Source organism: Podarcis bocagei (assembly GCF_964188305.1).
Source record: "Podarcis bocagei genome assembly, chromosome: 9".
Classification (NCBI taxonomy): Eukaryota; Metazoa; Chordata; class Lepidosauria; order Squamata; family Lacertidae; genus Podarcis; species Podarcis bocagei.
In genome coordinates, this window is record NC_138134.1 from 54598089 (window position 1) to 54670177 (window position 72089).

Genomic DNA, 72089 nt, shown 5'->3' on the forward strand with positions numbered 1-72089 from the left:
CGTGGCACCCAGAGTGGGGGGGGCAGCCATGGTGGCACCCTCCCGGGATCACACTGCTGGGGGCAGTGCGCTCCTCCCGCACTCCTCTTCCTCTGCCAGCGTCCATACATAACAAATGTGCTAGTCTTCTTTGATGGTCTCTTATCATATTTTCTTCTTTGTAACAAATTTCAACCATATGAGACTGATAAGGAACCATCTGACTTGGTAACTTTTTCTGGTGACACTAGGAAATGTGAAAAAGTTGCCTAGTCAGCTTGCTGTATTAATCCTATTTGTTTTATCGTCAACAGCCTTCTTTTGTTGCCAAGTTGTCTGCCCTCCCCAACTTCCTCACTATTTTATTTCCTTACCCTTTCTTACAGTATGGAAGGAGCCACTTCGTACCTGGCAGACATCCTTTCACCTCAGGGCTTTTTTCAGCCGGAGCTCACTGTAGCTGAGTTCCGGCACCTCTCAGGTGGGCACCATTGCCATTCGAAGAGAACAAGGAAGAAGTTCATGGTGAGCTCAGGTACCTCTTTTTTTCTAGAAAAAAATAGCACTGAGCAGCCTGTATCGTTAAATCGGGGTGGCTAAGCTGCCGCTGTCCGGTGGTATTGGATCCTTCATCCCTGACCACTGGCCATGCTGGCTGAGACTGATGAGCATTGTAGTTCAGCAACATCTGAAGGGCTACAAGTTGTCCATTCCTGACTTAAATAAACAAGCTGTCAAACAATGTTGGGTAGCTGGAGAGCCACTCAAAGTCAAAAGGGTGTTTTGCTATTGAAAGTAGACCAAAAGCGTCTAGAACGATGCCCTGCTCCATCTACAGAGAGAGACAGGCAGCCTGAAGTAAGAAGAAAGTGTCAGTTTTTACATTTAAGGATTGGTGCTTTATGAGGCTTGATGTCTTAATGCTTCCTCTGGGACTATTCTGCATGAGTGCATTGCACAGGTGGCCCATTGCAATTTATAGTCACAATAATTGAACAGGAGAAATAAGAGCTTTGAGCCTTAACAGCACATGGAATGCAGCTGGTTTGGGTGCTTAGGCGGTAGGCATAACTTTTATATGACAAAGTCTCTTTCTGAAAGACAGGAAGTGGTTCTCTCCTCCCTAGAAGCGTCATGCCCCACTTTTTTTTTGTAGTTGTGCATACCAGGGCATGCTCCTGGAATCACTTTGTCAAGCCCTGAAACGAGCAATTTAATCCACCATAATTTATATGGCTATGGAATTCTTTTCAATGAACATCTGTGAAAGAGTCAGTTTGAGAAATGCAGGAACCAAGTTGTCATTAAAGCTGGAGACTTGAATGAATATTTTAGGATCCTCTTTTTCAAATTTTTATGTGCTAACATCTCATACGAAGTTTTCTTTCAGCGCGCTTGCAAGGAAAGCACGGCCTTTGCCCCCCTGAGTTGCCTCCTTTTGGAAGATATTGCAGGATCAGCTATCCCCGAGTTTTCCTGTTCATCACTCAGTTTTAAATAAATGGCCAACCATCTTAGATTGTTTCTTGAAAGAGCAACAGGCCTGTTTACTCTGCCTGAAGCATGCTGCCACTACTGGTTTGGGAAGCGGTGTGTACATGGTGTTAGTCACAAGCTATATCTATCCTATCATTCCCCAAACTTCTATCCACAATGAGAAAAAGCAGTTTTAAGCTGCTAATGTGGGCACAGCCTCAGAGTCAAAACACCTAAAAAAAGAAATCTAGAATGTCATTAGGGAAGAGAACCAACCATTATGAATGTGAAATTAGGCTGTAATACTGTGTCCTACTGGGACATGGGTGGTGCTGTGGGTTAAACCACAGAGCCTAGGGCTTGCTGATCAGAAGGTCGGTGGTTCAAATCCCCACGACGGGATGAGCTCCCGTTGCTCAGTCCCTGCTCCTGCCAACCTAGCAGTTCGAAAGCACGTCAAAGTGCAAGTAGATAAATAGGTACCGCTCCGGCGGGAAGGTAAATGACGTTTCCGTGCGCTGCTCTGGTTCTCCAGAAGCGGCTTAGTCATGCTGGCCACATGATCTGGAAGCTATATGCCAGCTCCCTCGGCCAATAAAGCGAGATGAGCGCCGCAACCCCAGAGTCAGTCATGACTGCACCTAATGGCCAGGGGTCCCTTTACCTTTACTGTGTCCTACTGAATTCAACGGGTCTTACTCCCAGGTAAGTAGGGTAAGGATTGGAGCCTAAAATAGTATCTGTTTATTGGTGTGTATAACATGGGAAGTTTAAAATCAGTTTCATTAACACACAATTTGAATTATTAAAGATAGTGGGAAGAATATAGTTAGTAACAGATGCACACTGTTAAGTGTGAACAGTGAGTACAATTCTCTGCTTCTAAAAGTGTGGTTGATGGGATGGAGGGGGGTCAGCTCAAAGATATTATGTATTCAGAAGCCAAAAACGTGTCATTTCGCATCTTAGGTGTTTTAAAATGAATTTTCCAGTATAAAGGTCTGTATCCTGGGCATGATTAGATTGTTTGAAAACTACTGGAGGTAATGGAATGAACAGACCAGGCCCCATAGATGTTTACTCAGGAGCAGGGTTGGGGGAGAAATTGAATTCAGTTCACACTGAAAGCTGAATTTACCCAATTCAACCTTTCTGGAACACCATGAGAACTGAAACACAGCCATCCATCAGAATTCACAATTCTACAGATTTTGATGTGCATTTCTCTAGCAGAGCAATGTGTACAAAAATGTGTGCATTAAAAATCTATATTATTGGGAGAAATTGCTTTGCTTTGTGCTTATTAGGCAAAATTGTATATTTCACACTATAGTAAAATGCTGGCAAATTTTCATGAGGACAAAAATTGTAAACTGTTGATTCTTGCTATAATAGGGTAAGATAGCACAGTTCAATGTGCTGAGAAGATATGAAGTGAATATGGCAGCAAGGGCATGAATTTGTTTCATTTGCACTCTGATTTGTTTGCAGAATCCCAGTTTTCCATGTTGAGCCCTATTTCCCAGAAAATACCTCTGCATATTTGGAGAAAAATGAATAATGCTGTTGCCTCTGAAGTATATCCAAGCTTCTGCCACAGGAGGTCACTCAACAGCAATGCATAAATCTCTGAAGAAGTGCAATGTGAAAGGTGACAGGACCTGTTCAAAACATTTGAAAACCAAACCTGGGTATGTGTACATGTCCATTCTGAATATACCGAAGGGCAGGATTTTCAGCCAATCCTTTTGAAACCATATTTATTTATTTATAAAAATATTTATATTCTTCTATTTCTAGAAAAAAAAATAGAGCTAATTACAATTATACATTCACTGTTCTCCTAGCCTGATTTTAGAAGTGAGCTGAGCTGGTGAGAAAATACCGTATTTTTCGCCCTATAGGGTGCACCAGCCCATAGGGCGCACCTAGTTTGGGGGGGGGGAATAAAGAAAAAAAATTTATTTCCCCCCCAGGCGCGGGGCTGGGGCGGGGGAAGCCTTAGCTTCCCCCGACCCCAGCCCCCAGAACAGGCTGCTATCCGCAAGCTCAGCGCACCCCAGGCTTCGGGATGCAGGCTGCTATCCGCAAGCCTAGGAAGCATGGCAGGAACTCCCGCTGGGTTCCCAGGGCTTGCAGATAGCTTCCTGAAGCCTGGAGAGCGAGAGGGGTCGGTGCGCACCGACCCCTCTCGCTCTCCAGGCTTCAGCGAAAGCCTGTATTCGCCCCATAGGACGCACACACATTTCCCCTTCATTTTTGGAGGGGGAAAAATGCGTCCTATAGGGTGAAAAATACGGTAATTGATGAAAGATAGGGAAGAAAGTTGGGGAAGAACTACACTTCCCTCACCAACTGGCATATTTTGGTCATAAAAAATAGAACCTATCATGTCATTTCTAAAGATGAGACCAGGGCAGGTGTGTAAACAAATATGGCTATATGGCTCCCTGTATCATATCTAATTTAGAATCATAGAATCATAGAATCATAGAGTTGGAAGAGACCACAAGGGCCATCGAGTCCAACCCCCTGCCAAGCAGGAAACACCATCAGAGCACTCCTGACATATGGTTGTCAAGCCTCTGCTTAAAGACCTCCAAAGTAGGAGACTCCACCACGCTCCTTGGCAGCAAATTCCACTGTCGAACAGCTCTTACTGTCAGGAAGTTCTTCCTAATGTTTTGGTGGAATCTTCTTTCTTGTAGTTTGGATCCATTGCTCCGTGTCCGCTTCTCTGGAGCAGCAGAAAACAACCTTTCTCCCTCCTCTATGTGACATCCTTTTATATATTTGAACATGGCTATCATATCACCCCTTAACCTCCTCTTCTCCAGGCTAAACATGCCCAGCTCCCTTAGCCGTTCCTCATAAGGCATCGTTTCCAGGCCTTTGAGCATTTTGGTTGCCCTCCTCTGGACACATTCCAGTTTGTCAGTGTCCTTCTTGAACTGTGGTGCCCAGAACTGGACACAATTTGTTTTGCTCCAAGCGTTTCTGGTTTTATGAAACCTGGTTTGTGGTTAAGACTAGCAAAGCTAAGATGGAAGAGAGGAGATCTCATTTGCAAAGACTGCATCTCTCAGTTGCTTGCTCCCTTGCCTTCACTTCCATGTCAAAACACACTGTGGTGCACTTGTGCCTGATTCTCCAAGTCCTTCACTGTCACACATTTAAGCATATAAGAGTATCTGGGCTGGATTTTTTTTGTCTCCACTTCTGTACATTCACATTTATTATTCCTAGATCTGTTTAGCAAGGCACATCCAATCCTGGGTTTGTCACACTCGCTGCTGTTTCCATTCTGCTGCAGTTCCGCTTCTGCTAAAACCTATGTTGTTGCTCTTATTATCTACTATGTGCAAAACTTATGAAATTGATTGCACAATTAATTTCAATGCATTTCAGTGTAAGTCAAACATAAAAAACAATACAGTAAATTAAATCCTTATTTGCATATCTTTGGCAGTTATGCAATACTGCCAATACTGATGGTATTTGCTTGTATGGTTTCCATTCATGACCTCTGATGAACATTTGAAACGCAGGACTTTCTGCTCTCATTTCCATTTCAGATGGAATCCTCCAGCATCCCTAATTCCCCACCCCCCATTCCTTAGTGTGAGATTAGATTGCAGTTTATTGTGAATTCATCATTTGTAATTATCCTTAAAATGATTAAAATATCAATTAAATAGAATGCTGTACCTGATTTTGTAATTTCCTTTAGGCTGAGGAGGATCCATCCATCAGAACTGGAGTCTGAGGAATGGGATGGGGAGGGAAGTTAACACAAGCTTCTAAGCAATGAAAAATGTCAGCTCCCCACTTTAGCTTCCAGTGTGAGACTATAAAGCCAGAGTGTTGAAGTAGTTACCACGGGGTGGCCAACACAGTACCATTCAGATAACATTGACTACAACTCCCATCAGTCTTGAGCACTGGCTACACCCCTGGGTAAGAGTGTAGTATCAGGCCCTTGGTTCAAATTTTCCCTCAGTTCAGTTCAAATTGCACACTGAACTTGGGCCAGTTTTTCTCTTTCAGTCTAATCTACCTCTCAGGGTTGTTGTGAGATTAAAATGGGAAGGTCGTAAGAACTGAAAGCACCTTGGAGAAAGGGTGGGGGGGGGAATGAACAAATCCAAGTCCTGTTGATGGGCCGGGCTGGGTTATGTGTGATACTATGGCTGTGTACATACCATATATTTAAAGAATGCTGGGAACTGTAGTTTCCCCTCACAGAACTGCAGTTCCCAGTGTCCTTAACAAACTACAGTTCCCATGATTTGGGGGAAACTCATGTGCTTTATGATGTGCATGCAGTTAAGGTTGGAAGTTCCTTTTAGATCTTTCAGTCCTAGGAAGAGCCTTTGCATGGTTTCCCTTTGATTGTATGGAAACTTACTGTTCCATTTAAATACTGAGGATCACAGAAAAAAGAGATGGTAAATTACATATTTTCTATGTCTCACCTTCTAGGGACCAGGAGGAACCTCCCTACAATTCTGATTTGCCTGTTGATCTCCAGCATTTTTTTTGATGAGTTGCTAAATTGCTAAATTGATGGGCCAAGCAATTTATTAGGTGTTTTGTCTGTTTTTAACTGCAGTCTGCCTCTCAAGGAAACAAGTATTGTCTGTGGTGTGGAAGATGAGTCTCTGTGTGATGAGAGCCATGTGTACCAAGCCCCCATTTTTCATAACTGCTGTCATTTTACAGATGTATGACCCTCTTCGCCTGGTTACGAAGAAGCTGGGGGTGGGGTAGAGAATGGGGAAAGAAGATAATATACAGGGCTCCACAGAAGAAACTCTGGTAGGCAGATACACAAATCATGTCATGCAAACCAGACCCGGCTAAAGGAACATTGCATCCCTCTTCAGAAGACAATAACAGATAGGACAGAGAAAGATGGAGTCTGAGATGATTAGGAAAACAGGAACGGTTAATGGATAACAGCAATGTGGCGCCAAGTAGTTCATTTCATGTCATAAAGATATGAGAAGCAGCACAAACAGAGAGCAGGTAAAAGGTCTTTGAAATTCATCCAATCAATGCAGATACAGCCTTGTGTCCCCAGTGGATCTGGCAGAAATGGATACAGATGGTGGAAAAGTTAATTTATTTCAAATGGTGTCGTTTTGTTTTCTTGGGTATTTCAGCTTGGGATTCTTTGTAATGGGCCTACAGCTCCAGTCTATGCCGGTGCTGCAACACTGACCACGTACAATGAGAACCAGAGCTACCATTTTGATTCTCGAAAGCAGCTACAGATGTGATGAAGATGTATAACCAATGGGGTGCAGCGACCTCTCTCCCATGCTTTGCATGCAGGTGGCCTCATGGTTGATCCCTAGCATCTCCAGCTAGAGCTGGGTATAGCCCTTGTCTGAAATCCTAGAAAACAACTGCCGGTCAGTGCACTGCAAACAACACTGAGCTAGATGACTCAGTGGTCCAAGACAGTTTATCCTCACCGACTGGCAACCATTCTTCATCATGTTGAAAGGAGGGACTTGTCCATTGTCTCTCAAGTGAGATGGGAAGGTTCTTTCTGCACCAGGGACGTGTGTCTGCTGGTAATAGGGGAATATATTCAAGTTCCTGTCAGGCAGTGCTATTTTTCCAGGAAAAGAGGTGCCAGAACACACCTCCCTTGTTCTCTTAGAATGGCAATGGCGGCCACGTGAGAGGTGCCGGAACTGAGTTCCAGTGAGTTCCAGCTGAAAAAAGCCCTGCCCTCAGGACATTTTGACCAGCAGACACTAACTCATGAACATCCATTGAAGCTGAATGTTGGAAGGTGCGGGACTTACAAAAGAAAGTACTTCTTCACACAGCACATAGTCACACTTTGGAACTCAGTCCCACAGGAGGCAGTGATGGCCACCAACTTGAAAGGATTGAAAAGAGGACTGGCAAATTCATGGATGATACAGCTATTCATGGGTACTAGCTGTGATGGTCATGCTCGGCCTTCATGGTTGGAGATTCTGGAAGCCACAGGAGGGGAGAGTGTGCTTGTCCTCAGGCCCTGCTTGGGGGTTTTCCACAGGCATCTGGTTGGCCATTGTGAGACAGGATGCTGGACTTGATGGGCCTGATCCAACAGGCTCCTCTTATGTTCTTATGCTGCCTGCCATCCATTTTTTTAAAAGTTTAATTTAGGTAAAGGTAAAGGGACCCCTGACCATTAGGTCCAGTCGTGGCTGACTCTGGGGTTCCGGTGCTCATCTCGCTTTACTGGCCAAGGGAGCGGGCTTACAGCTTCTGGGTCATGTGGTCAGCATGACTAAGCTGCTTCTGGCAAACCAGAGCAGCGCACGGAAACTCTGTTTACCTTTCCGCCAGAGTGGTACCTATTTATCTACTTGCACTTTGACGTACTTTCAAACTGCTAGGTTGGCAGGAGCAGGGACCGAGCAACGGGAGCTCCCCCCGTCACAGGGATTCGAACCGCCGACCTTCTGATTGGCAAGTTCTAGGCTCTGTGGTTTAACCCACAGTGCCACCCGCGTCCCATTTGATTTAGGCTAGAGTTCAATTAAAGCTATGATTTTTAGCACAGCACAGTCCGATTATACAATAGTTGTTAACACGGGTTACATTTTACCCTGACCAGTTCCATACAAAAGGTCAACACATTCAAATACAGAAAAATCTAACCTCTGAAATAATAAGATTGTTAATTATTGCAAAGTTCAGGCTGCAATTCAACAAATGATGCCACTTCCAAGATAACCTGCGTAGGGAAACATAAAGATCAGTCTCTGTGTGCAGTGGTTACATCACACATGATAGTGCTGCCCAAGATGGTATTGTGTGCCCTTTAGATAAATATCCCAGTCAACAGATGTATATAGACTAAAGAAGAGCAATTGAGAAAAATGCATGTGCTGGGAAAGTGCAAGGTAACGACTCTAAGCAAAGTAGATTTGTATTGGCATAAAGCCCTTTCTGAAACATTTGCGGTTCATTTTGATCAATGGATTTGAAAATTCTGCTTTGTGAATATAGCAAATACTCAGCTCTTTGCTTAACGAGGTGATAAGGGGCTATAAAGTCAGCTGAGATACGACATTGCAAACAAAATACTTTAGATTGTAGGTGCTGTTTTTGTACCGAAACACATCTGCCTCAATGTTGGAAGCAGTGCCCTTCACTGGTGTTGACAATGGCAGAAGAAAGCACTATACAGAAGTCTGGAACGAAGTCGACTTCTTCAGCCTATTTAGGCAAACTAGAACTCTGGGCAGTGGCATAATTCCTACATGAAACAGCTTGGCTGAACACAGTGGCCCCCTCCCCAGGCTGAAGAACAGAGCAGACTGCAGAATATCTCTTCTGATAGGAAATGGGAGTATTGTATTGAAAAATGCTGTATCCCATTCCCCAGCATGAAGAATGACTGCTTGTCAAAGAAGCAGCAGTACTTTGCATGCTACTTCAGATCATCCAGAACTTCTTCTCTAGGCTTGGGGGCAGGCAGGCTGGTCTAAGAGCAGCACACACATATAAGGCACTGCTTCTCACTTTGGGAGCAATCTGAACCCAAGTTCTGCAGGGATGAGCAAGTTAGAATCCAGTGAGTTAGGATATAGTAGCCATTGATAGTCTTCTTGTCTATGTATCTGCCTAATCCTCATTCAAAGCCATCCAAGTTGGTGGCCATTCATTGCTTTTCACCTGGTGGACACCCCTTCCGGTGGGATAGGATAGATCAGCTTATATTTCTTGCTGGGGAGGTTGCCAGCCAGGTAGGAAGCTTCTCCTTTCATCATCATCATCATCATCATCATCATCATCATCATCATAATAATAATTTATTATTTATACTCCGCCCATCTGGCTGGGCCTCCCCAGCCACTCTGGGCGGCTTCCATAGAAACCAAAAATACAGTAAAATATCACACATTAAAAACTTCCCTGAACAGGGCTGCCTTAAGATGTCTTCTGAATGTCAGGTAGTTGCTTATCTCTTTGACATCTGCTGGAAGGGCGTTCCACAGGGCGGGCGCCACTACCGAGAAGGCCCTCTGCCTGGTTCCCTGTAGCTTTGCTTCTCGCAATGAGGGAACCGCCAGAAGGCCCTCGGCGCTGGACCTCAGCGTCCGGGCAGAATGATGGGGGTGGAGATGCTCCTTCAGGTATACTGGACCGAGGCCGTTTAGGGCTTTAAAGGTCAGCACCAACACTTTGAATTGTGCTCGGAAACGTACTGGGAGCCAATGTAGGTCTTTCATGGCGTAACAAAGGGTAAGGAAAGAGAGGGTGAGGGATATGGGGCAGAGTCAGACAAACTGGCAACCAAAGAAGGATGCGGTCACCTGTTAGCCATCCCTGAACCAAGCCACCATATTCATTTCTATATCTCCACCAGTGCCAAAGAAGGTTGCTGTTGTTATTGACAATAGTTGCCAGGCTTAATCAACATTTGAGAAAAGCTTTGAGAGCCTGGAATAAAAGTGACTATAGTGTAATTGCAAAGACACCTTAATAAGGCTAGTGATCTGTAATAAGCATCTTGGCGATGAACAAGATTGAAAGTAATGAATGAATCAATCCAAGTCACATTCCTCATTTATTCTTTTTTGGGGGCAATGTTATTTTCTTCCAAATCTTTCCAGATCTCGGGGCATGCAAATATCTATTTTCTTTGCAGTAATGCTGTTAAGAGCAGCCTGGATAGGAGAAGGAGGAGGAGGCATCCCACAGAAGAGATAAAAGAGTACAAAACAGCTCCTGATACCGTGGAGTGTAACCAATTCCTAGGAGTGAGCTTGTGCTTTTGAATATTTTATAATTTATAAACTGGGAACACATGATGTTCTGCTTTTCAAACAGTAGCTCATATTGCATATGCCCTCCATAGACGTGGGATGAAAAACAACAACAGAAAATATTCCCTTTTGTTCCCCAATATTTGGTAGTGCTCTGTGATTTTCATCAGAAGTTTGGCCCAGGAGTCATCTGACAGGCTGCCTTGTCTATTAACAATGTATAGTTTGGGCCACCCCACCCTAGACAACATAATTTGGAGTCCTGCATTCCTGCTAGTTCCATTGAGTACTTACAGCATGATACACTAATCCGACATAAAGTCAGTGGCAAATGATGGGGTTAGTTTTGCTGTAGATGACAACGAGGGTGGAAGAACATTGTTGGAGGTAAAAGGTTTTGCTTCTGCTTCCAGTGTTGTACTTATTTGCTAATTTGGACTGGGGGAAAGGCCCTAAGTTGGGTTGTGCCACAGCCTCTGGGGGTTGAAGCAATCTTTTATTTGTCCTGATTATTCCAATTTTGCAACATTCAGCTTCACTGGATTTTTGCAAGCAAGTTTCCTGTAGTAGAATGCTTTTTTGTACATTATTTTCACTAAAGTATGCACATCTGTATGCATTGTCCACTCACATTTACATTTCCTAGATGTTCTTTGGGTGGATAACTGCATTGCAAAACTTGGAGACATGTAAATTTTTGCTTCAGATATTGAAGGCTCGCTGTGTTTTGGTTCAGGAAGTGTGAATTCATTAAGCTCACATGAAAATGTGAATGAATTTCACCCCCCCCCCCATCCCTGCACGGGACCTCTAGGGGATAGCACCAATGCTTCAAAGAGGTTGGTGGGGGGAAATGTATTCCACTAAAGCCAATCAGATAGTTTATCTGAAGGAAAACCAGTCAACAAAATACTTGAGGAGGTCTAATTGGTCTAAATCACAAGGCCAAATTATGAAGAGGGCCACAGCTCTGTGAGACTGATAAAAAGTGTTTGTGCCTATACAAGCAGTGGAACAGAAGCACCCACCCGAACAGAAGTTTGCTTGTTATATGTGTCAGCATTTATGCATAGCTGTGTAAGAGCCAGGCGGTGCGGGGATACTGTACATCTTCAACCCTTGAATCGTACAGCGATAAGACAGACTCTTAGGATTAACAGCCCTGTCAAGGGGAAGTCTCTGAAGTGCTTATTTGTTTAGATGGAGAATTTCATTCATCATTAAGGGAGTGATAGAAATGGAAGCCCATCCGACGTGGTATCTGAAGCCTACCTGGAAATATGTTGAGGGTGGTGAGATTAAACGCCGTCCCCTTTCTGGATCTGAAAGTAGCAGTAGATATGAGACATATGACTTCTGAACTATTTGCTTTCTTCCCTGTCTCTCCCCCCTCCCATGAAAGCATGGCAAGCCCACTTGAATGAGCAAAGGCTTTTCATACAGGCAGCAAGAGAACAAATGACATTACAATTTTAAATACAATTTTCCAGTCATACTCTAAGATTAAATAGTGCACGTTTATACAATAACTTATAATTGCATTTTCCTCATTTTGTTCCTCCTAGATTTGTTTAAATTGATAAAACCAACACATGTGTATTGTTTTGGAAGTATTAGCTAGAGATGGAAAGACTACAGTCCTACCTTCACTTAAAACGTCATAGAGTTCAATGAGACTTACTTCTGAGTAGGCATGGTTAGGCTTACAGCTTTGTTTATTATCTGCTATCATAATAATTACTGCCCTGCCTTTGTAGAGTGAGAGTACTTCCTGTTATTAACATCCAACAATAGTAAAAGGTAAAGATAAAGGTACCCCTGACCGTTAGGTCCAGTTGCAGATGACTCTGGGGTTGCGTGCTCATCTCGCTCTAGGCCGAGGGAGCTGGCATTTATCCACAGACAGCTTCCGGGTCATGTGGTCAGCATGACTAAGCTGCTTCTGGTGAACCAGAGCAGCACACGGAAATGCCATTTACCTTCCCGCCAGAGTGGTACTTATTTATCTACTTGCACTTGGCGTGCTTTTGAACTGCAAGGTGGGCAGAAGCTGGGACCGAACAACAGGAGCTCACCCCGTCGCAGGGATTCGAACTGCCAACCTTCTGATTGGCAAGCCCTAGGCTCTGTGGTTTAGACCACAGCGCTACCCATGTCCCTTTAAGCTAAAATAGTGGGGAATGTCTATTCCATAGCTAGAGGCCTGTGTGCTGGGGACTTCGTGGGAATGTTGACCTATGCATTGTGGAAACTATTTAGAAGTAAATACCATTGAAAGAAATGGAAACTTCTGTTTACTAAGTACATTTGGGAACTGGAATATAATAGTATGTTTACACTTACATTTAATGTACACTTATCACATTTTCCAGTGCTGTATTTCAAATCCATGATCCCATGATGTTCACATCCTATGGTGTTCTGCATGGTCATCCTGTTTCTTTCTGAAGAAAAACAAAAACATTTGAAGGATTTTCTTCTTCTTCTCAAAGCAGCTTCACAGCAGTTGGAATCCACAAGCCAATACAAGTCTGAACACCTTTGCCAAAGCCACCTCTGCTGCTGTGGGTGGTCTTGCAGTAGTGATATCATCATGGGAGTGAACAGGACCCAATTCAAAAAAGCATCTTCAGAGTGCAAGCATCCAGAGTGTGAAGAGATTTCACCCCTCCCATATCCAAGAATCTCCTGAGGAGTCTGCTGATTCTCCAGAGAGGAGGAGGCGTGTTCTGCTCTCTACTTATTCTGCTCCAGCACCACATCAAACAGTCAGTGTGTCGGAGGCACCACAACAGTGATGGAGAACAGAAGGTGAGAGGTGGGGAAGGAAGGAATTTTAGCATCACGCAGGGTGCCACTGAAATTTGAAAGCCCAAGGTCCACCACTGGTGTTTTGAAGAACAGCTGGAAAAGCAGACTTCAAATTACTCTGAGTTGAAAATGTGGACATACCCTAAGTCAGAACCATTTGTACTCTAGTCCCCAAATTACCTTACTAGTGTGTGCTTCAGGAAATAAAATGTGTGGAGATCTATTCTGAAACCAGCTTTTACAGTCGGGTTCATTTTATTCTAGAGTGGCAAAATGAGGAGAGGGAGGTCAAATGCAGACATGCTCTAATTTGGTGGGAGAAGTAGTTTCAGAATTCAGTTGTTTGTAGGCATGATTGTATGTCAGCATCATGTTCAAAGAGGCATGAAAGGTGAGAGCAGGAGGGGCTGTGAGATCTAAAACAATAGAGAAAACAAGTGTGGTTCCACGCTGTTGGTGGTCTTCCAGATACTGGACCTAATTGGATGTTAACAAATTAAAGCTATCTTGTTCTGTCATTTTGACAATGTGTGCAGTGAAACATGTTGGTGAAGAAGATGCTTGTTTTCCTGAGCAATAGAAACAACAGTGTTGACAATTCCAATACAACTCTGCGTGGGAGAAAAGCCACAATGTTAATTTTGTATACACTTCTCTTGGAGCTCTATAGAAGAGTGGTTTTACATTGTATTTAAATAAGTGAAGGGCAAAATGGGATTGAAAATAATAACGTTCTAAGGACATTTAATTTGATGTTCGGACTCTGATCCTAAACACAGCAGGTGGTTTTTAACTGAGGCCACATTGACACCATTCATTTAAAACACTATGATGTCACTTTAAACGGTCATTGCTTCTCACCAAGAATTCTGGGAGCTGTAGTTTGTTCAGGGTGCTGAGAGCCCCTCCCAGAACTACAATTCAGCGCTTCAGGGGGTTGGACTAGATGACCCTTTGGTCCCTTCCAACTCAAGATTCTATGATTCTATGAATTCCTAGAGTTCCCTGTGAAAAGGGATTGAATGTTAAAACACTATGGAGAATGTTTTACATTATTCCACAATCTTGTTCGATAGAATCATGGAACTGTAGAGTTGGAAGGGACCAGGAGGGTCATATAGTGCCAACCCCTGCAATGCAGGAATCTCAGCCAAAGCATCCGTAACAGATGGCTACCCATCCTCTGCTTAAAAACCTCCAAGGATGGAGAGTCCACCACCTCCTGAGGGAATCCATTCCACTGTCAAATGGCTCTTACAGTCAGACAGTCAGAAAGTTCTTCCTGATGCTTAAGCTCCTCCTCTTAGGAAATGTATGCTAAAAATCCGGGAAGATTATGCAGCCAGAATCTGACATTTTACTCGCCTAATGTTTCCCTGTTTCCCACAGTTCACTCCAGGGTGAGCAGGAAACATTTACAGAAGCCCCAAAACTAACATGTCGATTTGATCGCAGTGCCTTTGACAAACCGGTGCGGTTTAACGTGAGGCTGAGACCAAGCCTAAAGCGAATTTAACTTCAGAAATAGGAAAGAGCGGATGAGAAAAGTACAGTGCGCAACCCTGTGTTGAGGACCGTAAATCCTGTTTTAAATCCTGCTGTAATTTTGGCTTTCCGTCCTCCCCCCCCACCCAACCTGTATTATTTCACAACTGATTACTTCTGACTGCTCAACACCCAGTTCCCTCGGAAAGTGCTAATTAAGAGACTGAAGAGGCTCATCTAATATTTATACTGGTGGTGTTGCACTAGATCATTTTGCAGTGCATGAACAGCGTCATGAAGAAGGAATTAGAAGCAGTATAGCTCTGAGCCCCAGATAATCCTTCGCTGATTAGTGAGATTCTCATTGCCACCTATTCTGAATGCACTCCTCTCAGGATGTTGATAAAGCCTTTCGGTATCGCAAGATGGACTACCAAGCACAGCGCTAGCTTTCCTACCCAATCAAAGCGAAGCCCCCAGTTCACCTGGTTAAGCTATCCTAATCCTAAATCGGCTTTTAGATTGTCGCTTAACAACTCTGAGGTACTCCAGAAGGATCCAGCGCAAATCCAGCAGTAAATGAGGCCTAGTCTGAGTGAAAACGAACAAACAAAAAGCTTTGAGGAAGGGGGGGCAATATTTTTCACCCCCTAAGACTTACAGGGGGGGAAATCTATTCAATGAGAATTAAGGTGTCACAAATTAGATGGTTCTATGAAGTCAACCTTCCTGTGAAGACTTTGAATTTTTCAGCCTACGAAAGATTATATACAATTGTATCTTAAACCCCATATGATGACAAATAGGTGATTTTCCAAGTGTTTTTTTTTTTTTTTGCACTTTGGAGGTTATTTTTGCACAGGGAAATGACAAAGAATAGAGCACCACAGAATTTTAAAGTGTAATTATTCTGTGCGTATTTGTTAACAATGACAAATGTCTGGGCAGCCTGTCCAATTATCGATTAGATATGTATTTCAGACCTTCCAATTAACCTTTACGTTAAGGTATCATTTTGTGGTAAAGAGAAGGCTATGCCTTGTAGCGAAAAATTGTACCCTATAATGTATATTCTTGAGTAATGGTATATGTGGTACACCGCAAATCTCAGTGCCCTTTATTGACTATTTTAACAAGGACATGTTTGAACACTCCTGCCGGACGCTTCTCCCATTCGTAATTAAAGAGGGGGAAAGAAAGCCAAGTTAAGCACAATGGCAGAGAGACTTCATGCAGACATGCACTGGCATTGTCAAGGTTGCTTGGAAACCCCTAGACTTCAAGAGATTATTGTATGGATGAATAGAAATGCTGGGAGTCATTTCAAGTGCTCTGAGTTGGGCTTACTGCTCGTTTGACTTCTCCATTTAAAGAGCAATGCTTGAAAGAAGCAGCCGCAACTTCCCTGCCCACAGCAAGCTTTCAAATCTCATGCATTATTGGATAAAATCAATATATCCTGTTCAGTAGCTTGAAAGCTTCTGTTCCAAGGAATGGCATGCTTTGGAGCCTGCTGACTGAATCTGGATGCAAAAGGAGTGCCTGATTTGCTGGAGCTGCAGAGAGAGGGGGGGGAGGGAGTGAGAGTCAGTCCCACCCTTGCTTCTGTTCTCCTTAGGAGCTAGCTGGGCTTTGGATGAGCCAATGGCTCCAGAGCTCAGATCTACCCCAGGCTAGAGTTAAAATTGCTCTAAGAAGCAACTAGTCAACCAGCCTACCAAAACAACAACAACCCAACATGTGCCAAAAAAATTTTAAATGGTGAAGTTGACAATAACGACTGAAGACCTTGAACTGAAGCCTCTTTGCTCTAAAGAGGAAGCCTGTTTTGCTTAAAGTCTGTTTAGAAAATGCCAAAGAATTCAGCATTCTTTTCTTGCTCTTTTTCTTTTTTTCTTTTTAAATATACACACTGTTTTGGAAAAGGGGATAAGAAAACAAAAATGCCAGCTGCTTAAGGGGCAGTGACACCAGCCAGCGACTGGCACTTAACGTAGATACAATGGGCTGTATCCAATGGTCCTCCTACTTAGAGTAGACCTATTGAAATCAATAGACAACTAACTTAGGCCTGTTAATGCCAGTGGGTCTACTCTGAGTAAGACTTAGTTGGAGGCAACCCACTGAGTACCAAAGATCACTGATTCTGGAGTTCCCACCCCCGGCAATGGTCCTTGAGATCTAAGATATCAAGGTCTATTACCCTTCATAAATAAATTGAGTATAATAAATCCAATACACAAACCCCATCCTGTGGTGGTTTGTCTTTTCTTGTGGGAAGTTTTAGCAGTTCAAGGATTAGCTAGCTTTCCCCTTCCATGAAGGGTCTGATGTAAACCCTTGTACCAAGAGCTTAAAGTCTTAAGACTGTTAGAAATTTCCATCAGTCAGCCAGTATGTTCGTGAATAAAAAGTTAGTTGCTGATCTGCCCCCACTCATTGCTCTCTGGAAAGAAGCCATCTAACTACAGACATTCAGCTGCGCCAAGTGAGGGAGAAGGGGGGGGGGGCAGTTATTAATACAAAAGTAATGGGGCCGTTTGCATTGAAGTCACATATATACCTAGGATGCAAAACCACCCATACATATAGATCAGTTTGTTTGAACATCAGAGTCTGGATTTGCAACTTCAAATTAAGACCCCTATGATTGAGGGGGGAGAGAAGAGGAAAGAGAGATTGCACCCTCTTTTGTAATTCAAGAACATCATGAATAAAATTATTTTTAAAAAATTATTTTGTAAATCTATGCTGAGCACAGTGTGAACTGTAGAATTTTATTGTAGATAGAAAATTCCAGGCATCTCAAACAATGATCCTACTCATCCGAAACACTAGCCTTTTGCAGGGTCCCCCCCCAAGTGGAGCAGTTCCTCATATGTGTAGAGTGCCCTTCACATGCTGTCTGAATGTTCAGATGGTGTTCTTTCAGCCTGGGTGAGTGGGTGTCTCCTCAACCATCCTAATACAACCATGCTCCATCTATCTCATGACAAGGCAGTGTCTTGAGTAGGGAGGGACAAATCTGTCAAATTTGCTTTGTTTCTGTTTCTCACATTTCAAGTCATCAGTTCTGCACATTCCCAGACCAATTTGTGATATATATATATTTAATTGTCATGAAAATTAATTAGCATTTCAGTCTGAATTTCTTTGAATGCACACATTTTTGTATGCAATTTTGCCTAATATGAATTTTCCCCCCAAAGCAAGTTCCCCTAATTTCTCTTGCTGCCAGTGTGGCTATTTCTGTGGCTCTGATGCAACCAGTTGACATGGCCCAAACCTGGGACACCATATTCCTGGTGTTCAAAATCCTGCACGAGTCATGCGACATGAGTGACACTGTGGATCTGAAAAAGTGCTTTTGGGGGGCATGGAACAAAATACGCTTTTTTCAGGGTGAGATCTCAGCCCAAAATTGTGCTAGAGCAAGATGTCCAAAATGGCCGCTGTGCTCTTGAGGGGAAAACCAAGATGTCCTGGGTTTTTTTTCCTGGGGCAGTTGACAGGTATGAGATGAGCCATTCCAGGTTAGCCCTAGAATTTTTTATCCCTCTTTAAGAAGAGTTCTCTTTTCCTTTTTTTACTTAGTAAGGAAATGAATGAATGGATACATGCACACATGTGTATATGGCACCTTGAAAAATTAAAAGGACAACAGCTTCCCCAAAGTATGGGGTGGGGCGAACAAGACTGAACAGGGATGGCTCTACCATTAAGGCTAGATGTAGAGAACCTTTGGTCCTCCAGATGTTGTGGAACTACAACTACCATCAGCCCCAGTAAGCATGACCAATGGCCAGGGATGATGGGAGATAGAGCTTAGTAACATCCGGAGGGCCAAAGCTTCTGCACATTTCCATTAGGCAAAGTGAGGCAGCTGCCTTGGGCAGGACATTCTGGGGAATTGTGGCAGGATAGTGGTGCCAACCCCCTAGCTGTTTCTCATGAGTTCCCCAGGCACTTCACTCTGAGCTGGGATTGCCTGCACCCTTGAAAATAGCCCGGTGCCCACAGATATAATAGAGAACACTATCTCCTAGCCACCATTGAAATAAGATTCAAATGACACGTGACATCTGGGCATGGGATGGGCAGCAAAATCTTGCCTCAAGTGGCATGATGTCTCAGGGAAGTCCTGAAGCTTAACCATGTCCCATGTGCTGCTATCCACGCTTGTCCTTTCCTGTGAGAACCCAGGAGAAAACTAGACTTGCACTGTGAGTCAAATATTCACTCTGAACTTGGTTTATGTCAGTCTTCATCCTAGGTGGTGATGAAGTCTACCAAAAGGATGGACCTATTCCCTACAGCGGATTAATACATAAATAAAACCTTGCCAAATGGTATTTCATGAAGGACCATGAATCCTAAGAAAGATTGGCCCATAAAAGAGAAAACATTGCCCCATACCTTTTCCTAAATGGTATTTAGACATTGGTACTGACATCTGTTTACATGATCACATGATTGGAGCGACAAAAAGGGGTCAGGTCAAGGGTGCACCTCGTCCCACCACGTTTGTAGTTGAAACAAACAAGCTAATAAAAGTTAGGTTAGTTAATTTTTATAGCTCTATTAGTGAAATGCAGAGTTTATCATCGTGGAGGAAGGCAAAATCATGATAGATTTTAAAAAACAAACAGCATGCTCCGGACTGCACAAACACCAGCAAAGTGTAGGTCAGTGGCTAATCAAAGCTGACAGGGACAACAATGGGCTGGGGAGTGACCAAAGGGCAGAGTTCAAGATATGGGAAGAAAACCAAGAGAAGTAAATCAGCTTAAGTCCAAAATGCTTCAGATCAATTGAGCTGGGAGCCTTGGTGAAAGAGCTAAACTAGATGTGACATTAATTGCATGATTGCAGTGAGCATGGGCTGGGTTACCAACTATTCTGAAGCTACTATTCACTGGGGGGGGGGTAGTGGGGAACTTCCATTGGCACTCATAGGATTTCCCTTCCTAGAACAATTTCCTAGGTGGAGATTTTCTTTGGGACCATGGTGTGTGTGTATGTGCGCGCATAAAAGGGTTAAATCCTGCCCTCAATCTTGATTCCCCCAGCTGCTATTTAGAATTTTGAAAATTTTCACAGAATTGGTGAAAATGTGTGGTCTAACCCCCACAACACTAGACACTCATCAGCAGAAGCCCTTCTCCATGTGCCACCTCTAAGGGAGGTGTGGAGGGTTTTCTAGTGGTAGCTCCCCAGTACAGTGGTACCTCGGTTTACAGACGCTTCAGGTTACAGACTCCCCTAACCCAGAAATAGTACCTCGGGTTAAGAACTTTGCTTCAGGATGAGAATAGAAATCGTGCTCCGGTGGTGCGGTGGCAGCGGGAGGCCCCATTAGCTAAAGTGGTGTCTCAGGTTAAGAACAGTTTCAGGTTAAGAACGGACCTCCGGAACGAATTAAGTTCTTAACCTGAGGTACCACTGTAGTGGAATGCTCTTCCCAGGGAAACGCGACTGATACCATCACTGTCAGCTTTCCAGCACCAGGCTAAGACCTTTCTGTTCGTCCAGGCTTAGGGTTCTTAAATTGGATCTGATGGCAGCTTTGTTTGTGGTGCTCTTTACTGTAAGGTTACCAGATTTTTTTAAATGAATCCAGGGACACTTCTTGTTTGCTATGTACATGTGAATGCTGAGAAAGCTGTAAATCCGGGGACTGTCCCCGGGAAGCGGGGACATCTGGTAACCTTACTTTAGTATGATGGGGAGAATTTATCCTTTTTATAGTTACATTGGATGAGTTCTGTAGAAATTACGCTTATTAGATCTTGTTTTCACTTGTACCTGGTTCTTAACTCATTTTTAAAATCTTGCTTGAATTCTATGGATTCCAAACAATAAATGTAACAGTTAATAAGATAAATAATATTATACACCCAGAGTGGAATATAGATACATAAAGCTATGTATCTATCTATATGCAGTATTGGGATTCTTAATCAAGCATGGTGGCAGTAAAGTGTTACAGCCAAGAGAAGCTCAAAAACACTCTACAAAAGCCTCTGAAAAAACAGGCAGATGCCTTATACTGAGTCAAGCCACTGATCCATCTTATCTCAGTAGTGTCTACACTGACTGGCAGTTGCTCTCCAGGGTTTCAGGCACAGAGTCTTTTCCAGTACTAGCTGAGAATATGGGACATGGGACATGGGACCTTCTCCATGAAAAGCAGATGTTTCCTATTGAGCTGCACTCCCTCCCTCAAAAATGAGATCTTTATTCTTCACATGCTCTGTTCATTAGCAGCAAAAGCTGAAGACAGCTCAGAACTAGTTCCATCCTTTGGCATTGATATCCTAAGGACACAGAGATGCCATGTCATCTCTTCATTCTCCTCCCATACCTGCCATGGATCCAAGTTACAAGTCCTGAGGGACACAGCTGCTGGGGAGCAATGAGGGAGAGAATGTATCTTCAGCCACCCTGCCCAACCATACTGGTGTATTTAGTTATAATTTAATTTAATTTAATTTAGATAATTTAGTGACGACCTGGCTGGCACCATCGCAACTCTCATTTCACCCAACCATACTCTAGGGGTAGACTGATGTTCTCCCATGGAATTATCTCCAGACATGACTTTAGAGATAAGTTTGCAGCAACAAGATATAAGCAGCAATTCTTCTTTGTTGGCAACGAGGGATTAAAGGCAATCTGTGCACAATCTTGTAAAATCGAGGCGAAATCTAGGTCAGAGGTCTTGGGTTTAGTCATATGATGGGGCTTCTGAAATTCACTAGTTGCAAATTTGAGGCCTAATAATAATAATAATAATAATAAATTTTATTTATATCCCGCCCTCCCCAGCCGAAGCCGGGCTCAGGGCGGCTAACAACAATAAAACAGTACAAAAGTACAACATAAACAACATTCTAAAATCATTCATTATAAAAATTAATTAATTCAAGCCACTGGCAACCATTGGGCCAGAGCTCTGCGAAGATTGCCGAGGGAGGGAGTCAGGCTGTGCCCTGGCCAAAGGCCTGGTGGAACAGCTCTGTCTTGCAGGCCCTGCGGAAAGATGTCAAGTCCCGCAAGGCCCTGGTCTCTTGTGACAGAGCGTTCCACCAGATCGGAGCCACAGCCGAAAAAGCCCTGGCTCTAGTTGAGGCCAGCCTAACCTCTCTGAGGCCTGGGACCTTCAAGATGTTTTTATTTGAAGACCGTAGGTTTCTCTGTGGGGCATACCAGGAGAGGCGGTCCCGTAGGTACGAGGGTCCTAGGCCATATAGGGCTTTAAAGGTTAAAACCAGCACCTTAAACCTGATCCTGTACTCCACCGGGAGCCAGTGCAGCTGGTATAGCACCGGGTGAATGTGATCTCGCAGCGAAGACCTCGTAAGGAGTCTCGCTGCAGCATTCTGCACCCGCTGGAGTTTCTGGGTCAGTCTCAAGGGCAGCCCCACGTAGAGCGAGTTACAATAATCCAGTCTGGAGGTGACCGTCGCGTGGATCACAGTGGCTAGGTCAGGGCGAGAGAGGTAAGGAGCCAACTGCTTAGCTTGGCGGAGATGGAAAAATGCCGCCTTTGTTATAGCTGCAATCTGCGCCTCCATGGAAAGGGAGGTGTCGAAGATTACACCCAAACTCTTAACGGACGGTGCTGGCACTAATTGCGCCCCCGCAAGAGATGGGAGTTGCCCCCCCAATCCCATATTGCCCCGTCCCAGCCACAGGACCTCTGTCTTCGAAGGATTTAGCTTCAACCGGCTCCCACGTAACCATCCAGCCACAGCTTCCAAACATCTGGTCAGTGTGTCTGGGGCCGAGTCAGGATGGCCATCCATCAACAGATAGAGTTGGGTGTCATCGGCATACTGATGACAACCCAGCCCAAAACTCCGAACAAGCTGGGCGAGGGGGCGCATAAAGATGTTGAAAAGCATCGGGGAGAGTATCGCACCCTGAGGTACTCCACACACCAAGGAGTGGCGCGATGACAATTCCTCCCCAAGCGCCACCCTCTGTCCCCGACCAGAGAGAAACGAGCGCAGCCATTGAAGGACTGTGCCCTGGATCCCCACGTCGGCAAGGCGGTGGTCCAGAAGTTCGTGATCGACCATGTCGAAAGCTGCTGATAGATCTAGAAGAATCAGCAGCCCCGACCCGCCTCGATCCAGCTGTCTACGAAGGTCATCTGTTAGGGCGACCAGAGCCGTCTCGGTCCCATGACCAGCGCGGAAGCCGGACTGGAATGGATCCAGAGCCGATGTTTCATCCAGAAACCCACCAAGCTGTTCAGCAACCGCTCTCTCAATCACCTTACCCAGGAACGGAAGATTCGAAACCGGGCGGTAATTGGATAGATCTAAAGGATCTAATGATGTTTTCTTTAAGAGCGGGCGCACCACTGCCTCCTTCAGTTCCCCTGGGAATGTCCCCGTGCCAAGGGACAAATTGATGATATCCCCCAGGAGGGCCCGCACCTCGTCTGGACACGCTCTAATCAGCCAAGACGGGCATGGGTCGAGAGGACAGGTGGTGGGCTTTCCAGCTCGGAGGAGTCTGTCCACATCGGCTGGGGATATCTGGTCGAAGTGGTCCAATACTGGACCCGAGGACAGTCGAGGGGCCTCCAGTTCCTTTATTGTATCCAAATTGGCAGGGAGGTCATGGCGGAGCGACAAGACCTTCTCCGCAAAAAAGCTTGCAAATGCCTCACAGCCGTGTGTCAATTTGTTATTTAAATTTGGCTGTCCCTCAAGGGACGTTAAAGACCTGATTATACTAAATAATTGCGCTGGGCGAGAGCTAGCGGATGCAATGGAGGCCGAGAAGTATGACTTCTTAGCAGCCTTCACCGCCATCTCGTAGGTTTTCATAAAAGCCCTATAAGATGTTCTTGAGGCTCCGTCACGGGCACCCCGCCATACTCGCTCTAGCCGTCTGAGGTCCCGCTTCATTTTCCGGAGCTCCTCGGTAAACCAGGGAGCCCGGTTTCTGCGGGGTTGCAGAGGGCGCTTAGGTGCGATCTCATCGATGGCTGCCAGGAGCTGGGCATTCCAGCCCTCAACAAGCTCAGTCAATGAGTCGCCAGGGGGAGCAAGGTCCCGCAAGGCTTGGCGGAATCTCTCAGGGTCCATCAGCCTCTGCGGGCGAGCCCAAATTGGCTCGCCACCTAAGCAGGGTGGGGGTGGAAAGTCAATCCTGGCTTTCAGAGCGTAGTGATCAGACCATGGCACCTTAATCGAAGGAGACATGATCACATATATACCGACGCCAAAGATCAAATCCAGCGTGTGGCCTGCTTGATGTGTGGGGCCCGAAACAAACTGGGAGAGCCCTAGTGTCGCCATGGAAGACACCAGGTCCAGAGCCTGTGAGGAGGGAGTGGCATCAGCATGGATGTTGAAGTCCCCCAATACCAATAGGTTAGGGAACTCCAAGGCCCAGCCGGCCACCGCCTCCAATAGGCCTGACAGGGTGGCTGCTGGTGCGCTAGGTGGCCGGTACACCAGCCAGACAGCCAAGCTCTCCTCGGAGCCCCACACTAGGCCAACACATTCGATGCCGGGGATCGATGGCGATGGTAGAGCCCTGAAAGGACAATCTTCCCGGATTAATAATGCCACCCCTCCCCCCCGGCCCACAGTCCGCGACTGGTGGAGGACAGAGAAACCCGGGGGCGCCATCTCTCGTAAGGTAACTGTTGCCCCTTCGCGCACCCAGGTCTCCGTCACACAAGCCAGGTCGACCCCCTGCGAGATAAAGAAATCTCGTAGGGTGGCGGTTTTATTGCCTATAGACCTAAATCATGAGAGATGTAGAAAAGTAGGAAGATGCATTCATGATACTAGAAGTGTCAGGGGACAGAAATGTGGAAGCACGAGAATGTGCTAGCAGATATGTCCATGCAGTGATCTTATATTGGGAAAGGAGCAAAAGTTAGTGTGTCGTACATGGAACATGACACATTGCATTATTAGCACAGCGTAGCAGGTTGGACAGTGTTCTTGAAGCTACCAACATGAGTTTGACCAAACTGCTGGAGGCAGTGGAAAACAGGAGTGCCTGGCGTGCTCTGGTCCATGGGGTTACGAAGAGTCGGACACGACTAAACAACAACAACAGCAGGCATATGAGTGGGATATCAGTTGCCAAGCCCTGTATTCAGATCTCAGCTCAGATGCAAGCTTATTAGATAGCCTTGGGAAAGCCTCAATCCACCATCCCTAAGATCAGGATGATAATAGTGGCTTACCTAACAAGTAGCTGTGGTGATGGTCACAAATGTAGATGGTTTTAAGAGTGGGTTAGACAAATTCATGGAGGATATGACTATCAATGGCCTCTGGTCATAATACTTCCAAGATCAGATGAAGTTTTGCTTTGAATACTAGTCACTGGAGAACACAAGCAAGAGGTGGCGATTGTGCTCATGCCTTGTTTATGGACTTTCCAGGGGTATTCTGTTGGCCACTGTGGGAGACAGGATGTTGTACTAGAGATAGTTCTGTGATCTGATCCAGCAGAGCTCTCCTAATGTTCTTAAGATTATGTGCATGAAGTTCTTTGGGAAATTAGGAAAAGTTCCATACAAGCGCCAGTTCTATGTATAGCAAGGATGGGGGATCTGTGGCTCTCCAGATGTTGATGAACTGCAGCTCCCATTATCTCTCACCACTGCCAGAGCTGGCTGGGGCTGATGCAGGCTGGGGCTGAAGCCCAACAATACCTGGAGGGCTATGCTCCCCCCCAACAATGTATAAGATTACGCTGTTGTTTTGTGTTTCATTGATTTAAATGGGAGGTTAAGTATGTCTCAAAGAAACCAATGAGATCTACAGTGGTACCTTGGGTTACATACGCTTCAGGTTACATATGCTTCAGGTTACACACTCCGCTAACCCAGAAATAGTGCTTCAGGTTAAGAACTTTGCTTCAGGATAAGAACAGAAATCGTGCTTCGGCGGCGCGGCAGCAGCAGGAGGCCCCATTAGCTAAAGTGGTGCTTCAGGTTAAGAACAGTTTCAGGTTAAGAACTGACCTCCGGAATGAATTAAGTACTTAACCCGAGGTACCACTGTACTTTGTTTCCATTAATATTCACAATAACACAGGTGCATGACTTCATAGGACCTACTAATGAGTATCATGTGATGCTTTGTACTGGAAGAATGTTCTTGGGTTGTGCCTTACAAATGATAGGAAGCCAATCCATTTCCCAGATCAGTTTGGAAGCTCTCCCAGCACTTGTTGATCATTCTTTTCTTTTTAAACAATGTGCTGTAGAACATTCTCAAATGTTATGGAATCTCCCCTTCTAACTAAAACTGAAGTGAAGTAACCCCTAACAAGACATGAAATTGCTGCCATCTCATCTATACTTTCCCCCGGCGGGGCTCATTCAGCGTGGATGCAACTCTTAAAATGCACTGAAAACACACATGTTAATCTCTAAAGATGCGAGTAGCTTTGCTGAAATCGATGTCCTGAATGTTTGTAAAGATTTGTGGATATAGAACTATTTGCAGGCCCAGGAAGTAAATGATAAACCACACAGAATCCAGTAGTTCATAATAAGTCACCCTGGCTGTGTTCCAAGAATTGTTGCCAGTAATAAGAGTTTGGGAGGCTGCCTCTATCTAAAAAAAGATTCCTTTTTACCATTAAGGCTTAGTCTGTGTGCTCATCCTTTGAACAGAGTGGGCTGTTTATTTATCTGTATGTGTGCATAATAGCCTGAGACAAGGTAAATCCCCCCCACTTTTCTTTCTTGTCTTTCAGGTATTTTTCCATCGTTCCTTTGTGCGTGTCTGTTTGATTTGAGCAGCCTCCTTTTTTCTTTCAAATAGAACTGGGGAGTAAACAAAGCACCTTTGCATTATGAAGAAAGGGGGGCGGGGGAGAGAAGAGGCAGCTGAACAATCGACCCAGCAAATAACACTAACTCCTTTTGGCACTTCTTCTTTCAAACCTGGAGAAATAAGAGTAAATGCTTGTGTTTAAAAACAAAACTTAAAAAACCCATGCACCCCCCAGCCTTTATCCCACCCTCCCAGAAAACCCCAACCCCCCAAAAAATGGCATAAACACACACCAGAAATATTTGATCTGGTCTTTGTTTGTGTGCTAGTCTTTCTGATCTACTGAGGGGCAAGAAAGTGGTATGGTGGTACCTCGGGTTAAGTACTTAATTCGTTCCAGAGGTCTGTTCTTAACCTGAAACTGTTCTTAACCTCAAGCACCACTTTAGTTAACTGGGCCTCCCATTAGCCAGAGCACGATTTCTGTTCTCATCCTGAAGCAAAGTTCTTAATCCAAGGTACTATTTCTGGGTTAGCGGAGTCTGTAACCTGAAGTGTATGTAACCCGAGGTACCACTAATTGCTATCCTGCACAGAGTAAAGAGCAGGAAGGTATTCCATCCATACGTGCATTTATCACTGAATCCATTGTTGGAATAATAGGCTTATACCTGACTCAGTCAACACAGACTGGCAGCAGCTTCCCAGGGTTTCAGACAAGGGGTTACTCCCAGCTGGGGCTTGAGTGTGGGACTTTCTGCATGCAAAGCAGATGTTCTACCACTGAGCTGCAGCCCCTCCCCAGAGATCCTCTCTAGATTCACAAGCTGTTCCTGCTGATTCTCCCCAAGAGGAAAAGGCTATCACAAAGCGAAATGGGAAACTCTTGCTGTTTTTCTCTAGATGGCAGCATCTACCTTATGGTCTGTCTTCTGAATGTGAAACAAAATTCACATGCAAGACATGAAACGCTTAGCATTCTGGTTTGGTTCTGAATGTGTAGATCCCCATGGCTGGAGTATTTGCATGGCAATGCTACTTACTCAGCAGTAAGTCCCACTGAGTTCAACGGGGTTTGCTTACTCCCAGAGAAGCAAAGGGAGCGCAGCCTTAGTTTGCAAAGCTTCTCTTGGTTTCTCAGTTCCTCTTGTTGATGGCAGTCCCTTGTCTAGTCGAGGGCACTTTTCACATGCTTTCCCTTCCCATCTCTTTTCCGTGAAAATGGCATGGTATCTCTATGGTTGTGCTTGCCAAGATTAAGGAGCAGGTATTTAAATGGTGTTGCTGAGTGCAATGGTGCATCCGCTATTAAGCAAATGGTTGCCATTTACTCCTCCGGAAAAAGAAAAGCAGAGCACTGTCCAAATTTCCAGGGGGAGAAGCACCTTCCAGCCTAAACACTGGCTAGCTCAGCCATTGCTGATGAGAAATGCTTGCACTAGTGTAGTGCATCTGCTGCACTATATGAATTTCCCCTATAGAAACAGAATATCAGTGACACTGACTGGAATGTTATTCGTATTATAATAATTTGAGACAAGGGGAAGATAATAAAAAGCAACAGTTTCACTTACAATGCATTTTCCTGAATGAACTCTGCTCCCCTTGTAGTCCATACATCAACATTCTAAACAGATATATACATTAACAGAATGTGATCCTCATGTGGAGTGTCCAGCTAGTGGAACAATCTTCATGGGTTCTCAACCAAACTTGGACCCTGCTCTGAGCACACACCAGGATACTATAAGAAATTGGGATATTGGCCAACTTCCATAACTTCATAAACCTTCTCTTTCTCTGAACTGCTAGGACTCAGCTAGATTGGTAAAGAAAAAGTGATCTATATGTGTTGTATATGCAGTATAACATTGTGCCACCAGATGGCACTGTTGGAGTCCTGTTTCTTCCTACTGGATTTCCCCGTTTAAATTACGTGTTTAACGGAAATACTTCTTTGATGTGTCTAGATTTATCCCTAGTCATTCAGAGTTGGAATATCAAGGAACTTCCAAAGTCAGAGAAGGATATCATGACTTAGAAACTCCAGATCATTCAGAAACATAATCTGATCCAGAATGCAGCCATCCAAGTGAGACCTGTTGGAAGCTGGGTTGTCATAGTGTTGGACATAATTATGGTACCAGCTGTGCTTTCAAAGGAAGTCAGAGTGCTGTCCAAAGAATGGAAGCTTATAACCAAAATAACCAAGCAAGGATCAGACAGCATTCAAATGAGTGAGGAAGAAAGAAGGGTCCCAGAACTCTGAGCCAGGAAATGATTGTGAAGCACCAGCCCCACTGAGATAACATTTGAAGATATTAAGAAATACCTGTATAAATGGGTTGCGACTCCACTTTGCCATGCTGTTCATAAAGCGAGAAGAGCTGTGAGCCTTTCTCAAGCCAAGAGGAACAGAAGGGTCATGTTTAATATAATAATCAAGTAATCCATAGGCATTAGGACAAATAGCATACTCCAGATACACTTTCAAAGGGCAGAAGAGCTATCGTATTGAAATCAGATGCCGTGTACATCACACATAATTTCTTCCCGCACTCCACTTCTGTCCTGCTCTGCTTCTTTCTGGCTCTGGAGATACATCTGTTTCTCCCCCCTCAGTTGATATGATCCAGTTAAATCCAGGCTTTGGAGACACTTGCATGAAACATCCGTGATTCCTTGATTTTTCAGAACATAAATCTTGCGACGAGCCTCACTATGTAGGCCTCTGTTATGAGATCATTTTCCCTATGAAATGCTATTCCGCCCCCCTTTGCAGCTATATTGAGACCCATGCAAACATAGCACTGTCAAAACTGATCTCCATATAACACACCAAACAATTGTTTCCCCAGAACACTGATGAAGAGAGTGAAAAGGGTAAGGAAAGAAAAAAAGCTGCTAGCTAGGGCTCTTCAGCATTTTAACAGGCAGCTATGGCATAATTGGAGATCTCGAGAGAATGCAGACCCTGAACATATCAAGTCACAAAAGGCTTTGCTCAGATGGAGATTCTGAAAACAGGCAACCTGCTATCAACAAAGATGGCGTCCTGTGTGTCTACTGTATTCCCCTCTCAGAGCTACAATTCTCAGAGCAGTTTAACATTCCTTTTTTTCACAGAGAACTATTGGAATTGTAGCTCTGGGAGGGGATAGGTGTCTGCTAACAACTCTCAGTACCCTTTGACTACAACTCCCAGGATTCTTGGGAGAAGTCATGACTGCTTAAAGTGGCATCATAGCTATCAGTCAAATCAAAAATTAAAAAAGGAATGGAAATGTTTTGAAGATTATATGTTAAAATATTGTTCTAAGGAAGGTATGCTAATATGCCTAGAATAAAAATGTAAAGCATATCTATGATTTGGAAAAGAGAAGAGATAAAAGAAATACAAAGAATGATACATTTGGGGAATGCAAAGATAAAAGTGGAAATAGAGATTCAAAGAAGTTGAATTGTGGCGGAGGGAAGCTGTGGGTGGGAGGGGGAGTATTATATGATAAGTATGTAATATTTGCCTTCAATATTTTTGGATTGTATTCAATCTATTTTTCTTTTTTTCTGTACTACTTACTTAAACAAAATAAATAAAAGTTAACATAAAAAAGTGGCATCATAGCATTTTAAATGTATGGTTCCCAACATTTCTCCAATGAAAATAGGGGCGTCCTATTCCATCACCATCACCATCATCATCACCATCATTTTATTATTTATACCCTGCCCGTCTGACTGGGTTGCCCTAGCCACTCTGGGCGGCTTCCAATGTATATAAAAACATAGTAAACCATTGAACATTAAATACTTCCCTATACCAGGCTGCCTTCAGATGTCTTCTAAAGGTTGTATAGTTACTTATCTCTTTGGTTCGGGGGTCGCACAACTCCATACCCGCCAACATTTTTCTGATGAAAACAGGGACACCCTAAGGAAAAGCAGGACATTCTGGGATCAAATCAGAAACCGGGACGGCTTCTGTCAACCTGGGACTGTCCCTGGAGGGTCTGCCTGGAGGGTCTGCAATAGTGTCACAGTGGCTCTACTTGAATACTGCCTACTGTGTTTCGGATCAGAGTCCTAACATTACATAGTTTTAAAATGGCATGGCCTTTTCCTCCATGAATTTGTCTAATCCCCTTTTTAAAGCCACCCAAGCTGGTGACTGTCACTATATGTTGTGGGAGCAAATTCCACCGTTTAATGATGTGCTGTGTGAAAGAAGCAGTTGCTGGGAACCGCAGAAGGGAGGAGTGCTCTTGTGTCTCTGTCCTTTTTGAGGACTTTTCACAAGCCCTTATCTGGGTGGCCATTGTGAGAACAGCAAGCTGGACATGTCTTTATGTTCTTCAGCACTTTATTTTGTCTGTTCTGAATCTCCCAGCATACACAGCTTACTACAGAGTTGTTCTCAGTTTTATTCCCATTTATTTCAGACAGGCAGTGAGGTTGTCTGGATCCTCCATAATAACCGAGTGTTCAAATTATGTACCATTTCCAGAGAAAATGGCTAGAGTGGAAGCAACCAGTAGCAAAATGGGTTTGTGTAGTATAAAGGAAGTGTGGGGGGTTTTTTTGAGGGGGGGGATAAGGGACGACAATAAATCACTCATACTGTTGCATCCCAGTAGTATCTGGTTTTGAAACAGTTGAATTAATTCCTTTCCAATATTTAGAAGTTAGGAAGGCAGACTGAGACAAACCTCATCCTAAGTCTTCCAGGCATTTCTCTTCTTAATCCATTCCACTGGCGGGAGGGATTCATCTTACTTTGTTCAAAGAAAAGGAAAGGAAAAGGAAAGAAAAGAAAAGGTGTGTCAAGTTGGTTTGATGCTCTCTAACAATATGAAAATAATATTCCCAGTTCAGTATGGACATAGTTACACTAAGGAATAAAGCCGTTTCCCCAGCAAATACTGGGAATTTTAGTTCTGCGTATGATGGGCACTTGCTCAGTTAAAACAACCATACAACATGTCACCAACGATATTTTCATGAAATCAGCAGCTGGCAATTTATCTGTTGAATTATTGTAGTTTGAGCAGAAATATTATTACCAAGTTTTGACCCTGCTCCAAGCAGTTTTCCATTTGCCACACCACTTTCCTGCTCTTTGCCTTTGAATCGGAGCAAATTTCAATCCATAGAAAACCCAGTTGACGTATGTTCTGATTCCACAAAAAAAAAGAAAGAATAAGTTTTCCCAGGGGAAAGCAGCAGGACAAATGGAAGTGTGGACTAGCACACCCTAGTTCTGAGAGTGGATAAGGGAATCTCTAGCAGAGAACTATCAGTGCCTCACCAAACTACTATCCCTAGGATATTTTCAGTTAGAGTGGTATAAAACTAATATACGTTGGTAGGGCAGATAAGTCCAAGCTTCTGATTTCTCTAACATTTTCCCCAAAGGACCAAACTCTGATGCCATTGGCAGCGAGGCGTCACCTTTCCCAATGTGACAATGGGCTCTGTTACCTGCTATATGCATTTCTACATATAATTTCCTAAAACATGTACATGCACACACACACACACACACACACACACACACACACACCATGCACAGTTGTGTTTTTACAGTAGGATCTGGACTGCATTGCATAAATTGTGTTTGACATGAAGTGCAGTTACAAATATTTCAAAACTGCGTGTGGGGAAAGCTCAAGAAACCCATTCCCATTGTTATCTCTTCACATTTTATTATTTTCACAACAGTACCAAAAGCTATGTAACTAAGACCAGATTAGCAATGGAAACTTTTTCTTAGAAACAATTCCCAAAAGATGCTTGCCCATAACTGGTCTGATAGGTATCTGAGCAAAATCAGCACAGTCCAGGACAAAATCAGCAAAAGTCCAGCACAGGCAGGCTTAGTTTGGAGATGCGTAGTTCCTAATGCTCCAAAGAACAAATAAACATTAAAGTTGATGGTTTTCTTTTGCCTTCTATGCACATGGATGCTTCATAAATCCTTATCTGCATTTCTCCTTGAATTTTGGGTTTTTGAATTGCTTGCTCTTGTTTCTGAAATGGAACTGATGTGTTAAATGAACCACCAAACAATTCTTCCGTTTTTGCATAACAGGGTCCTTGGAAGGTTTTTGTGTGGGTGTATTCTGCAACATGGCATTGATGCAATCAAGGAGCAGCAGAGGTGGATTTATAGTGGACCAACTAGATATCATTCTGCCTTATTGGTTGTTCTGTAATGCTTCCTCAATGTTGCCCAATGTTTACCATCTGGAGGTGCAAATTGGTAGCAGAGCAGATCAAAAGCAGGACAAAACAACAAGTGTGGAACATTGGTGGTTATAAAAAGTTGCAGGCTTTCAGCAGGAGGCTACAGGAAATGGACCGACTGGAAATGAAGCTGTATGTCCACCTTGAAACATTTGTAGGTGTGGATGTCAGGGACTGGATGGATGCAGAGGAATGGTGGGAGGAACCAGCTGGGGAACCCCCAAGGGAAGAAGACTCAGACCCCAGGGATTGGTGGAGGGATGATGATGAGTGATCAGAGAGAGGAAACTGGGAGGTGTCTGAAGCGGAATAGATAACAGGGTTTAATGAGCAGGGACAGTCTGTGGTGCAGAGAAGTCCAGAATAAGAATCAGTAGCTGCAGCAGAACAGTGGGAGGCCAAGAGGCAGAGATGTCAGGCTGGTGAGTGTCTCCCGCTCCTGCTGTGATAAGCTCCCCTCCCTCCTAGTCTCCCAGAACCAGGAGAGGCATGAAAAGGGTGGAGGAGAAATTAGTCATGCGGGTGCAGTCTCAGATTGCTTGGGGAAAACCCAGGAGAGGAAGGGACTTAGGCAGCTGTGGGATGGTGGGGACCTTCAGTCTCTGCAACTGCTTTGCAAGACATACCAAAGAAGAGTTGGTGTGCTCATTAGGTTTGACACTCCTGTGCAGATCTGGGGTTTTTCATTTATTTTTAATGAAGAGTTAACTCCACTTGCTTTGTGTGATTTACAGCTGGGTCACTCCTGACAGTGAATGTACAGAAAGTGGGGTTGGTTGTAACCAACTCAGTACCATCAGAAGCAGAAATAATCATGAATGCACTACAAAAATGGCATCTGGATGGGGCATTTCTTATCAATTACTTGTTTTCCCCACCCCACAACAAGAACGTTACAAGCTTTTTCTGGGCCCACAGAAATCTTGCATGGAGGCACTGGATCAAAATAGCCTCGTATGCTAGTTTTCCTTTCTACCTGCTGAGCCTTGCCACTCATGGAATGCTGTTCTGGAGGGCCTCCAGACTAGCTCTGTGTGTGTAAACATCAGACCAATCCCAACTCCCTGGATCTCAGCCTATTTATTGAACCACCCCCCCCCGTCTATTAAGGAGCTGAGAGCAGTATAACCGAGGTTATGAACTTGCATATAAAAATGAGAAAGGATTGGCACCATACCTGATGGCCATTTAGCAGTAACATGTCAAACTGGAAAGAGGCTCCTACGCTTTTCCTGAAGGCTTCCTGCGTGGCAAGATATGTGAATATTATATTGACCGCAGCCTGACTTACGAATGGAGCTTTACAGCTACCCAACTGAAGTACTGTGTTTAGGAAAGGGATAACGGCTGCACTCAGTGGAGTTTTTATTGTCCTTTCAAGTAACTCAACCCAACAGCAGCAGCATTAAGCAAAGTGTCGTGGCAGAGCAGAGAGCAGCACGGCTCGTTCCCTGAGGTCATGCTATAAGTGCACAGTTATTTACCTTTCTGAATGCATTGTGCTCATCATACCTGTAGATGGTGGGAACTACTCAAAGACTGCACCCCATTTCTGTTTATAGGCATAATTCCTAAAAAGTATAAATTGCCTTGTCTTCCAGAAAAAAGGCACAACATAATTTATCAGTGGACTTGATTTCAGTCTGCTCTCTGTCCTAAAGAGTCATTTAACGTAAGTAAGGAACATGCCAAATGCACACACAATTTAGGAAAGACTTTAAGTCTATGAAAACCATTTGGAGTCACTATAGAATTGATAAATGGAGGAACTCTTACCCACAATCAGTACAATAATCCGAAAAAGCAACATTATTAAGCCTTTTTGGCAAACAAATCACCTTTAAAGGGATTTTGGAAAGACTTGGCTATCCATATATATAGAAAGAAAAGCTAAGAACCATACTGGAAGGATTGCATTAGTGAGCCACAGTGCTAACTCTTGGAAACGAATTTTGACAAGTACTCTTGCTCAGTGCTTTTAAAACTTCTACTCCGATTGTGGATACTCCTCTGTGTTCATTCAGTTAAGCAGAATGTTACAGGGAGTCTTCACAGAAGCAAGGAGTCACAGAAGCTTCAGCTGGGTCATAGGTGATGTATTTACAAGGAGTGGGATTTATAAGGCAGCAATCATGAGCAATAAGCATTGAGATTTAATGGGAGGAAGACTATAAGACAGGAATGGACTGGCTAGTGAGGAGCCAGGAGAAAAAGGAATTTCTTTGGAATGATACTGTGAATTTGTACAAGGAAGTGCGATGACAGCAGTTCCAGGTCTGTGGAACCTCTGTTAGGCCTTGGTGGACTTACCAGGCAGAACCATTCCAAATTTTGTCACTTTATTTCTGCAATTTTCTGGGTTAAGGGGGCTGCGTCAGATTTTTTCTGGAATCAAATAACATGGAAATGAGTCCTAAGCATGCACTGTATTTCATAAGTTTTCCAGAAGTGGCTTTTATATCGTATGAAAGTTCAGATGTAATGTGGAAATCAACAGGGAAATACTGAGAAAATGAAATAGCCTGTCATCTGAATACAGCTATTACCAGATTCATGAAAGGAGGCAAATATAGAGGTTATCCCTGAAAGATCACTGTGTATAGGCCTATTTTGCTTTTAAACACAGACTCTAAGGGGGAAAGGTGTGAAATGAATAAGCTAAGTACTTTGAAAGGGAATACGCATTGTATGATAAGTTTACATAAGCCAAGGTGTGGCCTGCTTACTCGACACACTGAGAAGGATTGTCCAGTTTTTCCACTGTGAACAAACCTGCAGATATCAATTGTGTGGACTGTGGAGCTAAGGATAAGAAAAGATAAAAGTTTTGTTTTCCTGTGGCAATCAATATTGCTCTTTTATACACTTAATCTTTAACTATTTTAAATCTTTTGTTTAGAAGGCAGATTTAGCCCATTGCCATTTATAAACATGTTATATTCAAACAAGACACCTTAACTATAGCAGAAGCAGTTTCTTGATACAAATCCATCAACAAAGAACTATCAGCATCTAGTCCAACATTATCAATGCCAGAAACGTGACAGTGGCTGCATTCAGATAGTGTTTTATTCAACTTCCCAGTGTTTCCTTACCTGATAAATCGTGTTCTCCTTTAAAAAATGAGAGCACGTGTTGCGGTTGGGAAAATATAAGCCACCCTGTCGTTGCTGGGCAGGTTTGGGAAAACCAAGCCCATAAGGGGTTAATCTGAGTTGCTGGGGATTTTTGGATGTTGCAAAATTTGGAGGAGGGAGCCGAGGTTATAAATGTAGGACGCCTAGCACCGGAGCGTCCTCTCGGCTTCTGCAACGGATCACCCGCCCACCCTCCCTTTAAGAAGGGGGGGTTTATGTTGGTATGCTTGACCTTGCTATGCCTGTCTAGGGGTCGTCCGCCTTGGTGCGGGGGCCTGGTAGGAATTTACCATTTGGCGGATTGGCTGGTGCCATTTGGGTTTCGCCTACTGCGTAGCAAATAGTCACAATTTGTAAGGTTGGCGGTTAGGCATTGGTTAAAATTGGTGGAAGGAGGGGTAAGTGCCTACCCCTCCAAATGGTGGTGCGGAATGGGAATTCCGTTAAAGGAATCCAGGGGCTTACCATCCTTTTGTCCTTGTCCCCGGAGTCGGACTCGGGCTGGGTAAGCCCCACAGGAACATGAGGGTGAGAAGTGAGGGACTGTTACCCAGCTTCATATTTTCTCACCCAATACTTGTTTCCCAAGCTGGCTTCCGCTGGAATCCGGAAGTCAGCTCTGTCCCTGGGCATGGACAGATAGTCATAACCAATGCCTAAGCAACCACTCACATATTTTGTATTGAATAAAGTTGTGGCCAAAATTATGCCAAAAACCTTAAACAAAAATTATGCGTGAAGTGTGACTTTTTTGGTGAGGGTGGCTTTGTGGGACTCAACACGCAATGTCCCTTTGCAAGGCACTGTGGGAATGTTCAGGGAGGCAGGAGAGGGTATATTGTTTAATGATATCCCTCCTAACTTGCGTTAGCAAGTTCTATATCTAAGCAGAGTTTAAACATTCCCCTTTAAACGCACAGCGGTTTGCTTGTTGCAGGCTAGTTTTAGCTTCTAAATATAGGATTCCTGGTAAAATCCCTTTTTGTCCCTCTTAAAAAGAATAAACATGACAATCTTATTATAGTTAATATAGAAGTAGTTTACTCACATTCATTCAGTTCACAGTTGGATCCCTGAAGACAGACTTATGTTACAAAAGTATATACACATGTGGAACTATCCCATAAGAGAGTTACTTCCTGAGTGACTGGGAACAAGCAGTCACTTCTTCTCACACATAGAAAAACAAAATGGAGAAGAGCAGAAAGAGGGAGAGGTGTGTTCCCTGCCTTGCTCTTGTTCCCAGGCAGAGAGAGGGCCAGATTAGACCATGCCCGCCTCTAGTCACATGCAGATGAAGTTTGTCCCAGCTCACGAGGAAACAGGAAGTTTTCTTCTGGCTGGTACAAAGCATCCCCTAGCATGTTCACTCTAGGAATGTTGTACTTGACTACTATGTGTTCCACATCCCACAGGCACATTCAAGGAAGAAAGAAAAGAATCAGGAACATAGTATTGGAAGTGCACCCTGCAGATGATGTGTTTGTGTGTGCTCTCAGGTTGCAGCCTGGTGACTGGATCCTGCTCCCACACTTGCAGTACATGAACCAAAACACAGCTGCCCATCAAAATTGGCCAAATTTTGTGATGTAGCGTTGCATCCCAAAAATGTGCACAGAAATGCATATATTGTATTGGGGGAAGCATGCATAAAAATGCATATAAGAAGCTCACTTGTCAATGTAGTTCTGGGACTAACCCTCTGGCCAGATCCAGTTCCAGACCCTGGTCTACACTGACCACCAGCTGCTCTCCCCAGTTTATTTGACTAGTTGTAAAGGCTTGCATTATTATTTTTTCCATAAGATTTTATTAACACTTTTTCATAATACAATATGATAAAAGAAACTAATCTTAAAAAAAGAAAAAGAAAACATAGAATCTTCTCTCAAAGGTAGCTCCTAACCCATGTCACTTGCAGATAGTGGACACTCACAGTTCTCACCTGGGAGCTTTCCTTTCTTCTAGTCTCTCACCCTGGGAGATTTTCCCTTCCCTGCCTCTCACTCAGGTCCTTCCACCAACCATCCACCACCTTCATGTGTATAATCCTTGGAACCCAATAATGGCCCAGAGGCCTGCATTAAGAAGACTGTTCAGCGTATTCCAGTCCCCAACCAACTCAAGCAGTAGCGATGGAAAAGATGTGGCTTGGATGATCCAGGGAGAAAACATCGGTTTGCACTACCTCTTTTCTATAGGTAAATTACAGCACAGTCCTGTGCATGTCTGCTCAAAAGTTCAATGGGACATAAACCCAGGTAAATTTTACAGGATTAGTCACATTGCTGTCAGCTATTGAAATGCTACGCCAAATCAACCAGGGTTAAATTAAGAAGCAACATTTGCTAGATCTATTTCAGCGACACGTATATTGGCAGTAGGGATTCAACCATCATCTCTAAAACAGTATTAAGTTTTATAGTTTATAGTTCATGTTCAGATGCAGTTTCATTGTGGTGCATGTTTGGACTGCAGCGCTTTGTTTTCCAGAGCAAGTGATAAGATTAGACTACAAGCGGAGAACTTTTTACTGGCCTTGTGCTCAAGAACGTCATGTCTGATTTTGGAACGACGAAAATGTGGAAGCTAAGCTATTTATTCAAGAGAGTGAATGGGAGAACTGGTGAATGTGAATGTCACAGGCGCTTGTGGTTAGAATTTCAAAGTAACATTCCAGTTTCCTGTATGCTTTCTTGCAGGAAACTGATTAATTTAGAAGCTTGACTTGTGGGCTATTTTTTAAAAAATATCTGCCACATCCCATACTTTGCTGTCACTTGCTAAAAAGTGGCCTTTCTTCTGGCTGTAGAAATGACTCCTTTCTGATTCCTAGATTACAGAATCTAGACAGTAAACTGGTCACACAGGATAGTGTGATGAGATTCATGGAGCTTTTATTTCTAATACCAAATCTATCTGGTCTGATACACCATCAGTTTATGAGAGCACTGTTCTTTCCCCCATGAACCTCTTGGAAACCCACCATGATACTGGAAGATGAAGGTATAATTCAGAGAAACAAGACCAGGAAGGGTCTTTGCTTCATCTCTTAGCTGCTTGTTTATAATCCCCAATGATGCAAGGTATACACTTACTAAGTGCACTAAGCTGTGATCTTTGCTAGGGATCAATGGACATAACTGCAGATTCAAGGAAACATTTAGATGAAACTGTGCGGAGAATTCATGACAATGTGCTTCTGGAGCAGATGATAGGCAGACAAACTGGGATACTGAGGGGTCTGCCGCTTCCTCTTGAAGTATTGTGTACGATCTAGGCTGGTGAGGGAATGGCCAGGTGACCTCTTCACCATGTGCACATTTGATTTGAGCTGTCAATTTTATTTTTGTCAAGAATTGAGCATGTGGCCAAAACCAGGTAACCTGAATCCCTGACAATGCCTCTGTTATGCTGCAACATCCAGTCTTAATTTTGATTATACCTACAAACACCTTTGGCATGCAAAGAATATTCTCTGGCACTGAGCTGTAGCCCCTCAACATTCTTCTGCATCACATGGAGTGTACAGAGAGGCTTTGTCCCAGCCCATGCCAGGGGTGGACTTGGGTAATCTTTGGTAGCATGGTGCCCTGAATGAGCCCAAAATTTGGCATCCCGAAATGGATCTTCTCAGTGATGGATCTTCTCAATTTTGCACGCCCTCGGCTCAGCACCCTGTGCGTGAGAATCGCTCACAGAGCCCTAAATCCAGCACTGCCTATTTACATGTTACACATGGGGGAAAAGCCCCATGTGTATGACATGCAGATAGTTTGGTCGGTGAGAATGGAAATCTTGCCCTTGACCAGTTTCTGGTTTGCACGGGCTACAGCCCTTCATGAATCTAGATATAAATGCCCTATTCAGGCATTCAAGGATACACATAGTGGGAGGCGAAGAGCCTGCCACACTCTACTGTACTTTTGAGCATTCCTTAAATATACAGGGTTTTTAAAAAAAATTTATTGTTAAAATAGTTCATCATTAAATCCATAAATATTACAGATATACAAGCATACAAGCATACAAACATACATTTCATACAATCCTTAAAAGTGTTCAAACATACTTATACTCAATCCCACAAATAATTCCTTTTCCCATCACCATCCACCACCCCTCACCCCACCTTTGTGTTAGACTTCCAATCTACTCAATTGCAATTTCTTTCCACTTCTATTACTTTCTTTCACACACCTTTAGCCTAATTTCATAATTCTTTTTCTATTACACATTGTTATCCATCTTATTCAGTATTTCAGTGTTTGAAATGGAACTTGTTTATTCTAATAGGAGTTCTGATTTTTCGATGTGGTTTTGCAAGTATCTTTTAAATACCTTCCAGTCCCTATCTATCTTCTCTTTTGAGATCCTTGCAATTTCTCCCATTGTTTTGGATATATTGTAGTACTCCAATAATTTGGCAAGCCACTCTATTTTTGTTGGTACAATACTACTTTTCCAGTTTTTTGCAATCAACAGCCTTGCAGCTACTGTTGCGTATAAATATAAGGTCTTGTCTTCTTCCTTTAGGCTTCCTGGTACTATTCCCAATAGAAATATACAGTTTGAATGCTTTAAAAAAGGGTTCTTGTGTTTCCAAGATTCCACTACAGCAAGATACAGGGTAGCAATATGCAAATGAAGAGGCGGAGCCCAGCAGTTGGCAATGTATCATGTGTTAGGCATATTCAGAAGAAACCTATTGCATTCATTCATTCATTTATTTGTTTGTTACATTCCGTTCCAAAGTTGCTTAGGGCAGGAAACAACAAAGCAGCAAAACAGTGCAATTAAAAAATAAAATAAAATTTAAAGCATTAAGAACTTCTACAAATATTTAAGTACAGCCACACACCCTCACCTCTAATAATTTCAAGGTTGACAGGAAGAGCATCTTTCAGGCATCAAATGCCTGGATGAACAGGAATGTTTTAAATTCCTCCTGAATGTTTTTAATGATACAGGTGTAAATAATGTTAAGAATTAATGGACATAACTAACTTAGGTCCATTAATCTCAGTGGATCTTCTATGGGTGGAATACAGTTAAATGCAATCAACTGTTGCAACGGAGCCAAATTATTTTACAGAAATTATAATCAGATGCACAAGGCCTCCAGCTGTTCCTAATTTATGTAAGTGCGGGGAAGAGAGGAAATTTGACTGTTTAAGTTCCAGAGAAGATCAAGTCACAACATCCACTCTGATGCTCAGTAAAGAAACTGCTTAACTTCCCATCTTCTCACTAACCGAATTTGACAATTTTAAAACCATCTTGAATCTCAAGCCTACTGACTGCCATAGATCACACTAATAAGATGGAACAGGATGGGGCATATGATGCCAGTGAGTTGATGAGTGCTGTTTTGAAAGACTCATTAACGAATGGCAGCTTTTTGCAAAAATGTTGTTAATGTCCCCAGAAGTCTGAAGACACTGAAGACAACGGTGTGCTATTTTTTTGTGATGAAATAGCTGCTAAATTTTGTGACAGCGTCTGCTAAATCCCTATAATTAGCATGGGCCCCTGTTAAATGTCATGGGGTATTTGATGAAACAGGGCATGAACTCTGTAGCAACACTCTGGGGATCTGTAATGCTATCCAGCGTGACGTTTGGAATTTAACTACTAGATAGGGTTTCCTTATCTAGGAAACGCAGGGGAGAAAGGCATTTGTCCAGTCTAATGACCCCTGTTAACAGATTTATGCCCCTCCCTCAATACCGACTCTGTCCCCTCCGCCTCACACCAAACAAATGCGTTATCGAGTTAATCAAACAACATTCCAAAAGCCAGAAACAAAAATGAAGAAAATAACCCAGTTTGGTTATATCTTATTGCAGGTTTGGTTATTAATATATATGGAAAGAAAATAGAAATCTTATAGTTACACACACACACACGCACCCCCCATATGCATAGGATACAGTTTGGTATATTGCATATATCCATGCACAGACACACCTATCTGTATGTATACTGCTGTTGTGTTGCCATGTAGCACATTGCAGTTCCTGGACCATAGCTCAGATTCAGAGCACATGATTTGCATGCAGAAGGCTGCATGTTCAATTCCTGCCATCTCCTATTAAAACGGTCTTGATGGTAGGTGATGTGGGAAAGACCAGGTTCTGTCTGTGGAGCCTCCATCAGTGGGTATAGAATACTGTGGGCTGCATATGTTTCTATACATGGAGGGGATTACGAGGGCTTCCAGTGAGACTATGGATTTATACACACGAGCTCCTGAGGTACGGGGAAACAGGCCCAGTGTCACCATGCTGCCCTCAGAGGGGTCCTGAGCACCATGGTGTCTTTTTCTTCATTTTCAAAAAATGTGGGGTGCACAGTCTTCAGAGGACTGCTGGGCCGGACAGCTGGAGACACTACCATATTAATTTCACCCCTAATGTCCCTGGGTCCCACCTGCAATGTAGCAGCACTTTACAACATTATGCTAGCACAGGGCCCAGAGGTATAATGGGGAAATTATTGTGCTGGCAGCTCCAGTCTCTTGGCCTGGCAGTGCAAGGCATTGGATGGCCCCGAGAGAAGAACCAGTCCTTTCAGCTCCACCACTTGTTCCCACTGCCATGACCCATTGCTACTTTTCCCTGTCACCTAGTAAGCTTGTGTGGGTGCACCAGCCAACTAGAGGGAGGGCTGCAGCCTCCAGGGTTATGTCTGTGGGTACCACTGGCCCCCGCAAACAAGGCTTTGGCCCTGTAGAGTGAGGTATGAATAAGGCTTTGCACTAAACTAATACTAAATAATCTCTCTTGGTCACTCTCTTTGCAGGCAGTAAAGGTACTTGTGCTTTCCCAGTGTTTAGTTTACCTGGAATGAAGGACAGTGGAGACTCTGGTCTCTGTAAGGTATTCACAAACTGAGCATAGGATGAAGGAGCTCACAGCATTAACATTCCAACATATATTACCTCCTCATTAGGTTCCCGGGGAAATCCCCAAGCCATAGCTTTGGGTTCAGTCTGGAGCAAGACAACTCTCTGTTTCTCCAGTATCCAGCATCAGCCAAAACTCATACCTGCCATCATATTGCTCTCCTGCGTAGGCTGACATAACATCCAGCCAGGTGAGGAGGGAAAATGCTCCACCCCCATTTGTCTCTATGGCAACAGAGCCCACTCTTTAAGATGCTGCTGATGGGTATATAGCTTAACAGATGAACTGGTTTGGCAGGTTCAGCAGATTGTCTTTTCTAGATTCAAACCTAACAGATACAGGATCACAGGCCTGAAAGGGACCCAGAGGACTACATTCCCTTCGGAGAAAGCTTCCAGGGACCACATTCCAGTGGTGGGTGGGACCATAGACAAAAATGGATAGACATTGTAACATCCATTGGGATGTTACAGACTCTTAGCTTTGTACTGGAGGCTACATTTTAGCCATGCAAAAGTCAGAGGATTTACACACCCAAACAAAAACTTCTCCATCCTCCATCTAGGCAAGCAGTGGGCTCATTACTGTGCAAGGACACATTCTAGCCAGGCAAAAGCACTCAAGGAAAGCATGGAGCAGGGCTGGAAAGGAGGGTGTATGGAGACAGTCCTAAGGAGTGGATTAAGAGAACTGGAGGTCTGGATTTGGCCCCCGTGCTTGAGGTTCCCGACTCCTGATCCTCAAATGCTATATACTACACTGTCAAATTTTGTAGTGAACAGGAGAGAGAGCGCTTTAAAACATAAATTATTATTTGTATTGTTTACAGTTGAAATAAGGCACAGATCTGGCTTGGGACAAATCTACCTGTTACGATTCTGTCCTAATTATGAACTGTAGTGTAGCAGGTAGAAAAATAAACAAACTCCTAACTCTCCAGGCTCCAATCCAGAAGATTCAACACATTGATGTCTATAGATATTTGGTTTTAGCATTCCTAACACAGAGTTGGACTGGCCTCCAGGCTGATAATTTACCAGGTGAGCATAATGGGCTCAGTCCACTGGAATCATCTTCTGCACAAGCCCTGTTTAGAACAGGACCTGTACAGAAGTTCAGGCGGATTGTGCCATCTGTCAGTAGGAAGAGCTCACATAAAACTTAGGTAAGAAAAAAAGTTACCTATTTTACCAAGGACTTATTCCGAGATTAAACGTAACCTCAAAACAAATAGGTTCTGTGAGTTTATGCTAACTAGTCTAATTAATCTTCATGTTTGATCTTTGGACTAATACGTTGAACTAATTTGGGATTAAAAGATTACAAGTAACATTTTGAGTTGAAAGCTGTTACATGCCTCATGTCAACACTGCGGTGACAGAATTAACCCCGGAAGCCCTTTGGATTCCACACACTAGATGCTGCTGCTTGAGCAGAGTTAAGGCGACTTATTAGTGAAGGCATTATAAAGTGCTCATCCTGAAATGTTAGATGCTAAGAGTACAATGCCAAAAGTCAGACACTTCAGGTTTTGCTTATTGTATCACCAGCATCATAACCATCCTCCTGCATCATCTTGGATTTCTTATCCACTCTTCACCATAAGATTATATAAAAATACAATAACAAAATTAGTTAAAACAGTCTGCAAACACCACTGTTGTGTTCCATTCGGAAAAGGTTTTTTTAAAAATGTTTTCCAATTGTAATGTTTTTATTTGTTTATAAATTTGTATATTCTATTGTTGTAACCCACCCTGGTACCTCAGAGTGGGTGGCAGGTTTAAAAAAATCTTATAAATAATAGACAAGTAAATAGCCATTCCTATTCTCAGGAACCCTGATAATGCAGGATTCCTGATTACAGGGAGGTTTGTAAGCATGTATAAAGAAGTGAAAGTGCAAGAAAAGCTCTGCTGGATCAAGCTGGTGGCCCAACTAGTTCACCATCCTTTTCTTCTAATGGCCAACCAGGTTACAGAATCACAGAGTTGGAAGGGACCACAAGGGTCATCTAGTCCAACCCCCTGCAATGCAGGAATCTTTTGGCCCAACATGGGACTTTAACCCATGACCTTGATATTAAGAGTGTCATGCTCTACCAATTGAGTTATCCCAGATGCCCAAGCAGGACCTAAACGCAGCATCACTCTTCCCACTTGTGATTCCCAGCAACTAGAGACTGTTTGCTCTTGGAATCCCCTTTCAGACCATTCTTCTGAATATAGACAGGGATAGAGATAGAATTAGAGAACTGCAGAGTTGGAGGGGACTCCATGGATCATCTTCTAGTCTAATCCCCCTGAATGGAAGGAGCAAGGCAAAAGTTCTGCCCCCAGGCTACCTACCTGCTTTGTGCCCTCACATGTTCTTTGAATGCCTGAGGAGATGTATCATAACAATTAAAAACAATATGAAATTAATAAACGAGAACAGCAGATCAAAAAAGGACACATCCTATGGATGCTGGAAATCATCCAGTCTGAGGACACAAACATGCCTTCAGGTAACAGTGGAAGACCCACAAAGGTGAGACCTCAGTTAGGGGTTTCACAATCTGGACACTGCAGAGAAGGCCCTTTCCCTCCATTCCACCAGCTGTTCTTCAACTGAGACTCACAAAAGGCTTCTCCTATTGACCTTAGTGAACAGGCAGGATCATACAGGAGCAAAACGCCCAGTGTGGGTAATACCATTATACAGTTTAGTTACTAGGTGGCCCTGGTCTCATTTGTACCTGGGCAGACTCAGAAGTTTCCCATTGCTGTTCTTATTTAAGAGATACAATAAAGTTCTTGTCTAGCTTTGTGTCATCCTAGCCTCCCATGACAGCCCTTTAGGTATTCTGGTCTCAAGCTGTTTATGGCTTTGTTGCTATACAATAAATAAACTAGTACTACTACTTAGGGTCCCCCCCCCCCGCAGAGCTACCAAAACATTTGGCATAAATCATGCATTAAGCATTTCCCCATAAACCAAATGGACAAATGGGTCTTGATGTTATGCACTTTTTTCCATTAAAGCTGCGAGTCCCCCTGATGATTTATTGCTTGGGTTACTTCTCTGAATTACTGCTTAACCTCCTTTATATTAAAAAGGGGGACAGGATATTGGAGTTTTCTTAAAGTTGGGAATTACTAATGGCCCAAATAAGATGATTCAGACATGTTTTATTATACTCTGTCATGAACCATGCATTTTTTTGCACGGGAAACCAATGATTAGTCCAACTTGGGTCACATAACTTGGCCAAATCAAGGAAGGTTTTGAAAGCTAAATAACAGAATTAATAGTAATGCTTATTTTATTCTTCTGGATTCATGGAGTGCAGTCATTGTTTGGTGATTCTTGTAATTTCTTGAAAGAGAAGCAGGGAGGGTATATGCTTCTATTTTGAAGAGCACACTTGAGTACTTTATGAGGTGATGATAGCAATTTAATACCAGATGCTCTTTGCAACTAAAATTTAAGGAAACATACCTTACCTCAGGGAAAGGAGAACAGTACTTGGATACAATATGTCAGTATCTTCAACTAAATCATTGCCATAAAATTACAATGTTTTCTGCTAATACCTAAACTATTTTGCTGCTTTAGCTGGAACATGTTCTTATTCTTTCCTGTTCCAAATGGAAACGCATTGTGTCATGTGCTTTGCATTCATAAATACTTAACTTCTGCCACCTAACTTCCTATATACATATTATTCAATGACTCCTTCTGAATCATTCACTAAGGTGGGTAGGGAAATCTTATCATTTTACTCATGAAAGTGAAAGTCTTTGTAGTGCTGGTTATTCCCAATGTGGCTCAAGTTGCTAAACAAAATCTACTCAGCAACAAGGGGATGGGGTAACTGGTAGAGCAATCCAGTCTCCCCATCAGTCTGTGTGGAGTTTGGACTGAGTGGAGGTGGACTTTTGGTGGCCTGCTGGTGGGGGGCAACAGTGGTGGACGTTGGGGTCTCTCTAATTTCAGTGATGCTCTGAGTGATGCCAAAATTCAGTGCCCTCACCTCTCACCTTCCATTCTACCTCATAGTTGTGGCACCCCTGAGACTCCATACCCAGTGTTACCAAACTGGTTGTATTCCCCTAAATCTGCCTCTGGGGCCAGCTCAAAAATGGAGAGTTCTGAGACTTGGGAAGAGGCAGCACTGAGGTGATGCCATGAGGCCTGATCTGTACTTAATAAATGTGCTAGTCTGGACTGGTGAAGGGATCAGGCCCAATCTTGCTGCCAATTCTACCTTCTACTCCTGGTCCACCACTCGCACCCTAATGCACCAGAGTGGTGAAGTGAGTTCTCCTTCAACAAATCTTTCATGTCTTCTAGCTTGAGGATGCCTAAGTTTGATAGCCCCTTTCTTGGGTTTTGATGGCTTCACTGATCGTAAGGTTCAGTAGTTATGAGTCTCATGACACTTCTCAAAACATACATAAAATATATGAGCCAGGAAAAGCAAGGACCAGGCAAAGCCTGGCTCTGAAGAAGCTTTGAGTCACATTATGTAGCCTAAGAAAGTGGGTTGCAGGAGATTCTGTCTGCCTAGCTTGGCAACCTTGGAAGTCAGACAATTGTACTGAAATATAGCTGCCATTAGAAAGATTAAGGATGCTTCAGACACATTAAAATTGGTGAAGTGGTGGCCCTTTGCTGTATCTCTTGTCTTTATTCCATGGAGTCAGGCTTCCCTTAAGAACAAAATTGGTGAGCACAAAAATCTCAGGTGTTTGGCATCCAGGCTCCCCGACAGCTCACATTTCCATTAAAGCCCAGGAGAAGACATCATGATGTAACTCCTCCCATGGTGCTTTTCCAGATCTCGAAGTATGGGAAGCCATGGAGGCTGCAGAATGCTGGACAAATGGTTAATGGAAAGAAAAAAAGTCTCCACCCCCACCGTTCTACCCAGACACTGAGGTCCAGCGCCAAGGGCCTTCAGGCGGTTCCCTCACTGCGAGAAGCCAAGTTACAGGGAACCAGGCAGAGGGCTTTCTCGGTAGTGGCACCCATCCTGTGGAATGCCCTCCCACCAGATGTCAAAGAGAAGAACAACTACCAGACTTTTAGAAGAAGCCGCCCAGAGTGCCGGCTGGAATTCTAAAGTAATTTTAAAGCACACTGTGAATGTGGCAGAAGATAGAAGCCTCTTTTGTGGGGGAGAAAACTTTTTGGGAAACTGGAGGACAGATTTTGGCACGGGATTACTCAACATCTAATTATGAAGGCAAATCAGAATAAGGGCAGTGCTTAATTCCCTCATTCTGGAGCATTATGTACAAAACAATGGCGCTTGATGGGTATTGGGAGTGCAATTTGTGCCACTGATCCATACACCTCATATTTCACACCTGTTCATGCCTTTGTCCCCCCCCCCCCATTGTCAAAATGCCACCTAACGTTGCACCTTAAGAACAGGGTGCTGATGTTTGGGCTGGGCTGTGTGTGTGTGTGGAATCTTGCCTCCAGACTCATTTTCTCCACACACCAGTGCTCTATGCATCACTTTACATAAATGACAGCAAATACTGCAACTGAAGCCTATAAGAGAGTTGTTTATATGGTCTTCTGAAGATCTTACCTAACCGATGTTTGAAATGAATATCATTCATCAGACAATTAACCCACTTTTCCAAGGTTGAGTGTTCTTATTATATTTAAAAATAATTATACACAATGAGTATGGTTCATTGTCCTGTCTACAGAATCCTTTTGCACTTGTGGAGTTTCCTCCTAATCATAGAAAAGTACTAGAATACACCTGATTGTACAAAGTTGCTGGACAACAGCCATAGGTTACAATCCTATAAACAATTATGAGGAATAAGACCCATAGAACTAAGTTGGACATAAGATTGACCTAGTGAATTTATTTAGACTGCCACTCTTTGCTCTTTATTCTGCTCCAAGAATGTAGAATGCCCGTAATCCCATTCTTAATGACCATATTGCTCTTTCTTATGAACTTCAGGATCATGAGCAGAGAAGAGAAATTGTATCTCTGAAGTGTGAATTGGAAAAAAAAGTTTCAGATTTATTGCTTTGTATCTTCTAGGTACGATGGTACTTATTTTTCCTCATGTGCCATTTAGAAGTTCTTAAATAAAGGACTCTTATGCCTGCTAAGGGAATTGACACAGTTCACTAAAATAATTTCATTCCACTGGATAGCAAGGCATGAAAAGCTGTAGTTCATCTTTTCATTCATACCACGGTCTGCCAGGGTATTAAATAAATTCCCCTCCCTCTTCCACTAAGTGGTTGGCATTTACTCAGTCTTCAGTGCTGAAGTTACTTTAAGTACCGTTTGAGTTATTAACTCCCCCCCTTATTTGGATTTATATTGAAAGTTGTCATAAACTACTGCAAGTTGAAAATGGTGTCTGGAGAAATCCACATTAAAAGCATTATTTTTTCTGAAGTAGACATCATTATTCTTGGTCTTGCAGTGGCATCCTCTGAAGCCAAAAGAAGTCCTCAAGAAGAAAATAAATCAATTATGGCAAGATTATCTCATGGTGGTTGTTATATTAATATGAGAAACCCAAAAACAAAGTTTAGGCATCAAAGTCTAATCAATAAGTGAAAATCACTTTCTCATTTTCTTCCACTAGAAGAATGTTTATGTTCATTTATTTATTAAAAATCATTTGTATACTGCCTTTCATTTCAAGCAGAACAATAAAATAGGCAGGACATAACAAAATACAACACTAAAAACATATAAACATATATCAAAATTTATAAATGTGTTGGAAAAGCCAAGACAGGCGAAAGGAGGTACAGCTTCACACAGTCAATAGCTAAACATCAATCAGGACAATCAAAAGGGATGCGGGTGGCGCTGTGGTCTAAACTACTGATCAGAAGGTTGGCGGTTCGAATCCACATGGCGGGGTGAGCTCCTGTTGCTCCTAGCAGTTCAAAAGCACACCAGTGCAAGTAGATAAATAGGTACCACTGTGGTGGGAAGGTAAATGGCATTTCTGTGTGCTCTGGCACTTTTCACGGTGTTCTGTTGTGCCAGAAGCAGTTTCATCATGCTGGCCACATGACCTGGAAAGCTGTCTGCGGACAAACACCGGCTCCCTTGGCCTGAAAGCGAGATGAGCACCACAACCCCATAGTCACCTTTGACTGGACTTAACCGCTCAGGGGTCCTTTACCTTTTACCTTTTTTATCTATTTCACAGGCAGAGAGAGTATTGTTACAAGCTACCCCATTCTCCATGAGCTGTGCAAGATTCCAGGGGTTGCAGGCCTGTTTACCAAGGCCTGTGTTCCCTTTTGGGACAATGAGGCACAGCCGAGTCTGTGGTGACTTTATGAAATATGGTTTCTTTACACATCTATACAGCCCGAGTCTGGATGGAGAATGTGCAAAGCAGTCACATCTCAAGAGAGTCCTGTTCCTACCATTGCTGCAGCCTCCAATTCCAAGAGATCCCAAGCATCACATCTAACCCCCTCTGCAGCATAAAACCAACTGCCTGCCTCATGCTCTGCCCACCCCACCCCCGCTTGCAAAAGATACATCTTTTTCCAGCTTGCTTACCTCATAGCGCAGTTCTGAAAACCTCCCCTTCCCAACTCTGGAGCTGTATTTTGCTAATTACACCCTGCTCCCTGTGGCCAGCAGAGATTCTTTCGCCTTGGTGAAGAATTTACTAAAGCCAGGAATTAGCAGTGTAAAAATACTGGCTGGACTTGGGTTAAACTATTCTCTCCTGTGTTCCTGTTCCCAGTTGAGGAAAAAAGACCATGGTTTTGTCATATTTGCTTGCCTTGCGTAAGGGACAGTGGAATTTGCTGTCTATGAAGAAAGGTCACCCTACCTGACGAGAAATAGTTACATTATGCTTCTAAACCATCTGCACTGTCTCTTTCTTTTCCTCAGGAAACAGCAGTAAATTATTTCTGGATCTTCCAGATATATATTTTTTTAAATCTCAAGCTACTTCTGCTTAACTGTAAACCGTATAGGAGAACAGACATTTCCAATATTAGATCCAGCAGCAAATATATCAATGTGGACTTGCCTGTCAGATTTGAAATGCAAATGTAAAACTTACACTGGACAGAATGTTCATTTGCATTACAAATACATCACCTCTTCTGCATAAACAATCATCAGATGTTAACATAAATTGCAGGGGGGAAAGAAAAATGCTCAAGGGCAAATTAAGACTCACGTGTGTGTGTGTGTGTGTGTGTGTGTGTGTGTGTGTGAAAAAATGTGTTGTTTAAAACAAACAAACTTTAGTTTTTAAGCAAAGGTTTTTGAATGCTCACAGATTATAGGTTTTTGGGTCCAGGGTAATTGGCATCACAATTATATATGCATGATTTATAAAGAAATCCTATTAATTTCAGTGGAATGTGGGGATATATATATATATATATATATATATATATATATATATATTCCTAATGAAAATGTATTGGTATTTTAGTACAATTTCCTTCAATTAACAACTTGCCCTAATGTAATGTATCATTCTGTGTTGTTTTCACTAATATATTCATTTTTAGGTGCACTTTCCCCTAATTTATGTATTTTTATAAGCATTGTTGGGTTTGAGAACTACATTGGAAAATTTGTATAAGTGTGAGTTATGTTTCAGTTTGCATATTGATTTGAAAAGTGCAAATTTGCCTTTAAATGTGAACTGAATTGACTTCAATTTGCCCCTATCACAAAAAGGACATTAGCATAAACCAAAAGTCTTCTGCCTAATTTACTGGTAGTTGTGCCTTGAGTTTTCTGTGGGTATTGTCTTTGCAACTCTTCTGTCTGTAGGTTGTTTCTGATGCATTATATATAATTTGCTAAGTATTTCAAGTTAGTTGACAGAATATGGTTATTCAAGGATTTTGACTCAAAGATTATATATTCATTGAACATATTTGCTATGTTAAGCATAAAAGAGCTAATCCATTCTTATCAAAAGGTCACTTATTATTTTAGACTTTGAATGATTTTATATTACTTAATTATTTTCATTTTAAAATGGCTGGGGGTTCTTATATGATTTAAATAGTCTTCTTTTTGTAAGGTCATGCTTTATTTATTTCCAAATGCATACTGCAGTTTTGTTTATAAAAACAAACAAACCTCAAAGCAGTTTACAAAAAAAATAATAAAACAGAATGAAAGCAGCTCAAATTCATAAAATAAATTTCATACCGAATTTAAAGCTATTTGGCAGAAATAGTACGTAAAGACTGACTTGAATTGAAAGCACATAGCATTCCCATTAAAAAACTTGCAGGCAACGAGAAACCGATAACAGGTTTATAAATATTTGCAAGGGATTATTTTTCACTGGTTCCCTCTGTCACTTCAAAGGACAAAGATGGACATTTTTACCAGAAAAAGTGCAATAATGCTTGACTGTTGGAAGGGTAAACACTATTTTAATGAAAAATGGCACCAGTCTTCCACAAAAACAAACTTGAGTTTGTCCTGTGCATATTTCACATTAGATCATGCAGAACTCTTGTGATCTAACTTCCCATAATGAAACAACTAGTGAATGAATGAATCAAGGCTAGCTTTAATCACTATCCTTTGCATTATTAAAAATAAATAAATCCAAAAAAGGATTACGGCATATGCTTTTGAAAAATAAGTTTTAAAAAGAATGCAAAATATACAAATCAAAGGTTGCCTCATTTTCCTTGAAATCAAGAAAGAGTTGCCATTTCCCCCAAAGGGAACTACAGGTGTTCAAATGGAGGCTTCCAACATATTTATGTATTAAAAAACCCATCTTTCTCTTGCCATCTGTCACTAAAGAAGACGAGATATAGAACAGTGGCAGACTCATGTTCAAAAGGCTGTCTTTGGGATAACAAAGAGAAAAGTTAATGGACACAGATTTACAAATTATTAATGATTTCTCTTGCCATTTTTGAAAAATGAACGCTATGCACACCGTCTCTCTTCCCAAACAGATTGCATTTTATTCCTCTGCAGTTTGTCCATCAGGCTTCACTCTGACAACATAATCCAAAACTAATCCAGAGCATTCAGTTTTCCTTGTTGGCTCTCATGCACACTGCTTAGACAAATCCTGCTACCTGTCAGCCCTCCTGTGTGTGCCAGACAGCCTGCCAGGTTAACCCCTGGGGAAAGCGAGAGACCTACTGACTTAACCCCTACTTCCCTTCCAATAATCCACTGTAAATATGTAGCGTTAACGGGCTAACTGCGCTAATCAGGGCTGGATCTTTTAAAATCTGCTTCATACACACTCACTAAGTAGTAAGGATCTGAGCATCACTGTTAGAAAAGGGGAAGTCAGTGCATCCAAGTATATCAGCCCCAAAGCAGCAGATGGCTAGGACACACTGAAAGGATTTAATCACTTAAAGCGGTGTGTGAAAACACATGCATCAAATTGCTAGGCCACCTAGTTGCTTATGAATCCATCTGAATTGTCAGCACAAGGTCAGGAAAAAACAATAATCCACAGAAAGCCCAAGAAGCTCTACCTTTGATGTAATTTATTCCTCCAGGTTTTGCTTCTTATAATTCACTTTTACATATATTCCCCTCCTCTGTCCAGTATAGCTCCAGCTTTAGATTTTTGAAACCTGCACTTTAAAATAAATTTCTGTAAGAACTGGCCCCTGCCATCATAAAATTGCTTCCCTCACACATTGCTTACAATCAAAATTGCCTAGCATCTTCAAGCCTTTTTCAATTTGGAGGGCTCCTAAAATCCGAAACACACAGCACAACTTGAGTAACAAAGACTTTTCAAAGTACTCACTCTTTATTTGGTGTTGCAGGGGAGAGACCCCAAAACAAAACACCATTGCTCCTCATTGGAATTCAAGGCACATCACTCTGTCATTCTGCGGCAGCATCAACAATCCACAGCAGAAAATAACTTGCGTAAGCACGGCATACCCGGGAGCACTTAAAAGCCCCGCTAAGCTCAGCCACATGAGATCTGTAATAAAACATTGCTCAGCTCATTTAATGATTGGAAGGCATGATGTCCAGGACTCCAGGTTAATATCTGAAGTGGGGGGAGGTAGAGTTGCCCATGGGGAGGTGGTCCTGAACTCTGTCATGAACAAAAGTAGGAAGGGAAGATCTTTTGTGGCTTGTGATAAGAACATTCATCTTAACTCAATTAAATTCCTGGAAGTCTCTTGGGAGGAAGAGATGATATTGATTCTTTATATTCATATATGTGTATGTACAAATGTGCAAAACATTTTGTACAGCACTATAAATCAGAAGTATTTAAAAAATACTGAACACAGCAACTTTGCTATCATGATCACAAAACAAAAAGGCACTAAGAAAACAACAGCCCTCAAAAAACATTTTCTGTTAGTATTTAATAGTATAATAGTATAGTATTTTTCATTTAACTTTTAATAAATGTGAAGAATTGTTAAGGAACATTTGCAGCACTATCATTAACCAGATTAAGAGTATTTTTGTGCACCTTGAAAGTTTTTACAATTATATTTTCTCAAGTAAACATTAATCATTCATTCATTTTGAGGTTTATTTTGGAAATGAAAATTGAACCTTTTTTTCTTGCTTTTAAGCTATTCTTCTTTTCTTTTTGAATAATATATACATATCTGGGATTTATTTTCACAGAAAGAAAGAAAAAATAAAATGTGTCAAACCTTCTGAAAGTACATATTTAATTGATTTTCAGAGGTTAATAAAAATTCAGCCATACTAAATCTTAGGAAAGTGCATAAATTATTGTGTAAAAATGAACTGAATATGAGGGCTTTCTGGACAGATGTTAAATGCTTTATTTGAAAATGATGTAGGCACCATTCTGGCTATGCTATTAGAGCAAATACCTTGGAGACATCTGTTTTCTAAACTATTATCTTTTAATAAACATGAATTGTCCAATGTTATCCTAGGCTAAATTAAATTCATGCAGCAAAAAGAATTCTTTTGCAAAGAATAACAGATGGCAAGTTTGCTAATCAAAATGTAAAGACATATAAGAAATAAAGTGGAACTCTGAAAACTGCAGCCACAAAATAATCTTAGTCTTGGCTGCCAAAAGTTATCCAGTCTTTAGGGATGCAAAGCAAATTAATTTTGAAATAACCTCATGCTGTGGTTACCTAGGAAATGCCTCAGTTTAAAGCTAAATCTCTTTTCTTTTGTGCTTACTGTTTTGCAGTAGTTCAGCAACCAGCACAGGATTTACTGAAGAGTCATAGCAGAGCTAAGCAACATGAGTCAATGAAACTACACATCTCAGGCATCATTATTGTTACACATTGAAATTTTCATTTCAGAGTGGTTGATAGTTTTGCTATGATAGCTGAGCCACCATCCTTAAAGCTGTTTAAAAATACCAAGACTGGGCACATCTCAGTGTATTTCCACTGAATGTCGACTACTTAGGTCATTTGTTGATTATTTTTCTTCCTGACAAAGCAGCTGGGAGATGTTCTGTCAGCTATTGATCATGCAACTTATCAGCTATTCACAACATATGTCTTTGTAGCTGCTGCGAAATCTAAACAACTTGGATTCATTAATTAACCTTCTCATATTTGGCAGGAGGGGGGAGTAAAAGTAAAAAGTATAGATGGCCTCCAAGCTGCTGTTGTTTTAATTCCTTTTAAATGTTGACCAAAGGAGAAAAAGAAATAAAGTGCTAGTGCAAGACACAGTCTTTTGTGTGTATGGGGACATTGTGCTTGTTGGCTGTGGAAAAAGAACTCTGTATGTTCAGGGGCGATAACTTTACCACAGCCAGCTATAGGGGCCAAATATAGTAATAGGATGGCAATGTGTTCTCCTATTCAGAGGTCAGTCTCCTAGCTCAAGGCACACTTTCTTTGAAAGACTGGCTGGCCTAAGTCCAGTTTCAACAGCACCCAGACAGCTGAACAAAGAGCAGCAAGGTCTGGAGGTTCTGAGGGTTGAGATGCAGACCCCAAGGCCTGCTTCACATTTGGTCTCACACAAAGGCTAGAGTGGCCTCTGCAAGAAGTAGGGCTTTTTCTATAGTGTCCATAGCACTCTGAAATGCTCTCTCCCAAGAGATTCATATGGCCACCTTCCAGTCCTACTCCAGCCATTAGGCCGAGTGAGGTGGGGGCCCCAGGCAGAAATTGTGGGTGTCACAAAAAGGCAACAAATTGTTAGGTATATAACTTAGTATTGTTGAACTGCAGGGCTGTCTTAAGCATATGCGGCGCCGGGGGCAAAGATCTGCCCGGTGCCCCCCCAGTTGCTCAGTCCCAGGTGCATAGAAGTGCAGAGCTGGCCAGCCGCCTCAGCGTCTCGCTGGCTTGATCGTCCCCGAACTCGTGGCGCAGAGCCATCCACAGCAGAAGAGCCAACCGCAGCACTCCAACTGACAGGCAGGCCCTTCCCCGGACTCAACTCTTGGGCCCCTGACTCTTGGCCTGGCGCCCCTGAGAGCCCGGCGCCTGGGTGCCCCACATCGCTGGTGCCTATGGGTAAAATGGCACTGGGTGTGGGGCACTGGGTGTGGGGAATGTTCATGGGGTTTTCTGCTTTAGGGGCTAAAATAACTTGCCTGGTGTGGCCACTATATTATTATTATTATTATTATTATTATTATTATTATTATTATTAGTTAGTTACTTTATTTTTTTTATCCAGGACAACCCAAAGGGATTTACAACCAAACAATATATAATGTTACTTTGGTGGAGAGAATGGCTTGAGCTGGCTCTTTTCCCCTTCCTGATGTTGTTTTGAAGGCAAGTCAAGATTTTAACTGTTTTAACACATGTAACTTTTGTATATGCCATTATATTGTAAATCACTTTGTGATTGGGAAGCGATTCATAAATGAATGAGCTGGTGGCCAGGCACTCATTAAGATGTCATTGTGCAGTTAACTTAAAGTGCAATGCTATATCTATCTATTTCAGAAGTAAGTCCCTTTGTGTTTTATGGGTCTTACTCCCAGGTGAGTGGGTACAGGGCAGAAGTCTAGGCTTTGGTTTAGGGTTGGCATTGCGGAAAACAGGGTTCTTGTGGTCTTTAACAGCTCTAGCTCCATAATCAGGACCAGCAGGACATAGCTGGCTTCCCACGGTGGAAAACACAAGGTTGTCCTGGGATTACTTTCTTCAAGTTTTGGTTATGCCATGAGTCCCTTGGCAGCCATTTTATGACTGGCACCTACAGCACTCTCTCAAAAATAAAAATGCCCCCTCTATAGGTATCCCTGTAGTACCTTTTTGACTACAGGCCTAGAGTGATTCTGGCCTCCTGCCACATTCCTGACTTATGGCTGTCTAGCCTGTGCTTTAATTCCTTCAGTGGAGGAGAGCCCATCATCTCCCAAAGCAGTCTCTTCGGAGTCATCCAGGCTACGGGCTCAAACAAGACTTGTTCCATGTTAACTCCCAGCATAAGAGTTCTGTTTGATAGACCAGAAGAGTCCTGTAAAGTTGAAATGGTACATTTTCTTTTTCTTTTTTTTTAAATAATTTTTATTGATTTTCCAAACATATAATAAAACAAATAATAAAACAAAACCATACCAAACATACAAACAAATAAACATGTATAATTTCTTAAACTTGTTTTCATACACCTTATTTCCCGGACTTCCCCATACCTCCCTCCTTCTGCATCCTTCTGTTATCCCTTTTTCAGCAACCCTTCGTTCAATTAATTCGCTATTTTCATTTTCCATTCTTTAAGGTTATGATTTACAGCTGCAATTCTCTATTTCTTATGACCATAACATCTCATCCATCATCAATCTTACAACAGTCTTTAAGATATTTTTTGAATTTCTTCCAATCTTCTTCCACCGTCTCACTCCCCTGGTCACGGATTCTGCCGGTCATCTCTGCCATTGCCATGTACTCGATCACCTTCGCTTGCCATTCTTCCAGAGTGGGTAGCTGCTGCGTCTTCCAATACTTTGCCAGAAGAATTCTTGCCGCTGTAGTAGCGTACATAAAAAATGTTTTATCCCTCCTTGACACCAATTGGCCCACCATGCCCAGGAGAAAGGCCTCTGGTTTTTTCAAAAATGTCCCTTTAAGGACTTTTTTAATTTCATTATAGATCATTTCCCAGTAGGTCTTTACCCTCGGGCAGGTCCACCAAAGGTGGTAGAAGGTTCCTTCAGTCTCATTACATTTCCAACATTTATTACTGGGCAAATGATAAATTTTTGCAAGTTTGACTGGGGTCATATACCACCTATAGATCATTTTCATTATATTCTCTCTCAATGCATTACAAGCCGTAAACTTAACACCTGTATTCCATAGTTGTTCCCAGTCATCAAGCATTATGTCATGACCTATGTCTTTTGCCCATTTGATCATAGCTGGTTTTACAGTTACCTCTTGTGTATTCCACTTCAGCAGCAAATTGTACATTCTCGACAAGTTCTTAGTATTGGGTTCTAACAATTCTGTTTCTAATTTCGACCTCTCCATCTGGAAACCTATTTTCTTGTCCTGTTTAAATGCCTCGTTTATCTGGTGGTAATGCAACCAGTCTCGTACTTTGGACTTTAGTTTGTCATAACTCTGCAATTTAACTCTTTCACCATCCTGTTCTAAGATTTCAGAATATTTTGGCCATTTGGACTCCATATTTAATTTTTTTATCTCTTTAGCCTCCATTGGTGATAACCACCTGGGAGTTTTGCTTTCCAATAGATCCTTATATCTTATCCAAGAAATGGTACATTTTCAAATGATATACGTAAAGATATGCCATTATGTGTTAGTCTCAAGAATAATTTTATGCAGATTCCCCATTCCTTTCTATTTTATTAAATATATCTTTTGTTCTTCTAAAGAGTCATACTGCTAAAATGTGTCCTATGTAATCTGTTGATACTAAACAGGCACCTCATGCTGAACGTCTGTTATAAGTGTCTGGGTTCTTGGGCACATGTAAATTGTGGCACTATCAATGCATTTCCAAAAGCTAACACACACAAATAAAATATCCTTTGTCTTTTTGCAAAACTACTCTACCCTAAGTGATTATTAGAAACTTGGGGAATGTGAGCCTATTTAAACTTCAAGGCAGAATAAACAATAGATAGTATCCATCAGTCTCACTAATCATTTTGGAATGTTTTGTTAGACCCCATTTACTTTGGTCTCCTCCCTTTCAATCATGTGTGGCACTTAAAGCTCACTTCTACAATGAAAACTATAAGAAATGTAACTAATGCAAGAGCTAATGTTGTACACAAATACAATATGTGCCTTACGTACAATGTAACATGCCGTCACCTAATGATCCTAATATCAGCCAGGGTACAAAAGAATGTTTGCAGAAGAGTCCATGTGCAATGTGACTGCTGACATCCATCGCCATCTATTCCACCCTTTCTGCTGACTGGCGAACATGTCTTGAAATTTGGGTGAGCTTTGAACATGACATCCTGGTAAAGTCTGGATCCATGGGGAGAGAGGTTCTTATGCACAACAATGAAATTCCCACTTGGTTTATAAATCAGGAAACCCCTGAAGAAGAAAGACCTTTCAGTGCCGGATTTCTGTATAAGCTAAACAAGCTATAGCTTAGGGCCCCACTCTCTTGGCCCCCCCCCCCAAAAAAAAATTAAAGGGGAAAAAAACTGGATGTACATTTCCAAAATATATGATAAAAAAACTAATAAAATAAAACTTACACACAGCAACAATGTTTTGTAGGCTTCTATTATGTACGCAATGGGCCCTGCCTGCTAGCCTGCTCCCTAAAATATCACTGGTTTGCTCATTTCTATATATAGGGTGCCTACATTCTGCATGGAGTGTTGCATGACAACATGTGCAAATGGCTTTAGATACCTGTTGGTCCATAAATTACCATATAGCATATATTCAACACAAAAAACAGAGACAATTTGTTGTTGACAAAGGACAGCTGGACATATAAAGGACCCCATTACCTACTCATATGATGAGTAGCTTAGGGCCTCATCAAACCTAAATCCAGTCCTTGATCTTCTACTTAGGTCTGAAGCACTCCACTCAACATAGGTTGACTTTTGTTTCATGAATTTGCATAACTGGACATATGCTGAATCATTTAAGAGACTGGGGGGGGGGTAACATTTTTAAATCCCCTCTCCTCCCTTCCTCTTGTCCTTAGGGGGGAAAGTGGGAGATATAGCTCAGTGATAGAGCACCTGTTTTGCTTACAGAAGGCATTGTGTTCAGTTCCTGGCATTTCCAGGTAAGACTAGGAATGTTCCCTGGAGAGCTGTTGCCAGTCAGTGTAGACAACACTGAACTCGATGGACCCATGGTCTGATTCCTGTGTTGCGCCTAACTCAATTTTACTGAAAAGTCCATTTGAGATGAGAAAAATCTCAAACATACCCAGTAAAATCCTGGAATACTGGAGAGGATGCTATGCTCCTGCATGATATCCAATTGAAGTTGCGCTGTTTTTAAGCACAGCAGATATGAACACTCTGAAGGTCTCCATGTGATCCTCATTTATTCCAAAATATCCCCCACATCTTTTCCAATAGTCCTGTAATTGCTTGCCCACTAAGATAAGGTTTGTCTTGCCACAACTTGTGCCTTCCAAAATAGCAACAACACAGAGACGATGCTAAGCTGGCAGTGTTCCCCTCTGCTGATTATGACATTTGGTTTCTTTGCCTTCTTCACTCAATTTGCTCTAGCAGATAATCTGATATTTCTGCTACTCAGTGGAGAAAACTTGGCAGCTGCGGAAATCTGTGGGTCAAGCTCTGGAATGCTGTTTTCCAGCCATGGAATACACTGGTGCTTATTTTGACTCATGGGTTTTGACTCATTATAGCAATATACGCTAGATATTAATATCGCTCGCATTTTCTAGGAAGCCAGATATGTAGAGCAAATTACATGTTTAGGATGCCTTTATCTAAGCACTACTAGTTGAACGTACTTTTTAGATTGCTTTTCAAAGCTTCATTGAAGAAACCAAATATTCAGAGCTAGAGTTTGCTCTTGTTTTGATTAAGCAGAAGGACTGTGTGTTAAATATTCCACTGCACGTTCTAAATTCCTTGAACAGTCTCCCTCCCCAGGCAATCAAAGGGAATCAAAAATCGGGGACTTCCAGGGTGGCGCCATCGGTAATGCGGACTCCCTCTGAACTGGAGGGACTAGCTCTACGTGAAACGGGTCTTTTCCGCTACGGTGAAGCGGGGACCCTGCTAAAAATCACAGGCGGATGAAGCCTGTGACCATGGGACTCGGCGGGCACCCTTAGCGCCCCCCCAACCCGCAAAGGAACCCACTAACGGGCTCCGAAGTGAAGAGGGGGAAGTGGCGCGGTGCTGTGAGTCAACTGCTATTTCCGTGGAGCGAAGCCGCACAGCCGTTGCCGGAGAGCGCTGCCTTTTTCCTGGGACAATTTGGCTTCTAAAATAAGCACCCGTGAGTACTTAAACTTTGAACAATCGGACTTTAAATAAGGACTTGCGAGCAGAAAGGAATTGAACTTAAAAATGTACTTTAATTTGGTACTGAAATGGGAAGGCCTAAACAGGAAGTCAGCCTTTCGTTTCTTTGTAGACAGAATAAAGCAAAGACAACGTAAACTAGAGCTCAGAAAATCGCTTCTAAAGGATTGGCTTTCATCATTTAAAATTGTTGAACCCCCCCTTCGGCAGCAGGAGAAGAAGGGGGATCTTTTTTGGACTGTTTAAACCTGCAGAAGTGAGTTTAAAGTAAAGTAACTTTCCACCGTCCTGATCCTGGAGTGGCGTGTCAGGACTGACGTTTGAAGCTCATTGACCAGAGACAAACGTTTTTGACAGATAGTTAAAGGAAGAGAAACATAGTGATTCCACTGTTTCCTTTCGCACTTTAAAGGAACAAATATTGACAAAATATCTCAAAAAGGATACTTTGTTGCAAGAACAAATAGAAGTTCTCCCCCTAGAGGGAGACTGTGAAACTGTAACTAATTCCAGGGAGCTTGCAGCTGTCTCAGATTACAATCGTGGGAATGGATTTGTGACCTTGTAGGACAATGTATTCAGAGGCTCTGTTGTGTGCTCTCTGTAAAACAAGTGCCCTACTGGAACAGTTAAGTGAGAAGATGGATTTGATGACTAATGCGGCCAGAATTTTTGAACAGGGAGTGGGAAACTATGTGGAGCCCACCCAGGAATTAGATCAGGAGTGTGTCCTGACAGAGCAGATGAGAGAAGAGGATGTTGCTGAATCTTGGGCGCCAGAGATGGAGGGAGCTGCGGCCTTGCAGGAACAAGAGCTTTTGGACTTGACAAATGAACTTGGAAAAAGCCAGATTTGGAAAGATAAAGTTTGGATTAGTTTGGAAATAGGGGGTTGGATAGACCCCCCCTATGCAGGGATGTTTGGGCTTTCCGAGTCTGGCAATGGGCCGTGAGATGTTTGGAGCTGTGGGGGCTCTCAATTTTGGAGGGATTCTGAAGCATCTTCTTAAATACCACATGGAGTTGAGTCTGGACTATGGAAAAGGGGCTGATTTGTTGAAAAAGGTCAAAAACATCACCAAGCTGGAGTTCCCACGAGTGAAAGGAGAATATGAAGAAGAGCTGCGGAAGGGACATGGAAGAGATTTAAGGGCCTCGGATATAAGGTTACCAGGTTAATGCGCTAGATCGATGGGATAAAAAGGACTGACAAAAGCCAGGACCAGGAGGAAGGGACGCTGGATGAAGATTGGATTGTTTTGATTTCTCTTTTTATTACCAGGATTGTTTTATAAAATTGATGAATGTTAGAAAAAAGTTGGAACGAAACTACTTGGCTCTAGCAAAAATGTTTAAAGAATTAGGTAAGAATATTATGGTTGTGAGAAGTCGGTAAAAATAAGATTTAAGTTTTAAGTTTTTAAGGTTTTCTATAAGATAAAGATGAAAATAGATTAAGGTAATGTAATGACAGAATACTATGAAATATGGAAAGGATTTGCTGCATAATTATTAACCAGGATACAAAAAAAGGGAGGAGGAGGAGGTCAAAGAAAGAAGGTAATGAGAGTTGAGGATTTGAGAATGATGGATTTATTTTTGTCTGTTTGCGGTGTATTTTTGTTTTTTGAATTTGTATTGTTTGATGTGGTTTGTTTTTTCTTTCTTTTTTCTTTTTTCTTTTTCTGCTTTGTTTTTTCTTTGTAATTTCAAAAATTTTCAATAAATATCATATAAAACAAACAAACAAAGGGAATCAAAATCTAACATTTTCCTAAGTTTTCTGATGGCTCATGTAGCTGCAGCACAAGTATTCATTGCATGCCTATGAGAATTTCAGTGTGATGGAGCAACGAAGTTTCCAGACTGGCTGTGTATTGAGCACTCACTCATGCTGATACATTTGCACCAAACTTCCATGCAGGATGTACAATGCCACCCATTTATTGAGCATTTATCCTGAGAGGATTGCATGGAGATTATGTGGCATTGCCAGCTGGTGGTGGTTATGTGTATTTCTCTAACTTTTTACAGTTAGAAAAGTGATGGGATCATTGCACTAGAAAGTGTGAGCCAACTTCCAAATCTGGTGCAAATAAACAGTCCATTTGGAAGTGTCCTAAGCACTTACATACTATGGAGGAATGGTTGATAAAATTATTGGACATGTTTAATGATAGAAAAATCACCACTGACATTTATTAAAGGTTGGAAACTTCCTATGGACTTTTTGTGTGAAAGATGAAATAAATTTGTAATATATGGACGTGAAGATTTTAAAAATATCAGCTTGTAGAAGGATGATTGGAAGTTAATGAGTAGGGTTGCCATACATCCATAATTTCCTGGACATAGCCAGAATACTGTAGTCGGTGTCCAGGTGGAAAACACAGAAAACACTAAAATCTGGCTGTATGTTGGTAGCGTTGGTTCTGGCAATTTCCTTTTAGATTAGCTCAAAATCTCTATTGCATATCTATATCTATATCTATATCATCTATATCTATATCTATCTATATCTATCTATCTATATCTATCTATCTATATCTATCGCTCTATCATCTATCTATCATCTATCTATCATCTATCTATCTATCTATCTATCTATCTATCTATCTATCATCTATCTATCTAGAACTTTGGACAAAACTAAAAAATCTCCCCAACTTTGCAAAAAAAGAAAGAAAGGATTTTTGTGTCCAGGTTTTCACTTTTTGAAATATGGCAACCCTATTAATGAGTGAACACTATATTTAGCTGCAGGACAAAGAACTGGAAATCTCTCTAGCTTTCTTAATTTCTCTCCTCCCCACTTCTCTTCTTTTGCTCTTCCTACCTTTATTTCCCTTTTACTTTTTTCTTCTTCTTCCCGCCTCCATTCCTTTCTATATTAAACATCTCTTTTATTTTACTGTATTATTTAAAAATACTTTGTATTGAGTATGAACTTTTGTATATCTTTGAATAAATATCTATCACCTACCGACCTACCGACCTACCGACCTACCATAAGCTTCGATACCCACCTGTCTCAAACATGCAAAATGCTAAGTAGGCTAGACCTGTCCTCACACAGACATCACACACAGCAACGTTTCCCAGACCACTGGAAGGTAATCTCTTCAGCATGCATAGGCTTTACTCCAAAGGCCAGGGTTCTCATGTCCGTGGAGGAAACCTTATTGAAGAGGCTCCTTTCAACAGCTACTAGCCATGATAACTTACCGTATTTTTTGCTCTATAAGACTCACTTTTTCCCTCCTAAAAAGTAAGGGGAAATGTGTGTGCGTCTTATGGAGCGAATGCAGGCTGTGCAGCTATTCCAGAAGCCAGAACAGCAAGAGGCATCACTGCTTTCACTGCGCAGCGATCCCTCTTATTGTTCTGGCTTCTGAGTTTCAGAATATTTTTTTCCTTGTTTTCCTCCTCCAAAAACTAGGTGCGTCTTATGGTCTGGTGCGTCTTATAGAGCAAAAAATACGATATGTTCTACCTCCACTCTTGGAGGCAGCAAGCCTTTGGACACCAGTTCCTATGGGGAGCGTGCTGTTGCACCCAGGTCCAGCTGGCAGGCTTCCCTAGGGGATCTGATTGGTAGCTGTGAAACAGGATATTGGAATAGCTAGACCTTTGGTCCCAATTCAGGAGGGATCATGTTCTGATACTCATGCTGAGCCAATCCTGCACCAGCTGAAGGATGTTGCTAGCAGGCACCTTGTCAAGGAAAAAGCTTGCATTGTGCATTCCCGCTGGCACATTTGAACATTCAGAAACAAACACCTGATTTCATTTAGTGGGGCACTCCCATTGAACGGCATACCACAAAGCAACTTTCGTACTTTTGCTATATCACAATTTGGAAATGAGCCTTTACTTTAAATCCCATCCACATCACAGTATGTACAAACCTGTGTGTTTAAATTGTGTGCATTGCAATTTCAGTTTTGTTTCATTTTAAAATAGGGGGAATATAAGTATTTTGCATGTTTATATGTTAGAGGGTTTGGATCCCCAAACAGATTAAACAGATTTAACAGTATTTGCATATACAGTAATATAAAACAGGACTGTGAATATTTGGTGACTAAGCAAAGTTCACTATTTATCTATAAGCCATTACAATATTAATTACATTTATGTTACTATTAGAATGTTAAAATAAAGATAATCCAAATATATATATGCAGGGGAGAGTTTTAAAACTCTCATTGTGTCAATTTCAGAAAATGATTACAGCATTATTTTTGCTTTTGCTTTTTAAAAACATATCTATCGTGGCCTGGTTGCTGCTTCTGCAAATGTCACCATCTTAAGAGTTGTATATTTATTTGGATAGCACCAAAAATGTTTTACTTTCATCATCATTTACATTTGGCAATATTTATGATACCATTCGTGTTGTAACATAAGAATTTTAAATTAAACTAGTCCTACTATATTATATTTGGACGTGCAATACAATTTGTCTTTATATCTTCGTCCAAACCATTTAAAGACTGCAGAATGAAGTCTGGCTCCAAGTAAGAGCTGCTTCAGTCACTGCTATATACAACATCCAGCGTTCGTATGGATTACATTTTAATATTCTCATGGAAGCTTAATTAGAGTGGATTATTACAAGATCATAAGAATATTATGCTGCAATAGGATCATGTAGCATGGAATATTATAAGCTGGCTAATATTTCAAACTGTCTCTCCGTATTATTTTGGCAGAAACGTAATAGGAGCATAGGAAGCTGCTTTTTACAGAGTTTGATCATTGTTCAATCTAGCTCACTACTGTCTACACTGGCTGGAAGCAGCCCTCCAGAGTTTCAGGCAGAAATATTTTCCATTCCTACCTTTCGGTGCCAGAGCCTGAGCCTGAGATAAAGGTAAAGGACCCCTGGATGGTTAAGTCCAGTCAAAGGCGACTCTGGGGTTGTGGCACTCATCTCGCTTTCAGGCTGAGGGAGCCAGCGTTTGTCTGCAGACAGCTTTCCGGGTCATGTGGCCAGCATGACTTAACCACTTCTGGAGCATCGGAAAACACCACGGCGGAAGTCAGAGCACATGGAAATGCTGTTTACCTTCCTGCTGCAGTGGTACCTATTTATCTACTTGCACTGGCGTGCTTTCGAACTGCAAGGTTGGCAGGAGCTGGGACAGAGCAATGGGAGCCCACCCCATCGCGGGGATTCAAACTGCCAAATGGCCAGCCCACAGCACCACCCGCGTCCCTGAGCCTGATATATTAGTCAGCTCACCCTCATTGGTAGGCGGTTGCTTACAAAGCATATTCTCCACTACTGAGCTAAGGCCCTTCCCCAAACAGAATACCAAGATAAACACTGTATTTTTAGACTGTGCTGAATTTTCATCAGCTTAGCTTTTCAAAAGTGGCTCTTTCATAGAATTGTAGAGCTGGAAGGGATTCCAAGGGTCATTTTTAACAACCCCCTGCAATGCAGGAATCCTGTCCTCAGCCTCCTTGGGCAGCCACGAAGCAGCAACCTTCTAGTTAACAACCAGGTGCACTGACACATTGTGCCACTGGGGATATGAGAGATATTTGCCAACACACCAAAGAGTCGAGAGAAATATTTTTGGGTAAACAGGTTATATTTATTGACTATAACAAGTTAGAGAATCCAAATTAACCAGACTGAACCAAATTTGTCCAGGCAAGTGGGTTGTACATGCTAGAGCTTTGCAGAATTAAAGCGAAACTGAAAGAGTTCTCCATGGGTGCTGATGGACATGTAGAGAGCTTCTCCACCTGAGAAGCAAACAGAGCCCTTTCCCACATCATCCAAGCACATGGATAGTGTTTCCAGTGCGGATGTTGGTGGTGATGGCTGGCAGTGTGCAAGGGGTGTTGCGAATAACACTGCCTACTTGACACTCTGGTGACTGGAACTTGAGAAACTTTATTGACCCTTTCAGCCTTTCTCAGCCTGTGGGTTCCCAGATGTTGTTGAACTCCCATCACCCCAGCTAGCAAAGCCAGAGCTCAAGGATGATGGGAGTTGTAGTCCAACAACATCTGGGGACCACAGGTTGAGAACCACAGAGTCTAGATTGTCCCTTCCCCCAATAACAATAGTTAGTTATAGGCTTTTCAACCAACCGTTACTACTTGACAAATAATCATCACATTTGAGCAGATTTTGCAAGCATGTTGCCAGTCACAGCACTGTGTTGGAGAGAAAACGGAATGTCTGAAGTTTAATTTGTGTCAAGTTAAAATGGAAGGGGAAGCAGAAAGACACATGGGCAGTCACAGCAAACTGCAGAGTTGCACTGAAGCTATAGTTTGGTTTGGGAATCTAGGAGGGTTTTTTCCTTCCTCCTCCTCAACAGATAGGAGTGGTCAGAATCTAAGCAACCCTGTTTTTTGTAAAGGGATGCAGCATGGTCTTAAAATAGCACTTATGTCGGCTTTTGTCGCATTAACTGTGGGAACTCTGGTGGAAATACATTTAGGCACTTGAAGACTATAAGTTCTGAGATAAGCCTGACTGATACCGTGAACAGCTTTCTTGAGAGGTAAATTGCATGCAGAAACTAAACATGACAGGCGGAGATAAAGCACTTATTATGATTAATACCAGAAGATGTAACAATCTTTACTTACTGCAGCCCTGCGGAAGCCTTACTTTTTTACCTGGTGATAATGTTTACCATTCCATTTGCACTCCTAGGGTAGTTTAGAGTTCTTCTTAGCTGACCAGTTTATCTGTGAGAATTGGCATCCAGGCATATTTCAATTTTGGCATTATTGTTGTGCATTGTTTAACAGCTATACAAGACCTAACATCTTACATACCAATTAAAATATATACATGGTGACAGAAAGAAATTTCTTTTTTTTTTATTACCATGGCCTTAACTGTGCCATCCATCAATTGTTATGGGTCTTCTTATGAACTGTTTACAGGACGTCTCATGCAAACATAACTACTCAGGCTCCTTTTGTATACCTGTGAAAAGTAGCCCTCCCCTCCCCATTGACGACTTTAATAAAGGTGGTGCTAGCATTGAAAGGAACCATGTTTGGGTTCTCTTTTCCGAGTGTCTTGGAGTGGTTAGCTGACAACAGTTTTCTGTGGTGGTGATCAAATCATGGAGCTCTTATATTTCAGGCATCAAGCAAAGTCCATCTTGTTCTACCCTGATTTTTTAAAATTCAACTTGCATGTGCTAATTTACTTATTTATGTTACAAGAAATGAGGGGGAAAACAGGAGAAGAGAAAAAGAAATGAATATTATAAATTAAGCAAAACAGAATAAACAATATCACATAAACAATACAGAATAAATACAAATACAAGGGAAACTAGTGGCTAGGGAATCAGAGACATAGCCTGTGGCTAATCATATAGTACCTAATCAAAGTATGTAGTTGCACTACACATCTTGCTGTTCCAGTAATACATAAAAAGATACTTTTTTAAATTAAATCGACTACCTTGTAGCAGTTGGGACAGTATATAGTGGGCAGAGGGGATTTCAGCTGTGACTAGGACAAGGTGAAGGGTTGAATACATGGTCCAATGTATTTCTGTTTAAATTATACTAATTTAAACTATTATATCCGAACCACATGGTGCTATAAAAATATTCTCTGAATAATAATAATAATTTATGACTTTGCATCTATACATATAAATTTGCATGTGTACATTTTAATGCAGATCTATGCCTTATCCTTGATAATGCTGCTTCTTCAATACACAAGTGGCCAGCATAGGAAAGAGTACAATGAGGGCACCTGTACACAGGTGTCTGTTCTTTTCCCCCTTTGCAGCTACTAGCTTGGGGAGGGAGAATGAATTTAAATCAGACAAACAGAATGGGAGGAAGGCGGTAAAGCTCTTGCTGTACAATGGCTTCAGTCCAAATCATGCCCCTATGCAGCTGCTTTTAATGAAACACCTCTCTCGAGATATGATCAGCATCATGTAATTTAGCCCTTTGTAGCCATCTCATGCATTAGGCCATTGCCCTCTTATTCTGCCCTATTCCAAACTTAGGTTATATACTTGGACTTTGGCTTTTAAAGCTTTCTTTCTCAATGTTGCCTCTAGAATTCCTTAATCACTTCTATATTTGCTGACTAGCCAGCAAAATGTCTGCCAAAGAGTGGAGTGCCTTTCAACTCCAACAAAATATATGAGCTTTGACAGAAAGGAAAAGGTGGAGATGTTAAGCAAACCTCCTCCCCTCCCCCTCTGCTTACCTCCTGTCTCCCTCCCATGTATAATTTCCTAGCAGTAGCTAAACTCATGGAAACTTCTTTTCTTAATTAAATTAGACGTGAAATCAGTAGTATAGATTCAGTCCCCTGTTTGTGGTTTTCTTTTTATTAATTAGATCTGTGCCATCTGTCTCTGTTTATCTCTTCCTCAACCTTTTCATCTACTGTTTTATGTTTAGATGTTAAACACATATTGGTTTTCATGAGGGCTGCGGGAGCTACCATCCTGAGCCGGAAAAACACTCCAGCTTTCATCTCGGCAGAACCCATTAGAGGAGAAAAATTGAGAACATCGGACAAGTACACAAATAGATAACAGAAAGGTTCACCAAATCCTGCCAACGGATGGATAAAATAATATTGCCACTATAGTTCATCCAGGTCTCGGAAAGGCTCTTCACCATTAGCTAAACAATGGGTTCAGCATTAAGGCTTGGGTGCATTAGTCTCCTGGACACCTCAAATCTTTGAACAGATCAGAATACTTTTGATGGAGAGCAACCACCACTCAGACCACAAATCAAGGAGAGAGCTAGGAGGTGAGCATCTATGTCAATTATGTTTGAATGGAGCTCCCTGGAGGTACCTTTCCAGTCAAAGGGCAGGACATAGAGGCCTATGCCATGCCCTGCTACCAAAAGAAAGAAAGAAAGAAAGAAAGAGTGGAAGGAAGGAAGGAAGGAAGGAAGGAAGGAAGGAAGGAAGGAAGGAAGGAAGATGAGCATGGGAGGGAAGGGCCTAATGGCAGCCCAAGAAATTTTGCTGCCTGAGGCAAAGGACAAAATGATGATGAGGGTTTGACAAATTCATAAAGCGTAAGGCTATCAGTGGTTGTTAGCCATGGTTTGTGTGTTCTACTTCCACTGTCAGAGCCAGTAACAGTCTCTGGCTGGCCAATGTGAGAACAGAATGCTGGGCAAGATGAGCAGAAGTCTTATGTTTTTAGTTCAGTAGCTCATACAATATAACCTAAACCTTTTGTTGTTGTTGTTTAGTCATTTAGTCGTGTCTGATTCTTCGTGACCCCATGTACCAGAGCACGCCAAGCACTCCTGTCTTCCACTGCCTCCCGCAGTTTGGTCAGACTCATGTTTGTAGCTTCGAGAACACTGTCCAACCATCTCGTCCTCTGTTGTCCCCTTCTCCTTGTGCCCTCAATCTTTCCCAACATCAGGGTCTTTCCCAGGGAGTCTTCTCAAGTATTGGAGCCTCAGCTTCAGGATCTGTCCTTCCAGTGAGCACTCAGGGCTGATTTCCTTCAGAATGGATAGGTTTGATCTTCTTGCAGTCCATGGGACTCTCAAGAGTCTCCTCCAGCACCATAATTCAAAAGCATCAATTCTTTGGCGATCAGCCTTCTTTATGGTCCAGCTCTCACTTCTATACATCACTACTAGGAAAACCATGGCTTTAACTATACGGACCTAAACCTTAGCATCCAAATAATTTGTTCTGCTTCATGTTTTCGACAACAATAACAAAAGTGTTTCTGAACTGGAAGACAAGTATTTGACCTTAGATCTCTTTCTAAAATAATTGTAATATATTTAAAAGGTTTTTATGCCTGCCTTACAGTAAGCATTTCCCCTTTATATGTGACTCGTATTGTTTTCTTTTTTAAAAATAAGTCACGACAGAAGAAACCATTTTTGAGCTTTATTACATCAGCAAACTTTTGTTCAAATAACTGAGGTACATAGTTGGTGTAAAAGGGCTGATAGTTCAAGAAGCATAAGTGAAAGTTCCAGATAAACAGTTTTTTAAATGCTGGAGTTTGACTCTAATGGAAACGAGAGATATTAGGCAGTTAGATAATAGTGCTCAAGAAAGAAAAAGCTTAGATTATTGAAGGCGAAGTCTATCAGCTGGTGCTGATGGATACAATGCACTGGTCATTTCCCCAAGTTGGCAAGGCTCATTTGACAGCAACAAGGAACTGAGCCTTGAGTGTCATCAGTCCAGTACTGGAGTACTCTGCCAATAGAGATTCAGCAGGCGCCTTCTGGGTCAACTTTTAAATGCCTTTTGAAAACTTTTCTATTCCAGCAGGCTTATACAGGCAATTAAGAATACATCTTCTCATAAAAGCTTATTGCTGATTTTAACATTTTTGTATGGTTCCTGTTGTATGGTTTTATGTACAACTGCTGTAAATTGTTCTAATTTTTTTTTTAATGAATACAGTGGTACCTCAGGTTACATACGCTTCAGGTTACACACTCCACTAAGCCAGAAATAGTGCTTCAGGTTAAGAACTTTGCTTCAGGATAAGAACAGAAATCGGGCTTTGGCAGTGCGGCGGCAGCAGGAGGCCCCATTAGCTAAAGTGGTAATTCAAGTTAAGAACAGTTTCAGGTTAAGAACGGACCTCCAGAACGAATTAAGTACTTAACCCGAGGTACCACTGTAGTAGTGTGTGTGCGTACTTATCTTTCTTTTACATAAATGAACCAAAAGCATTCTACGTCTGTCAGTTAGGATGAAAGTGACAAGGACATAATTCATTATTTGGCTTGGCCAATTTTTTTGACACAAAGCATCATTCTGAAGAAGGTGCCATTCAGTGGTGCCAGCTTGAATAAAATATTGGGGGGCGGGCGGCAGGTAAGCCCTGCCCCACATAATTGATCACAAGATGCAGCACACACACACCAATTGAATAGCAATGCCCATCAACTTTTTTGGGGGGGGAGGCCTCTCCCCTTAAATATTTTATTTGGGGCCCCAAAGTGACCTCAGCTCCTATGAGTTGGCTCCTATAGTGTCATTAATGTTTGATAGCAAATAGACATCTATGTGTGCTTTTTTACACTTTGTGAA

At 42.3% G+C, this 72089-nt stretch overlaps 1 protein-coding gene across 5 annotated transcripts; it reads right to left on the reverse strand.

The window, feature by feature from the left end:
• Nucleotides 1-6403: 6403 nt before the first annotated feature.
• LOC308594767 (uncharacterized protein) lies at nt 6404-53581 on the reverse strand. 5 transcript variants are annotated; one of them, XR_014011583.1, is made up of 7 exons: nt 53372-53485; nt 31009-31074; nt 15882-16090; nt 12582-12682; nt 11511-11560; nt 8125-8200; nt 6404-6543 (listed from the first exon to the last, which is right to left on the reverse strand). XR_014011583.1 is itself a non-coding variant. In XM_081208232.1 (5 exons), the coding sequence occupies exons 1-5, from the start codon at nt 53415-53417 to the stop codon at nt 6502-6504; spliced, it is 306 nt and encodes a 101-aa protein (XP_081064358.1). In that variant the 5' UTR covers nt 53418-53435; the 3' UTR covers nt 6404-6501. The 5 variants fall into 5 exon arrangements, 2 of the variants coding, with proteins under 2 accessions (XP_081064358.1, XP_081064357.1); XR_014011582.1 differs by lacking the exon at nt 15882-16090 and having other exon boundaries at nt 53372-53581; XR_014011584.1 differs by lacking the exon at nt 8125-8200 and having other exon boundaries at nt 6522-6543; nt 53372-53580.
• Nucleotides 53582-72089: the final 18508 nt, after the last annotated feature.

Excerpts from the sequence above, each read along its gene's own strand:
- LOC308594767 (XM_081208231.1), bottom strand. The coding sequence starts at position 53,417 with ATGGTGTTTTGTTTTGGGGTCTCTCCCCTGCAACACCAAATAAAGA. Across the intron at positions 31,075-35,271 it reads AATCCTTCTCAGTGTGTCGA|TAAGATGAATCCCTCCCGCC; the intron begins GTAAGCAGGCCA and ends CTTTGAACAAAG. Across the intron at positions 8,201-31,008 it reads CCTGGAAGACTTAGGATGAG|GTTATCTTGGAAGTGGCATC; the intron begins GTTTGTCTCAGT and ends TTCCCTACGCAG.